The sequence below is a fragment of the Sciurus vulgaris genome (assembly GCF_902686455.1).
Source record: "Sciurus vulgaris genome assembly, chromosome: X".
NCBI classification, from domain to species: Eukaryota; Metazoa; Chordata; class Mammalia; order Rodentia; family Sciuridae; genus Sciurus; species Sciurus vulgaris.
The window spans coordinates 58917429-58989517 of NC_136471.1; the positions used below are offsets into that span (position 1 = coordinate 58917429).

Below are 72089 nucleotides of genomic sequence, written 5' to 3' on the forward strand. Positions count from 1 at the left end.
ACACAATTTTTGATACATGCACACAATAGAAAATGCTGAAATCCTTTGTTTCCTGGTGGATAAAGCTTTCATATAAATTTATGATCTTCCTTTTTATGTTTTTAGGTGCATTACTGAATAAGTCATTAATATATCAAATCTTGATCAATATTGGATGACATGTTGGTATGTACATAAACCATTTCTTTTTAACTGAACTTTTTAATAGTAAAAGCACATTGTCATAGTAAAAAAAGTATCAGTATAGAAAACTGAAAAGTGGATTTCTGGGTTCATCTCAGTGGAAGAGCTCTTGCTTACAAATGTGAGACCCTGGCTTCAATCCCCAGTACTAAAATAAAACAAAAGAGAAATGGTATAGAGTGAAAAATTTTATATCCCCTGATACCCACTGATTGCTATAATTCCATTGCACATGGATACTATTAACAGACTTTGAATGTGCATCCTTTAAGAAGTTGTTTACAACTTTACAAGTCTACAGAAACAGATAATAAATTGGTAGATATGAGAGAGAGAGAAGATTTTTTAAAAGCTACTTATAAGTGCACACACATACTGAAACAAATAGTGTATTAATCTTTTGGCCTATACAAACTCAAAGATAAATTCCTAGATGTGGCATATTTCAAATAAGAATTGCATTTTACTTTCCAATAGGTCCTGTTAAATTTCCTCTCTTCCCTCCAAATAAGCACTTCGACAAATATTAGTTTTCCATGCTATAGTCAACAGTGGACGACATTGTTAAACTTTTAAATCATTAGTGCCTTGACAGATAAAATATTATTGCCAGTAAATAGTTTCACATTTTCATGTTCTCATAGCACTTGTAGGACTAAAAAAATGCAGATTAAATAAACATGTGAATATGGGAAAGGTTATTTTTATTGCCTTAAAAGTCTTGGTTCTTCTTACAAATAGCACATATTCTAGAAATCATAAGGAGAAAGTTTATTCAAGTGAACCTCCTTCACAACTAAAGCTATATACATATATAAATGCATGTATGCATATGTGTGTATATATATATGTGAGTCAAGAAAAATACAAAACATTTTTATTTATCATGTTTTATGTTAAAATGTAGAATATGAGAAAATATCACAACTTTCTATTCTTTCTGTAGCAGAAAAAATTGAATAGCTTACATATGCAATTTAATATTAATTTGGGGGACCTTTAATATGTAATTTTTTGTTTATTGATTCTCATAGAATTTTGATATTAATTTAGGGAACAGTAATATCTTTACAATACTGATCCATTTCTGACCCCAAGCAAATAAATTTATATATTAATTCAGCTCTTAAGACTCTCAGGAGAGTTTTAAAGGTCATATAACTAGCTTGTTAAATTTGTTCCTCAGTAATTCATATTTGTTACTGATATAAATTATAGATTTTCCTTTTCTATTTTCTAATTAATTACTCAATCTATATTTAAGATCTATTGAATTTTGTACATAAATTTTATAATAAGCTATTCTAATTAATTACACTATTGATTGCAAATGCTGTCTAAAGGTCATTTTCAAAAATAGTCATGTAATCTAAAAACTATTATTCATATTTTTGTAATTATTTATTCTTCTTTCTTTTATTTGTCTAGAGGTATTATCAGGTGTTTACAGAATAGCACACTGGTGATGGTGGTAAAGAATATTCTAGCTTAATTCCTTCCAAGAGTTTTGCTAATAAGAATGAAGCTGAGTTTTGTTTTCATGTATATATAGGTAGCTATCCATAGTTAAATTTAGAGCTTGAGGCAGCGGCCCAGCCCTGTAATCCCAGCAGATCAGGAGGGTGAGCCAGGAAAATGACAAGTTCAAAGCCAGCCTCAGCAACATGAAGGTACTAAGCAACTCAGTAAGACCTGTCTCTAAATAAATACAAAATAGGGCTGGGATCTAGTGCCCCTGAATTTGATCCCTGGTACCCATTTAAAACAAACAAACAAACAAACAAACAAACAAAACAAAAAACTGGGAGCTTGTAAAGTGATATCAAACTATTACTATGTTATCAAGAATTATTTTTTTAAATCAGGAGTTTATGTAGTGATTTTGACTTGCATTAAATATCTTCAGGCATGTTTTTAAAATTATAATATGGTTTACTTTTACAATGGATGATGTATTTAAAGGTCTAAAATATAGTAGTTTTAATACACACTTATATAAATTATGTAATAATTTTCACAATCACATTAACACATACTTCATAACCTAGGCTATACACTAGATTTCCAAAACTTTTTGTTTATAATTGAATGTTTCTACCATTTGACCAACATTTCCTCAATTCCCCCAATTGTCATATCTTGTTAAACACAATTACACTTTTTTAGAGGTTTAAGTTTTCATATTTCACATATGAACAATATCATATCATATTTGTATACCTCTCTTTGTCTTATTTCAGTTAGAATAAGGTTCTCCATCTCATCCATGTTGTCAAAATGAAAGGATTTCTTTGTTTCAAGGTTAAACACGATGTATGCACATGATGTACATGGTATACACATATTTGCTTTATCCATTCATACATTGTTGGACACTTAGATTAATTGCACATCTTGGCTTCCATGAGTAGAATCAAAGAATATGGAGGTGCAAGTATCTCTTTGACATAATAATTTCATTTTTTTGAACACTTATACAGAAATGGGTTTGCTGGGTCTTATGGTAATTTGAGTTTTAATGTTTTTGAGGAACTCTGAACTATCTTCTAATTTGGATGTACAAATTTTTATTTTTAAAAAATGGTACACGTTCTTTTTTTTCTCAGCACCCTCTCTAAAGCATATGATTTCTTGTTATTTTGATAATAGCTTTCCTACAGGTATGATTTATATATAATTGTAACTTTGATTTTATCCCTTTATGATTAGCAATGTGGAACACGTTTTCAAATATGTACGAGCAAATTGTATGTATTTTGAAAAATGTGTATTCAGGTCTTCTGCTCATTTATTGAATTGTTTTGTGCTATTGAGTTTTGTGATTTACTTTCATATTTTGGATATTAACTCATTGTCATTTGACCTGCCTTTTTTTTCATTGCACAGTTTCTCTTTTCATTTCATTGATAGTTTCTTTTACTGTATAAAACTTTTCTTTTCTTTTTTTTTTTTTTTTTTTTCTTTTGGGTACCTTTGCTTTGCTTTGATATTCAGAAAATCACTGCCAAGAACAATGTCAAGGAGCTTTTCCCCTATGATTTCTTCTTAGAGTGCTACGTTTTGAATATGCTTCAACAAGTTCTTGTTTTCAAAATTGAATTTAAAAATTTATATTTAGATGGTATTTACAGACAAGACTTTTGGGAGGGAAATAGGGCTAGCTGATATCATAAGGGTGGAACCCCATGCTGGGAATAGTAATTTTATAAGAAGAGAACACAGACATGAGCTTGCATATTACAGTTTACTTGCCATGTGATGATTTTTACCATGTTATAAGCAAGAAAATAAGGTTAACTAAGTGACATCTATAAAATATATCAGCCAACTATGACCAGATTCACTTTTTTCTTTACAGCACATGGTACTTTTTCTATAACAGTCCATATTTTATGTCACAAAGCAAAGTACTAGACAACATTGGAATTCTGTTTAATTTTTTGAGTATTGTCTACATTTTACATTTCCAGTGGCAATGCATAAGGGTTTTAATTTCTCGGAATATTCACCAACATTGTTTTTGTTTAATTTACTTTTGGAGATAGTAGCTATTCTGATTGGAGCAAAGTCTAGTTGTGCCACTACATGGTTTTGATGTGCATTCTTCTTTTGAATAGTTATGTTAAATATCTTATCATATGTTTACTGGTAATTTTTTTTATCTTATTTTAAGGAAATCCTATTCAAGCATTGTGCCCATTTTTAAATTGAAGTAGTATTATATTGTTGAATTGCTGGAGTTCTTTACATATTTTGAATCTAAAATTTTTATTAGACGTATGATTTACCAACTTTTCCACTATACTCTGTGTTGATTTTCATGACAATAATATCCTGTGATACAAAGAAAGTTTTAATTTTAACTTAATTTAATATAGTGTAATGTGACTGTTTTTAACTTTTGTTGATTAATTTTTTGATGTAAATAAAACAAAATCATTGTCAAATTCAGTGTCATGAATCTTGTTCCTATGTTTTCTAAGAGTTTTATAGTTTTAATGCTTACATTTTGGTTTTTGATATATTTTTGATTGATTTTATACATTATGAAAGGTAAAGATCTAACTCCATTCATCTGAACGCGAAAGACTAACTTTTAGGGTAAGAATTGTGGAAAACAATGTCTTTTCCTCATTTAATTTGTTTGAAATACTTGCCAAAATATTATATTGACTATAATTCATAATTTTAGGCTCTCTTTTATAATGCATTTTCTCTATGTCTTTATGCCAATACCGCACTCTTGACAAGTCTAAATTTATAGTAAATTTGATATAAGAAAATACAAAACTTCAAAATTTATTCTTTTTAATATTGTATTTGATGTTTGGTAACATTGAAATTCCATATTAAAATTGATTTTTCTATTTCTACCAAAACTTATTTGGAATTTCAATAGATTGCTTTTAATTTATAGATAGCTTTGGGTAGTATAACATCTTAATAATATTAAAATTTCCAATCAACGTATTTTAACATTTATTGATGTCTTCAATTTAGTTCAGCAGCATTAAAAAAATATTTTTAGCTGTAGATGGACATGGTGCCTTTATTTTTATTTTTTATTATTTATTTTTATGTGGTGCTGAGGATTGAATCCAGTACCTTACACATGCTAGGCAAGCACTCTGCCACTGAGTTATAGCCTCAGCCCAGGAGCAACATTTTTTAATGTCCAAAATCTTACCACCTTTTTATAATTTATACCTATGTATTTTGATTCTGTTGTAAATAGAAGTGGTGTATTGATTTCCATATACCACTTTGAGTTGATAATATACAGAATAGCAACTGATGTTTCTAGTTGATTTCCATTTTGGGTTTTGCATTGGTAATGTACAGAATAGCAACTGATTTTTGTAGTTGATTTTTTCTCTTGAAACTTCTGAGTTTAGTTTTAGAGATTTTTGTGAATTTTTAAAGTTATTTACATATAATTTCATGTAATCTTCATTCAGAAATAATTTTACTTTTTCTTTTCTAACTCAAGCTCTTTTTTCTTTTTCTTTCTTTTTATCATTTTGTGTAATTGCACTGGTTAGAACTTTCATTATTTTTTTAATAAAAAAAGAAAAAAATGGTCATATTATTAATGCACATTTTGTCTTAGTATTTTATTCAAGGGGACTTCACAATTACTTTAGCAATCAGGTAATCAGACATGAAACATTGTATACGTATGATAAAAACAATCACATTACTTTTTAAAGAATATTAAATTTTCTCCTAACAGACAACATATAGAATTTGGACATGGAAAACACATCATTGATATCATTTTGTAAAACTATAGATTACATTCTCTTCAGATTAAATCTGCCAACAATTTCAGCATAGTTTATAATAAATGTGATGGACTGACAGATCTGGTTCCATGAGAATGTTACAGGCCAGACTCTTAGGGAAATGACTAAACAGACTCCATTTTGCTCTGAAACTCCATGTTATGTAGGAAATAAGTTTCTCCCATGGGAACACCCCACCTCCCTCTGTGCCCATCATCAGTTACTTGGTGTGACATGTTTAATAATACACAATGGCAAATCCTATGTAGTAAAGAATTGCTCTCTTTTGATTCCTATTGCTCCTAAACAATGTGAACAGTGACTGTGTGGATGTTAGTAACCATTCTTTAGTTTGTACCTAGATAAGGGTCATTCTGACTCACTGGGAATGACTGTCGATCATCTCATGATGTTAATGTGTAATTTCGGATCATAGCAACAGACACTTATGATTGATGTGATTTTTGGTATAAGAACCCTTACAACCCTGTGGTCAGGGTTGTTCTCCCAATAGCCATTTTTTGGGGCATTGTGTGAGACAGTCAGCTGGCCAGCTTAATAAAGACTCTCAAATTTGGACTTCTTAGTGGTGATCGGTCTGTTCTTAAGTTGTGCCCCATAACATAAAAATTCTTACTCTATAAAAATATGAATAGTTGTAGTAAACCATATATATTTTATATATATATATATATATAATTTTGCTTGCATATTTAGTTTTTGGAAATTTCAACATATGTAATATATAATGTAAATTTTAAAGTGCATAAGATTTTTTTTTTGTAATCCTTGCATGCATTTTAAGAGATAAACTTTAGGATAATACAAAACTACTTTCTTGGGGAAAAAAGGATTACTTTTCAAATAAATGTGAATACCTCTTAAGTAGTGGATATTTTTTAGGCATAAGTATAATGTATCAAAAATATGTCTGTATCCTCTGTTAAACATTATCATACGTGTAGTATATGATTATTCTGTCTCAGAATAATAAAAAGTAACACGAGTATTATGAAAATGAAAATGAATATCTGTGAATCACAGAAATAATGGTACATTTATGCTTTTGTTACATTTGTATTATTTAACACTTAAAATATAAATATAGTCACCTGGTATATATATGTTTATGTATATCTCTATGTTGATGTCTATTATATATAAATTTCCTGATGATATACTTGTTTTTAATTGGTATTATAATTATATCTGACATTATTTACTTATGTGTGCATATGCACATACGCTAATATATCAGGTATTTAAGGTACTTAAGGAAAATTATAAGCACTTATTTTAGAATCAAAATAAATTATATTATAGATCTATCCACTTTACTAGAATTTTTCCCATCCAATTTTACCAAGAGTTAAAGAATTATAAATAAAAAACTTATGGGGTCAAGAAAAAGCAAAATACTTTATCAAATGAGAATTTAGGATTTATTCAAAATTTCATTTCCACTGTCATATAAAATATGCTTAATTTCAAAATTCTTACCTCTTCAACTCCTGAAATGATGGGCAAAAAGAGCCTCGGTTGAAGATGTGAGATATAAAGCACTGTCACTTCATTGTGGTCATAAAAATTGCCTAGAGTTAACTGGCATTGGCAGAATTCTATGAGTGGTGTTAAGTTTATAGAGATGCAGTTTAACAGTTTTTTTTCCCCCAATAAGAAATCTCTTGGGTAATTAGTGCTCCAGGCACCTCTACATTACCATAATTTTTAATATGGTAATCCTTTCCTAAAAGTTTATCTATAATAAAAGGAAGAGCAATTAGAGGAACTATCAAAAGTTGAGTATGTTTTTTTAAGCTGATTTTTCTCACTTAGCCTAAAACTAAATTTCTTTACAACATTTTTGCTTGTGTATATGTAAAATCAAATATATATATGTATATGTGTATATATATATCTTTGTGTATGCGTAAAATCAAATATGTATCTTATGTATCAAATATATATAATACATAATCAAATATATAAGTAATTATACACATATAATTATATATTTTTTTCCAGTACTCAACTGGAAATTATTGCTTGGTAAATTATTTTCACCTGTGTCTCCCACCTAGATCTCTATTGATCTGAATTTGGGTGGACATTTTTAGACCCTAGCACTTTCTCCCTGAATTCCCAAATTAGTGTCTTTATCACATACAAATAGACTTACTCCACCCTAATAGTCCTAAAATTCTTAAGTTTCACTAGTATCAAGTCCAAAGTCTCATATGAGAGAGACTCAAAGTACGATTCATCCTGACATAAATTTATCTCCAATTATGAAGTTGTGAAATCAAACAAGTTATGTATAGTTATCCTCTGTTATCCATGAGAATTAGTTCAGGGTACTCTAGTGAAAATAAATCCTGGACATTCCCAAGTCCCTTATGTAAAATGGCATAATATTTGCCCATAACTTATGTATGTCATTTGATAAACATTAAATCACCTTTTGGTTACTTAACATACCAAATACAGTGTAAGTGTTATGTTAATTGTTGTTATAATGTATTCTTTAAAAATAATTAAAAGTGGAGATCCAAGATGGGGAACTAGAGGGAGGCTGCGTTCCTTATCACTCTGTAACTCCAGTTTCAAGCAGAGGATATCTGTTTCTCGGTGAGGCAGGTTTTGGTGCTTATCAATCCCCTCGTGTTTACCCCATTTGACTGCTGTGATGACCTGCAGTCTGCCAGCATATTGACGCCTTTTTTGAGTGCAGATTGCTCACTGTCAGGTGTCTACCATCCGCCATTTGCCTGCCTCTCACCTGTCCATCGCTGCCTTACACCTATCGATCACCCAATGCACACGAGGTTCACCTCCCAATCATCCAACAACAGTCAGCAAACTGATCGCTGACCACCAGTGGAGCACCAGCTACCTGCTGTCGCCTTGAAGTTCACTGTTACAGTACCTGCAGGTATGATTGCACGTGGCTGCCGCCATTTTGAGACAACAGTCAGGCCCCATAGGACCCCTGGCGGCACTGACTGAGCCCTGTCTTCAGGATACCTCAAGCCAACCTAACACTCCCTGCCTCTGGGGCCCTCACATCAACTGACTGCTCCCTGCCGCCCGGACCCCCAGACCAACTGACTCCGCCCTATCACCAGGACCCCAGACCGACTGATTGCACCCGGCCTCCAAGATCTCCCAATTACACCAACACACCGGACCTCCAAGACCCCTGCCGGACCAACCACATCCCATCTCCAGAACCTCCAGCTGACCATGTCCACCCCTGAGCTGCAACTCCCCATTTGCCAACACATTTCGAAGCCAGAATGGCCATCTTGGATAATCCTGGAAACCATAGCTCCGATCTTTGGGTGGGGCAAATCCCATCCTGCGACGCCTGCTGGAGGCTTGAAGTTCATTGTCAGGTACCTCTCATGCATCAGGCTACTAAACACTGGGAGGTTTCAGTATATGACTGTTATACAGTAGATTTTCTTTTTTCTCCTTTTTTAAAAAATTTAAGTTTTTATTTCTTTACTTTTTTTGCTCTCTTTTCCTTTTGTTTACCTGTTCCCTCAGAGTCTCTATCTCCCTTTTTTGCATGCTAACATACGATTTCTTTTGATTACACTCTAGCCCTTTCTATTTTCTAGAACTTCTGTATATTCTTTTCTTATCCCATTAACAGCCACATTCTACATCCCTCTGCATCCTCTTTGCCCTCCATTAGAAACTGCAGACCTTATTACAAACCTGTTTGTATTACCGAAGATAATGTTTGAACTCATTTTGTTTACTAAGACAATTTTCTTATTGTCCCCAGAGGGGCTATTTAGTCTAGGATTGCATAGTGCCTGATTTGGGTACTGCTAATATTGATCTCCCCTTAAAGAAAGGGTTTTGGAAACCCATAGGGCCACTATAAGCCTATAGGGGGAAATCTTCAATACCTCAGATCTGCACTGCTAGAGGGGAAGATACATGAACAACATGAAAAAACAAGGGAAGAAAATGATCCAAACAAATCTAGATTCTATATTAATAGAATCCAATGACAGTATGTTACCAGAAATGTCAGAAAAGGACTTCAGATTATACATGATTAAGATGATTTCCAAAACAAAGGATGAGATAAGAGAGCAAATGCAGGCAATGAATGATAATACCAATAAGCTGAAAGAGCACCTGCAGGAAGCAAAAGATCATTTTAACAAAGAGATAGAGATTCTCAAAAAAAAAAAAAAAAAAAAAAAAAAACAAACAGAAATCCTTGAAATGAAGGAGACAATAAACCAAATAAAAAACTCAATGGAAAGCATCACCAAAAGACTAGACCACTTGGAAGACAGAACCGCAGACAATGAAGACAAAATATTTAATCTTGAAAATAAAATTGCCCAAACAGAGAAGATGGTAAGAAATCATGAACATCTCCAAGAACTGTGGGACATCATGAAAAGACCAAATTTAAGAATTATTGGGATTGAGGAAGGCACAGAGAAGCAAACCAAAGAAATGAACAACCTATTCAATGAAATAATATCAGAAAATTTCCGAAACCTGAAGAATGAAATGGAAAATCAAATACAAGAGGCTTACAGAACACCAAATGCACAGAATCACAACAGATCCACACCAAGGCACATTATAATGAAAATGCCTGACATTCAAAATAAAGATAGGATTTTGAAGGCCGTGAGAGAAAAGCATCAGATAACACATAGGGGGAGACCAATATGGATAGCAGCCGACTTCTCAACCCAGACTCTAAAAGTTAGAAGGGCCTGGACCAACATATTTCAAGCTCTGAAAGAACATGGTTGCCAAACAAGAATCCTATAACCAGCAAAACTAACCTTTAGATTTGAAGATGAAATAAAATCCTTCCATGATAAACAAAAGTTAAAAGAATTTACAAACAGAAAGCCTGTGCTACAGAATGTTCTCAACAACATATTCTATAAGGAGGAAATGAAAAACAACAATGGAGGTCAGCAAAGGGAGGAACTACCTTAGAGAAAAACCACTCAAAGGAGAAACCAAGTCCACTTAAAAACCAAAAATAAGCCAAATGACTAGGAATACAAATCATATCTCAATAATAACCCTAAACATTAATGGCCTAAACTTATCAATCAAAAGACATAGACTGGCAGAATGGATTAAAAAGAAAGATCCAACAATATGCTGCCTGCATGAGACTCATCTCATAGAAAAAGACATCCACAGACTAAAGGTGAAAGGATGGGAAAAAACCTACCACCACGCACATGGACTCAGTAAAAAAGTGGGGTTTCCATCCTTATATCAGATAAAGTGGACTTCAAGCCAAAGTTAGTCAGAAGGGATAAAGGAGGACATTTCATACTGCTGAAGGGAATCATAAATCAGGAAGACATAACGATAGTAAATATTTATGCCCCAAATAATGGTGCATCCCTGTACATCAAACAAATCCTTCTCAATTTCAGGAATCACATAGACCATAACACAATAATTCTGGGTGACTTTAATGCACCGCTGTCACCACTAGATAGATCTTCCAAACAAAATCCAACCAAAGAAAACATAGAACTCAATAACACAATCAATAACCTAGACTTAATAGACATAAATAGAATATTCCATCCATCAACGAGTGGATTCACTTTCTTCTCAGCAGCACATGGAACCTTCTCAAAAATAGACCATGTTATGCCACAAAGCAGCCCATAGGAAATGCAAAAAAATAGAGATACTGCTTTGTGTTCCATCAGATCATAATGGACTGAGAATAGAAATCAATGACAAAATAAAAGAGAGAAATTACTACAACACCTGAAGACTAAATAATATACTATTGAATGAAACATGGATAACAAAAAACATCAGGGAGGAGATTAAAAAAATCTTAGAGGTCAATGAGAATGACGATACAACATATCAAAATCTCGGGGCACTATGAAAGCGGTACTAAGAGGAAAATTCTTTTCATGGAGCACATTCCAGAAAAGAATGAAATGTCAGCAATTAAATGACCTAACATTACAGCTCAAAGCCCTAGAAAAAGAAGAACAGAGTAACAGCAAACGTAGTAGAAGACAGGAAATAATTAAAATCAGAGCTGAAATCAATGAAATTGAAACAAAAGAAACAATTCAAAAAATTGACAAAACAAAAAGTTGGTTCTTTGAGAAAGTAAACAAAATAGACAAACCCTTAGCCACACTAACAAAGAGAAGGAGAGAGAAGACTCAAATTACTAAAATACATGATGCAAAAGGAAATATAATGACAGACACCACTGAGATACAGAACATAATGAGAAGCTACTTTGAAAATCTGTATTCCAACAATATACAAACTACCGAAGACATTGACAAATTTCTAGAGACATATGCTCCTCCCAAACTGAACCAGGAGGACATACACAATTTAAACAGATCAATATCAAGCAATGAAATAGAAGAAGCTATTAAAAGTCTACCATCCAAGAAAAGCCCAGGACCAGTTGGATTCCCAGCCGAGTTCTACAAGACCTTCAAAGAAGAACTCATTCCAATACTTCTCAAAGTATTCCAGGAAATAGAAAAGGAGGGTACCCTATCAAACTCATTCTATGAAGCTGATATCACCCTCATACCCAAACCAGGAAAAGACACATCAAGGAAAGAAAATTTTAGACCAATATCCATGATGAATATAGATGCAAAGATCCTTAACAAAATATTGGCAAACTGTATCCAAAAACATATTAAGAAAATTGTGCACCACGATCAAGTGGGGTTCATCCCTGGAATGCAAGGATGGTTTAACATTCATAAATCAATAAACGTAATCGATCATGTCAATAGACTTAAGGATAAGAATCATATGGTTATTTTAATTGATGCAGAAAAAGCGTTTGACAAAATACAACACTCCTTCATGCTCAAAACACTAGAAAAAATCGGGATAGTAGGAACATACCTGAACATTGTAAAGGCTATTTATGCTAAGCCCATGGCCAACATCATTCTTAATGGAGAAAAACTGAAACTGTTCCCTTTAAAAATGGGAACAAGACAGGGATGTCCTCTTTCACCACTTCTATTCAACATTGTCCTCGAAACTTTAGCCAGAGCAATTAGGCAGGCTAAAGAAATTAAAGGGATACGAATAGGAAAAGAGGAATTTAAGCTGTCACTATTTGCAGATGATATGATTCTATATTTAGAGGATCCAAAATCAGCCTCCAGTAAACTTCTAGACATCATCAATGAATTCAGCAAAATAGCAGGCTATAAAATCAACACACATAAATCTAAAGCATTTTTATACACAAGTGACAAAACAGCTGGAAGGGAAATGAGGAAAACAACCCCATTTGCAATAGCCTCAAAAAAAATAAAATACTTGGGAATCAATCTATCCAAAGAGGTAAAAGATCTCTGCAATGAGAACTACAGAACATTGAAGAAAGAAATTTAGGAAGACCTTAGAAGATGGAAAGATCTCCCATGTTCTTGGATAGGCAGAATTAATATTGTCAAAATGGCCATATTACCAAAAGTACTATACAGATTCAATACAATTCCAATTAAAATCCCAATGACGTACCTTACAGAAATAGAGCAAGCAGTCATGAAATTCATCTGGAAGAATAAGAAACCCAGAATAGCTAAAGCAATCCTTAGCAGGAAGAGTGAAACAGGGGGTATCGCAATACCAGATCTTCAACTCTACTACAAAGCAATAGTAACAAAAATGGCATGGTATTTGCACCAAAATAGACAGGTAGATGAATGGTACAGAATAGAGGACACGGACACAAACCCAAATAAATACAATTTTCTCATACTAGACAAAGGGGCCAAAAATAGGCAATGGAGAAATGATAGCCTCTCCAACAAATGGTGCTGGGATAACTGGAAATCCATATGCAACAGAATGAAATTAAACCCCTATCTCTCACCCTGCACAAAAAATCAACTCAATGGATCAAGGACCTTGAAATCAGAGCAGAGACCCTGCATCTTATAGAAGAAAAGTAGGTCCAAATCTTCACCTTGTTGGCTTAGGATCAGACTACCTTAACAGGACTCCCATAGCACACAAAATAAAAGCAAGAATCAATAACTGGGATAGAGTCAAACTAAAAAGCTCTCTCTCAGCAAAGGAAACTATCAGCAATGCGAAGAGAGAGCCTACAGAGTGGGAGAATATCTTTGCCACTCATACTTCAGATAGAGCACTAATTTCCAGAATATATAAAGAACTCAAAAAGCTCTACACCAAGAATACAAATAATCCAGTCAAAAAATGGGCTAAGGAAATGAATAGATACTTCACCAAAGATCTAAAAGCAATCAACAGATATATGAAAAAATGTTCAACATCTGTAGTAATAATAGAAATGCAAATCAAAACTACCCTGAGATTCCATCTCACACCAATTAGAATGGTGATTATCAAGAATACAAGCAACAATAAGTGTTGGCAAGGATGTGGGGAAAAAGGTACACTCATACTTTGTTGGTGGGGTTGCAAATTAGTGCAGCCACTCTGGAAAGCAGTATGGAGATTCCTCAGAAAGCTTGGAATGGAACCACCATTTGACCCAGCTATCCCACTCCTTGGACTATACCCAAAGGACTTAAAATCAGCATACTACAGAGATACAGCCACGTCAATGTTCATAGCTGCTCAATTCACAATAGCCCGACTGTGGAACCAACCTAGATGTCATTCGATTGATGAATGGATAAAGAAACTGTGTTATATATATACAGTGAAATATTACTCAGCTATAAAAAATGATAAAATTATGGCATTTTCAGGCAAATGGATGAAATTGGAGAATATCATGTTGCGTGAGATAAGCCAATCTCAAAAATCCAAAAGGTGAATGATCTCACTGATAAGCGGATGATGACACATAATGGGGGGTGGGAGGGGTTCAAGAATGGAGGAAGGACGTACTGTATAGAGGAAAAAGAGAGGTGGGAGGGGTGGGGGGAAGGAAAAAAATAAGGAATGAATCAAACATCATTACTCTATGTAAATGTATGAATATGCAAATGGTATGCTGTTACTCCATGTACAAACAGAAACAACATGTATCCCATTTGTTTACAATAAAAATAAATTTTAAAAAATAATTAAAAGTGTCTGAAAGTGTTCAGTAATGGTGCATTTTTAAAAAATTGTCCACATTTGATCAAATCAGTGAATGCAGTATCTGTGGATATGGAGGGCTATTCGTATTTCCAGAAATAAATATTGGGACAGGGGTATGATATATGTATTTATTCTGAAAGTGAAATATAAAAAAGAAAAAAAAAAGGATTAAAAGAATTAACTTATCTCAAGTAAATCCAAAACTCAACAAGGCATTAAATCTTGAGGTCTGAGAATAAAAATAAAGTTTTACCCTATTTCTTCACTTCCAGATACACTGGAATTAAGATTAGGTTTCCAAGACTCTGGGCAGATCCACACACACATTGCTGTGTGCATCCCAGTCCATATTTCTAACAGGTTAGAGTCTCATACTTACAGCTCTCTCAGGCAGGAGTTGCATGCTTGTGACTCTATTCTGAGATGTTGGAAGCAGTCCCACTGGCATGACTGTCCTGGGAATTGCCTTACTGGGCATGTAATAATTATGTGCCTAGGTCCTGATGCTCTTCTCAGCATCTTTTGAAATTTGGGTAGATGTATTCTTATCTCCCTAGCTTATTTACTCTGACCTGAAGTGTTCATACCACATGGATATCACCATGGTTGTAGCTCATGCTCTTCAGAGTAGCAGACTAAGTCATAGGCCCATGTTATGGTTTATATATGAGATGTCCCCTAAAAGCTCATGATTGAGCCAACACAGGAATGTTCAGGGGTAGAACAAATACATTAAGATAGATATAATCTTATCAGTGGATTGATCTGTTTGATGGATCAATAATTTGAAATGTCTACTGTGCTGGGTGGTAACAGTAGGCAGATAAGTTGTGGATGGAGGAAGTAGATTACTGGAGGCATGACATTGTAGTTCATATTTTGTCCCTGGCTCTGCTCCTTTCCTCTCCTCTACATCTCTTTTTCTCTCTGCTTCCAAGCTGACATCAGCTGAGCAGCTCTCCTCAGACATGCTCTTCAACCATGATGTGTGGCCATACCTAAGACCCACAACAATGAAATCAGCTGACCATGGACTAAAACTCTGAAACTATGAGCCTAAAATAATTATTTCCACCTGTACATATATCTTGTCAGGTATTTTTGTCACAACAAAAAGCTCAACACAGTCAGTTGAGTCTCAGCCACAATGCCTACTTATACTGTATTGCAATGCAGAGGGAAGAGACTTTAGACAGCACTGGGCAGTAAGCCCCAATCCTCACATTGGTGCTTTGAGTCCTTCACTTGAAATTTTTGCCATCAAATCCTCGGCATTCTGAGGTTGAGATAAGATAGGAAATCTTAATGATCTCAAATGCATGTTTGGGGTAATTCTTCCATTGTCTTGATGAATCAATAGCACATCTGGCTTCCTTCAGTTTCTATTAATCTTATCAAATGATCTCTTGGGCACACTCTTTTCCAAACACACCTTTTTATTCTTCTTATTTATAACATAAAAGAGAAATGTTTAAATTTATTACATGTCTGAATATAGATATAAAATTAAGTAGTAAAGTTAAATACAATGCATTCATATGTATTTTAAATGAAGAATGAACAAGGAATATCAATTCTAGGAATGGAAGCCTGGACATTTATTTTTATTTATTTTTTATTTTTAGTTTAAATGGACACAATACTTTTATTTTATTTATTTATTTTTATGTGTTGCTGAGGATCAAACCTATTGCCTCACATGTACTTAGCAAGTGCTCCACCCCTAAGCTACAACCCCAGCCCAAGCCAGGACATTTATTAACAATTTATCACCGAAAGTATATTGTTAAATATAAACCCTATCCATAATCACAATAGAAATATGCACTTAAGAGAATTTAATAGGCAGTTATGTGCACATTTTTTTATTCTTTATATAATGTAAATTTCAAATGTACCCCCAAAGTTCATGGGGGTACTACTTAATCCCAAATGCAACAGTGTTGAGAGACAGAAGTTTCAAGAGGTGATCATATTATGTGGGCAAATTAATGCTGTAATTGTGGGAGCTGGAAAGTTATTGAGGGAGTGAGTCCTTGGTGAAAGGATGTTTGGTCACTTTTCTTTCTGTTTCTCACACATGCCCTCATGCTATTTTGCCTTCTTCTATGTGATTATAGAAGAAGGCCCTCTTAAAATTGGTCTTCCAAGCCTCCAGAAGTGTAACATTCTACTATCATGAAAAACTAAAAAGAACAAATAAAAAAATTCAAAAACATCGGCAGGTGTGGTGGCACATACCTGTAATCCCAGCAGCTCTCATTCTGAGGCAGGAGAATTGCAAGTTCAAAGCCAGGTTAAGCAACGCAGTGAGACCCTGTCTCTAAATAAAATATTAAAAAGGGCTGCGGATGTGACCCAATGGTTAAGTTTTCCTGAGGTCAATCCCCCATACCAAAATAAATAAATAAATAAAATATTCAGAAATATTCAGAAATAAAATCTCTTATTATTTTACAAAATATCCAGTCACAGATATTTTATGAAAGTAGCAGAAAAATAATATTAGGCCCCCCAAAAAATCTAAAGGACTTAGACACATGACCAGGCTGATAATTTTCCAAATTTTTAGATTCTTCTTCCCCCTTTTTCTTATAAGTAGCATCTTACATTCATTTCTTTTTGCATTTTACTCAAGGCTGTCAAGAGAAGTTATGCCACACTCTCAATACTTTTTTAGATTATTTCTTCTGCCAAATATTTTAGCTCGTGTTTGAAAAAGGTCTGCCTTCCACAAATGCTTTGACACAGGCACAATTTACTCAAACTCTTTGCCACTTTTAATAAGGATGGGTGTTCCTTCAATTTCCCTAATACCATGACCCTCATTCCATCTGAGACTTCATTAGAATTCATATTATCATCCAAATTTCTACCAACATTCTGATCACAATCATGTAAATAATTTTTAATAAGTTTTTTACTTTCCTTAGAAGCCTCCTTTTCTTCTTAGCACTCACCAGAATCACACTTAATGCTATTTTTACAGCAATGTAGAATTTGCAATATTCACTTCCAAAATTATCCTCCCCCAATTCCCAAATACAAAGTCACTTCCACATTTTTAAATATTTTTCATAGCAACACCCCACTACTTGGTATCATTTCTGTCTTACTTGTTCATCCTTTTATAACAACAACAACAGCAATAACAACAAAAATCAGGGTAAAAATTGACAACTGATAGAAATTTGTTCCTCCCATTTCTTGATTCTGGGAAGTCAAAAATCAAAGTTCTAGCAGCTTCATTATCTGATGAGGACACTTTTATCATAAAATGATACCATAAAGTTGTCTTTTAAAAATGTATTCATTTTATTTTGTTTGTTCCTTTTAGTTATACATGACAGTAGAGTATATTTGACATATTATATATGCATGGAGTATAACTTCCCATACTTGTGGTTGTACTTGAAGTGGAGTTACACTGTTCGTGTACTCATACATGAAGATAAGAAAGTTATATTCCATTCATTCTACTGTCTTTAGTATTCCCATCATCTCCCTTTGTCTAATGCAGTAAACTTTAATTCTTTCCTACTCCTCCTTTTTGTGTGTTAGCATCTGCATATCATAGAGAACATTTGACCTTTGGTTTTTGGGATTGGCTTATTTCACTTAACATGACAGGTTCTAGTTCTTTCCATTTACCAACAAATGCCATAATTGCATTCTTTATAACTGAGTAATATTTATGCATACATATGCCACAGTTTTTATCATTCATCTCTTGAAGGACACTTAGGTTTGTTCCATAGTTTGGCTATTGTGAATTGGGCTGCTATAAACATTGATGTGACTATGTCTCTGTAGTATGCTGATTTTAAGTTCTTTGGCTATAAACTGAGGTGTGGGAAAGCTGATGGAACTTACAGATATGAATCTAGGTAAAATAGACCAGTCATGAAAATTCAAATACTTTGTGGTTCTACTTATAGGTCATATCTAGAGTTGTCAAATTCACAGAAGCTATTGGTTCATCAGTCAGCTTGCAACTATCCTTCTCCGTTATTGCTCCCATTAACCCATGAAATTCGACTGCTTAAGGATAGTTTCCCACCATTTTCTCCATTCTTCTCCTCACTTTCATGCTTCTCTCTCCCCTCCTCACTTTCATGCTGTCTCCTCCATTTCACTCTCCTGCAGCGCCCTTTCTCTTTCCTCTCATTTTCTCTCTTACCTTGCAGGGAGTCACTCTGTCTGTGTGCTTAATAAAATCCCTTATATGAAAAAAAATTCATAGAAGCAAAATAGAATGGTGTTTGACAGTGACTCAGGAAATGGGAAATAGTAATTTACAAGATGGAAAAGTTTAGAAAAGTTCTTTTACAACAATGTGAATGTACTCAATAATATCAAACTACACACTTATAAATTAAGATGATTGTATTTTTCATTAAGTGTACTTTCCAATATTTTTTTAAAAATCAGAAGGAATTTTTCATTAAGATGGAAATATAATTAAAATAAAAATAGAAGTGACATAAATACATGGAAAATGTACTAAGCATGTACACTGAAAATATGTGAACATGTTCATAATGTTCCGGAGATATATATTGCATATGTATTATACTACATATATTCATTACATATATCATTACTTAGATGTGAAAAAATAATCTTTTGCTTATAAATTAACAATTATTTTTGAAATCATAATACAAAGTGCTTTTGAGGATATAGTAAAATAGACATTGTTGGTACAGTTATATTTTTTATGATTCTGGGGATTGAACCCAGGGATGCTTTACCACTGAGCTACATCCCCAGCTCTTTCTATTTTTAATTTTAAGAAAAAGGCCTTACATTGCAGAGAAAGATGGTGGATTAGCAGGAAGTGGCAGTTCTCATAGCTCTGTGACTTGGGATTCCAGCAGTTGGAAACTACTTTTCCAGGAGGTGAGTGAAAAGAAAAAAAAAAAAAAAAAACATTCCACTGATATTCAATATTGAACAGAAAGCCTTGAACACTGGAAAAATTGGGGTACATTAGAAAAAGCTAAGGAATGGAATTGGAGCTTTGCCCCAGATGGGAGCTGGGATGGGGAAAAAATACAAGTTTCGAAAATATCTGTAAGTCCTGGAATATCTTGGCATGGGAAACCCCAGGATCAGAGGGGAGCCCATTCTGGGTGGAACCAGAGGCTATTCTGCCCAATAAACAGGCACAGAAAAGTCATGGTCTGCCAGCGGCACACAGGGAGCATAGATATAACTCCATGAAAAAGTGGCACAAACTCAGACTGGGAGCTTAGATCCGTAAACTCCAGGCTAAAACCAACAGATGAATCTCACAGTCACCTACTGCAAGATTTAAGGCGAGTCTAGCAAAGCAGAAGAATCTTTGGCATGGAGGTTTTCTGGTATGGTAACCATTTTGCCTGGGAGCAATACTGATCAGAGAGGCCAAAGTAACCCCAGCTCAACTCCCCCATTCCGCTGAATCAGCACCCAGTAGGACCAGCAGCAGGGAGAAACTCAGTGGGGCAGAGTGACTGAGTTCAGTGCTTAAAACCCTTCCCCCCTCACCGCTGAAAAGCAAAAAAAAAAAAAAAAAAAAAAAAAAAAAACCAAAACCAGTATGTCTGAAAAAACAGAACCAGTAAAGGACCAACTCCCTCTTCCCCTGGTGCCCTGGGGAAAGTGGTGCTATACATACAGTCCTAGAAGCATTCATTAATGCCCTGAAACTCTCTTCATTAAAAAAATAAGAAACAACAACACAAACACCTGGGGAAATGACAGACCAAATCCCTGCCCCAGGGGGCTTCAAGTATAGCAACTCATTGCAAAGATGCCAAAGACAATACTAAGGAACTCAAACTGCCAGCATCTTCCACAGCTCCTCACACCATCCCACTAAGAAGGGACCCTGAGAAATGAAAAGGTAGTTTGTTAAGAATAGCAGGCAATGTTGTTTAATTCGTTCTGTTATTTTTTCCCTTCCATGATAAACAAAAGTTAAAAGAATTCATAATCAAAAACCTGCACTACAAAACATTCTCAACTAAATATTTCATGAAGAAGAAATAAAAAATAAAAATAATACAAGGGAGGAACTACACTAGAACAGTCAATCAAAAAAGAAACTCTTTCAAATTAAAAACCAGAAATATTTCAAAATGACAGGGAATAAGAATCATTTCTTAATAATAACATTGAAAGTAAATGCCCTAAATTCATCAATTAAAGACACAGACTTGCAGACTGGATTAAAAGACAAAACTCAACAATACACTGTCTCCAAGGAACTCTTCTTATAGGGAAAGACATCCACAAATTGAAGGTAAAAGGATGGGGAAAAAATTCACCATTCACATGGATATCCCAAACAAGGCAGGGGTTTCTATCCACATATCTGATAAAATGGACTTCATTCAAAGTTATTCAGAAGGGACAAAGAGCCATTTCATACTGCTTAATGGAATTATACATCAATGAGAAATAACAATCTTAAGTATTTATGCCCCAATGGAGCATCTACATACATAATCAAACCCTTTACAATTTGAAGAATCAAATAGATCACAGCACAATAATATTGGATGACTTCAACATACCTCTCTCACCAATCAAGGGATCTTCAAATCAGAAACTAAATAAAGAAGCCACAGAACTAAAAAAATGTAATTAATAATTTAGAATTAAGACATGTATAGAATATTTTATCCATCAATGAATGAATGAATACACTTTCTTTTCAGCAGTACATGGAATATTTCCTAAAATAGACCATATGTTAATTCACAAAGAAACTCTTAGCAAGTACAATAAATTAGAGATAATACTTGAATTCTATCAAATCATAATGGAATGAAATTTGAAATCAGTGATAAAGTAAGAAATAGAAGCTACTCTAACACCTGGAGACTAAATAATACATAATTAAATGACCAATGGATAGCTGAAGAAATCAGGGATGAAATTAAAAACTACTCAGAGGTCAATGAAAATATTAAAACAGCATATGAAAATCTCTGGGACACTATGAAGGCAGTTCTAAGAGGAAAGTTCCTTGCATTGAGCTTGTTCATTAAAAGAACAGAAAAGCACCAAATAAATAATCCAAATTTACAGATCAATGCTCTAGAAAAAGAGCAAACTGGCATCAAGAGCAGTAGAAGATAGGAAATAATAAAAATCAGAGGCAAAATTAATGAAATTGAAACAAAACAACAAAGAAAAAAAATTCAAAAAATTGACAAAACGGAAAGTTGGTTCTTTGAAAAAATAAACAGAATTGATAAACCTTTAGCCAATCTAAGAAGGATAAAGAGAGACAAAATCCAAATTACAAAAATTCATGATGAAAAAGGAAATATCACCATGGACACCACTGAAATACAGACAATAATCAAAACCTATTTTGTAACTTGATACTCCAATAAAATAGAAAGTCTAGAAGACATGGACACATTTCTGTAGACATATGACCTACACAAATTGAATCAAGGGGATATAAACAATCTAAACAGATCGATTTCAAGCAATAAAATTGAAGACACCATCAGAAGACTACCAACAAAGAAAAGCCTAGGACCAGATGGATTCTCAGCTGAGTTCTACAAGACCTAAGAAAAGAATTAACACCAATACTCTTCAAAGTATTCTATGGAGAAAAGAAAGGAAACCTTCCAAACCCAATATATGTGGCTGATATCACCGTAATACCAAAACCAGACAAAGACAAATCAAAGAAATAAAACTTCTGACCAATATCCCTGATGAACATAGATGCAAAAATTCTCAACAAAATTCTGGAAAATTGCATACAAAAACATACTTAAAAGATAGTGTACCATGAGCAAGTAGGATTCATCCCAGGGATACAAGTTTGGTTCAGCAAACAAAAATCAATAAATGTAATTCATCACATCAATAGACTTAAAGACAAGAATCACATCATTATTTCAATAGATGTAGAAAAAGCATTTGACAAAATTCAGTACCCACTCATGCTCAAAACACTAGAAAAACTAGGGATAATAGGAACATACCTCAACATTGTAAAAGCTACATATGCAAACTCCAAGGCTAACATCATTCCAAATGGAGAAAAATTGAAAGCATTCCCTCTAAAAACTGGAACAAGATAGGAATACCCACGTTCACCACTGCCATTTAACATAGTCCCTGAAACAATAGCCGAGCAATTAAATGAAAGAAAGACATTAAAGGGATATGAATAGGAAAAGAGCTCAAACTATCCCTATTTGCCAATGGCATGATTATTCTATATTTAGAAGACTCTTTAGCCACGTCTTTTGTTGCTGTAACTAAATGACCCAACCAAGACAACTGTAGAGGACATAGAGTTTGTTTGAGGGCTCATGTTTCAGAGGTCTTTGTCCATAGAAGGTTGGCTCCATTCCTCAGGGCTCAAAGTCAGGCAGAACAACATGGCAGAAGAGTGTGGCAGAGGAAAGCAGACTGCATCATCAGGAAGCAGAAAGACAGAGAGTCTCCACTCTCCAGATACAAAATATATACCCCATAGCCACTCCCCCAGTGAACCATTCCCTCCAGGCAAACCCCACCTGCCTTCAGTTATCATTCAGTTAATCCCATCAGTGATTAATTAACTGATTAGTTTAAGGCTCTCAAAACCCAATCATTTTCCTCTGAAGCTGTTTGCATTGTCTCACATGTGAGCTTTTGGGGAAAATCTCACATCCAAACCATAACAAAGGACCCCCAAAAAATCTACTAGAAAGTTTCTAGAATTCATAAATGAATTCAGCAAAGCAGCAGGGAATAAAATCAGCATCAATAAGTCAATTGCATTTCTATACACCAATGATTTATCAGTCAAAAGAGAAATCAGGAAAATTATCCTCTTTAAAATAGACTCAAAAAATAGAATATTTTGGAATCAACGTAAAAAAAGAGGTGAAAGACCTTTATAATGAAAACTACAGAACACTAAAGAATGAAATTAAAGAAAACCTTAGAAGATGGAAAGGTCTCCATGTTCCTGAATAGGCAGAATTAATATTATCAAAATGGCCATACTACCAAAAGCACAATAAATAAGATTTATTGCAATTTCTACTGAGACCCAATGACATTATTCATAGAAATAGAAAAAGCAATGTTGAAATTCATTTGGAAATAAAAAGCCTAGAATAGCCAAAGCAATCCTTAGTGAGAACAATAAAGCAGGAGGCATCACAATACCAGAGGTTAAATACTATAGAGCTGTAGTACCAAAAACAGCATGGTACTGGCTCCAAAATAGACATGTAGACCAATGGTACAGAAGAGAAGACACAGAGAAATCTGCATAAATATGGTTATCTCATACTAGACAAAGGCACCAAAAACATACATTGGAGAAAAGATAGGATCTTTGACAAATGTGCTGAGAGAAATGAAAATCCATATGTACAGAATGAAATTAAACCCCTATCTCTCACCCTATGCAAAACTCAATTCTCTGTGAATCATGGACCTAGGCATTAGAAGAGAGAACCTATACTTACTAGATGAAAAAGTAGGCCCAAAGCTCTATCATGTCAGTTTAAAAAACAGCTTCCTCAAAAAGACTCCTAAAGCACAAGAAGTAAAATCAAGAACAAATAAATGAGATAGATTCAAACTAAAAAGCTTCTTCTCTGCAAAGGAACAATCAAGAACATGAAGAGAGAGCCTACACGATGGGAGAAATATTTACCATATGCACCTCAGATAGAGCATTAGTCTCCAGGATATACAAAGAATTCAAAAAACTCAGCACTAAAATCAAATAACCCAACAAATAAATGGGCAAAGGACACTTCAAGGAAGAAGAAATACACTTGATCAACAAATAAATGAAAAAAATTTCAACATCCCTAGGAATTAGAGAAATGCAAATCAAAACTACTCTAAGATTTTATCTCACTCCTGTCAGAATGCAATTATCAAGAATACAAGCAACCATAAATGTTGGTGAGGATATGAGGTAAAAATACACTCATACACTGTTGGTGGGACTGCAAATTGGTACTACCACTATGGAAAGCAGTATGGAGGTTCCTCAGAAAACGTGGAATGGATCCACCATTTGACCCAGCTATCCCACTCCTTATTTTATAGCCAAGGGATGTAAAAGCAGCATATTATAGAGATACAGACACATCAATGTTTATAGCAGCCCAATTCACAATAGCCAAACTATGGAATGAACCTAGAGGTCTCTCAACAGATGAATGGATAAAGAAAATGTGATATATATATATATATATATATATATATATATATATATATATACACACATTAGAATATCACTCATCCTTAAAGTAGAATTTTTTGTCGTAAAATGAATGGAGCTGGAGATTATCATGCTAAGTGAAATATGCCAAACACAAAAAAACAAAGGCTGACCATTTTTTATGATATGCAGATGCTAATTCACAATGGGGGGTGGGGTGGCTAGAGAAAAATAGAAGTACCTAGGATTAGGCAGAGGTGAGTGAAAGGTGGGGAGAGGGAGGGTATGGGGGTAGGAAAGATAGAAGAATGAATTGGAATTGTTACCCTATGTACATGTATGATTACATGACCAGTGTAATTCTACATCATGTACAACCAGAAGAGTAAGAAGCTATACTTTATTTACTTATGATGTGTCAATATGCATTCTACTATCATATGTAGATATCATATCAATTTGAACAAATAAAGAAAACTTAATTCCTGAAAAACAAATAACCCAATCAATAAATGGGCAAAGGAACTGAACAAACACTTCACAGAAGAAGAAATATAAATTGTCAAAATATATACAAAAAAAAGTTCAGCATCTCTGGCAATTAGAGAAATTCAAATTAAAACTACACTGAGATTCCATCTCACTGGTCAGAATGGCAATCATCAAGAATACAAGTAGCAATGCATGTTGGCGAGGATGTGGGGAGAAATGTCATCTTGTTTTAGATGGGACTGCAAATTGGTTCAAACCATTATGGAAAGCAGTATGGAGATTCCTCAGAAAACTTGAAATGGAGCCACCATTTGATCCAGTTACTCCACTCCTTGGTTTATACCAAAGGACTTAAAAACAGTGTACTTTAGTGACACAGCCACATCAGTGTTTATAACCGCTCAATTCACAATAGCCATGTTATGGAAATAACCTAGATGTCCTTCAACGGATGAATGGATAAAATAAATGTGGTATATATACACAATAGAACATTACTCAGTCACAAAAAAGAATGAAATAATGGCATTAGATGGTAAATGGATGGAATTGGGAAATTTCATGCTAACTGAAGTAAGTCAATCCCAAAAAAACAAAGATGGTATGTTCTCACTGAATTGTGGATGCTAACCCCAGAGAGGGGAGGTTGAGGAGGGGAATAATAGAAATCCATTGGATTAGACAACGTGAAATGAAGGTAAGTGGGGGAGGGGAATAGTAAAGACAGTAGAAATAATTGGACATAACTTTCCTATCCTCATATTTCAGTACTTCGTATCATATACAACAATTGTGAGATCCAAATAGAGTAAGTTATACTCTACATATGTATATTTTGCCAAAATGCATTTTACTGTAATGCATAAGTAAAAAGAACAAATAAAAATAAATGAAGGAAAAGACCTTACTTAGTTCCTTATGACCTCATTAAGTTGCTTTGCTGTTAGCAAAATTTCAATCCTACTCTCTTAGCTTCCAAAGTCACTAGGATCATAGGCATGCACCATGGCACTTGACTGTACAAAGTTTAAATTAAAATAAAAAAGAAAGAAAAACAATCTCATTTTCTATTTTTACTTTAAAAATGTTCAATCTCATCCCTTTTTTGATTTTAGAACTTTATACAAGTGAAATAATCAAAGGGGTGTACATTGCTTTATTTATAAGAATGTATATCATAGCTTTACCCATACTGTTGCACAGTTTGATCTTTCTCAAATGTCTCTATTAATTATAACAGAAACATGTATAGGCACATTCTGTATACAAAAGTCTGAAAAAACATATATCAGAATTATAAGATTATGACTGATTTGGATATGATTTTCATCTAAAAATGAGCTCAATGTCTAGCTCAGTTCATGCCCCTGGACCTCAGGGAAGTTAATCCTGACCCAAATCCCCAAGTCTCTAGTCACTTGTTTTGTCTTTCTTTCATGACCAGCCCCAATTCAGTCAGTCATTTAATTATTGAGTAACCTCATTGCATAAACTCAAGTGTGGTTCCAGGCCCACACTCCAAGACAAAGACAACCCAAAGACATTGGAGTACTTCAGAGATTTAGAGGATACTTCCCAAGAAAAATGGACAAAGTAATACCTGATAATATGTTAATTATGCAAGATTTAAATTAAAAAATACAGAGTATGGTACAATTATGTCAAACATATTTGAATGGAAATATAATGGAATAAAATGTGCCCAACTATTGCAAAAGTCTATCTTCCCATTATTATTCTTTAAATGTTTATTTTCTATTTTTCTAAAATAAGATCACATTAAGTGTATAATAGAAAAAAGAAATATGTATTTTTATAAGAAATTGGTTAGAATGCATTTGAAGAAAAGCATTAACAAATGTGTCAATTTCTTTGAACCATTTTATATATTTCTCAAGACACTGAAAATAGAATGGAAATAGACTTTAGGCAAAACTTTGAAAACTATTTAATAGTAGACACTGATAATACTGTACTGAAATATGGAATCCTTAGATTTATAGATGTGAGATACGGTAATTTTTAAATATGGAGCTTCTTCTCTTGGAGATCTAGCAGCAAGCTTTGTCATCAAAAAAGTGTCTGCAAACTGCATGACAGAGATTAAAGTCAAAGCATCTGAACTGTAGCAGTGGTTTTAAACATAGTTATTAACTTGTACCATGTTAAAATTTGAACTTAGAAATTATTCTTAAAAACTAGTATATGTAATGAATGTCTTATTAGACAACATCTTATTCTCTAGACTCTCAGCATGTACAACTCTGAAAATATATGCAAATTATTCCCTTTCAACTTTTAAATCAGAATGTGAAGAACATCTTGAATTATCATAGGAGACTAAAAAATTACAGTGGTGTTCACTTAAATGAATACCTGTTAAAGAGCTAAGGCACTTTTGTAGAACACTTATTCTATGAATCAAACCAAAACATATACAGAAAATACATGTATAGACATTTTCAAATGAATATTGAAAATGTTGTTAGTATGAAAATACAGATACTACACACACAAACACACACACACAAATCTAAGAGATAAGGAAAAAAAACATAACTTGACAAAATGATAACAAAGTAACTGTGTATTGGATAAATTGAATTCAGCCTCACTTTAACCATGAACTTGCCAAATATTCTTCATAGAAACCTTTGAAAATGGGTTAGTAATTTGCTACATGTTAACATGTGAAATAAAAAAGAGGACATAAGCAACCCACACAAGGTCAAAAAGAAAATCAAAGATATATTTAGTTTCCTACTTATTTACTTGTTGACTATAATCCATGACAGTACATTATATTTGTTCTGCAGTTTTTTAGGCCATGCACCACCACAGAAAGCTTATTTGTGAAGCTTCTAATAAATGATGGAGAGCTTTGTTTCTTCGTTATTCTCATTTTTTAAAGACAAGAATCAGATGTCACAATATATTTGCTTGTTTCTGTGTTGAGCAAGAATGATATATTCATTCATTTAAAAAGTGCCTGCATGTCTATGTGTCACCAATTTTAATATAACAATAGATTCAAGGTCCTCTCTAGAAATAAAAAAAAAAAAATTGAAAACTAAAATGCTATTATATAACATAGTCTTTCAATTTGAACAACCTTTGACATTTCATTTCCAGCAAGAAATATCCAATTTATTTAACAAAAATATGCAAAAGGTCATGAGAAGTAGCTATTTACTGATTAATCTGTATTTCCCTGTATCTGCATGATAGCTAATAAAAACAAATTATAATATCGTGCGTGACATTGAGACATTTTTCATGTAGCCTGTAAAAATACTTGTTTTAACCAGATATTCTTATTCTATTAACAATTCCCTGGGTTCCCTCTTTTTTCTGGTCTTAAATTTATGTGTTTTGCACAAAGAATTTGCAATTATGCAATTTACCTTTTCTTTGTCTATGATACTTTTCACAGCCTCCTATAATGGTACCTGTTTCATGATTTAATACAAAACATTTTTACCAGCATTTCATTTTTTGTTTTGCTAGTTTGAATCTATTTTTCTGTTTATATTTTAAAAACTCTAAAGGCAGATTTAGAGAAAACATTACCTGAATAAATATATACTTGCTTGTTCAATGTATGTAATGTAAATTACTCAAATATGCTGATAATTGAAAACACACAAAATAAGAAAAATCTACACATACTAAATAATAAGGGAAGCAATAGGAAAAATAGATTTAAATTTAATATAATAACTCTAAAAATTGTGATTTTTTTTTCCTCAGTTTAAATTATCTGGTAAACCTCAAGTAAATTTTAGCAATGTTGAAAATAATGTCTTATAAATGGTCATTATCACCTAGTCTAAAGCACATTCCTACAATAAGTAACTCAAATCTGTTTTTGTTAATTCTACTGTATTTCACATTATTCATTTTGTATTTCTATTTCAGATTAAACTGAGAAGTCATGTCAAGAAATATTTATTTCATGTCTCCCTTCTTATTCAGGTGGAGTTCACAGTACACTCACATTATTAAATTAATAAAAAATTAGGCTGCAATTATGCAGCAAAATATAATGTGAACAAGTTATTTGTAGAGATTTCAGTTTCAGTTGATAATTACTTTGAGAAATCGTTAAAAAAGATAACAAGTTTTAACTGTCTTTTTGGTTCAAAAACAAATTAAAACATCTATTTCAAATAACTGACTTATTCTTCTAAGGGAGAAATAAACATTTTATGAAATTCAATTTGTTCCATCAGTTTGATAATTAATAGAATACAAAATTTACCCATTCCTTTCTTATGTGTTTAAGAACTGTTTCAAGGAGACTGCTTTTTTTTTCATTTAATGTTACTACATTCCAAATGATGATATTTATAAAATATATAGTTGCTATTGATAGAATTATAAGATCACATAAATATGTCTGAAAACAATGACCACACCACAGAAGAATTAAGATTATAATTAAGGAATTATATTGAAAGAAAGAAAAAAAAAAAGTCCAGGAGAAAATAACTTGCTTGAAGTAAAAAAAAAAAAAAAAAAGAACAGAATGAAATGGTAACTAAAAATTAATCTTGAATATAAGATTAGAAATTATAAAAAATGTATGTTGAGAAGTTATAATTCAAAATTAAGTTATCAACAAAATGAAGGAAATATATTATTTTGAAATTAATATAAGAAATTCCTAGGTTCATGTATTTGTTTTTAATGAGAAAATATTTTTTGAAAGGTGTGGGGAAATGTGATGTTTAAGATGTGTTTTCAGTTCTCAAGCACATTACTCACAGTTGACCACAATACATTACTCACAATTAATCAAAGATAGTGACATGTACAGAAAAAACAAAATGACCCAAGGCATAAGGTTTTGGTTCTCTACCATTATAGCATGGAATTTCATTGAGTATATTCATGCTTTAATAATCAAATAAAAGTAATAATATTATATGTTTTCTTGAACATTTAAAATATTTATCTCTATTTTACTAACTGAATTTTCTGAGTGGATTTAGGCCATTCACATTTTTATTTGTTTATGAATCATTGAGAAATAAAGAAATTTTCTAAAGTAAAAATGATGTGTATCCAAATCCATTATTGATTGGAAGACTTAAAAAGTGTAAAATTAAATATTGCTGACACTTGTGGGCTGACTGTGGTATGTTAATTATTTCTACAATTTATTTATAATTTAATAACAAGTAACAAAGCTATGAGTGAGTTATAATAGGCTATCAATAAGTGGAAATGAATATTATTTACAGATTCTGCTCATTTGCAGTATTGTCTATGTAAAATTTTACAGTACCTATGGATGACTTTATTGTGTCTTTTTCTAAATTGATAAAGATAACACCATTATCCTAAGTGAAATCACCTAATAACAGAATTACTTACTTTTGTCAAATGCAATTTAGTGAGAAAAGTGATTTCTAACAATTGGGATTTTGAATTTAATAAATGTATCTCAATAAAGACATTATGCTAAATTATTTTAATATGGTAGAAACTGATGAAATATTGCCTCTCAAAGATGATGTAATGGGCAACAGAGGGATTCAACATTTCCAGTGAGGTGTATCTTAGCTAAGACAACCAATTATTTTGCATTTATCTTCATTTACTGGTAAAATTTTCCTCAGAAATTTGAATCTTGAATCAAAACATGAATTCACTGAAAAGGTAATATATAATATATAAAAGTGTATATTATATGCAGGTGTTATTATATGTATATATGTACATGTATTTTTTTTATTTTCTATATTTTTCCTAAAATAAATGATTGATTTTTAAAAACATCATGGAACTAGGATGATACCCTAGAAAAAAATGCAAAACAAAATCTGTAAGATCATACTCAAGCACATAATTAAGAATTCACCTGGTTATTCTTGCTTAAGATTTTCTTAAGTTATGTAATGTGAAAGGAATGATACAAACCCAAAACCATCACATTATTTCTTTAATATTGATAACTAAATTATGAACATCAACCCCTCCATAATGGTGGTGAATTAGAACAATTTGGATTTGAGTACTCCACTTTTCAGAAACACTTCATGAGCATCATAATATAATGTTGTGTTTGTGTGTGCGTGTGTGTGTATAATTTTTCATTACACAACAACCTCCATTCTATTTGAAAGCATTTCAAGGTGATCTGATGACTGGTATATAGAGTAACATATTTCCTAATAAGAAGCTACCAAGAATAAATAATATAGTTCATGTGGGGTGTGTTTTAGTAAGCTATTTCACTATTAACGACTAAAAGACCTAACAAGAAAAGTTTTACATTAGTAATATTTTTGTGCCAGCTCATGGTTTCAGAGGTTTTGATCCGTGGAAGACTGACTCCATTCCTTGTGGTTCAAGGTGAGGCCTAACATCACGGTGGAAGAGTGTGACAGAGGGAAGCAGCTCACATGATGATCAGAAAGCAGAGAGAGAAGAGAGAGAGGCTCCACTTGCCAGGTACAAAATATATACCCCAAAGGCACACCCCTATGATGTAATGGGATAGTTTTAATATTAATTATTAAACCAAAGCATTTTTTACATTTTATAAATAAACTATAGTATTGTTTAGATGTTGCCTATGGATAAAACTTCACGAGGTGATAAATACTGTATTTCTTATAGCTTCCAAGTTCACACATTTTTATGAGTCTCTAAATACTGATATTAATGTTCTCTCCCAGCCACATCCTATCTTCCCTCAGTTACCACTCAGTTAATCATACCAGGAATTAATTCACTGATTGGGTTAAGGCTCTCATAACCCAATCATTTCTCCTCTAAACCTTGCATTGTCTCACACATGAACTTTTGGGGAACACCTCACATCTAAACCATAACAAGGGGCATTCGAAAAATTATCTGGAACAAATTCAGTTTCTAAAGGGCAATAATTCTTACTTTTGTTTATCCCAAGCAATTGATAAAAGTGTTTCCAATGTATTATGAAAACAAAAACATTTCTTTCAGAATAGCTTCACTACATTATATTAAAATTCAGCCTACCTTTTTTTCAATTGCTAAAGAGCATAAAAGTTCAATAACTAGTGAGCATCTATGACATTATAAATAGCAAATATTTATGCCAAATGGCAAAGCTGATACTCTGTGTGTTTTGTATTCACATGGGGAACATTATTGTATAAACTCGTATTTTTGTTTTAGAATATCTTGTCTTTATCCATCAAACCACCCACCATCCTAAGGGGGGAAATATATATATATATATATATATGTGTGTGTGTGTGTGTGTGTGTGTGTGTGTGTACGTGCATACAGAAGGTTCCTAGAGATCTGGGAAAGAACATTAATATCAGTATTTAGAGACTCATAAAAATGTGTGAACTTGGAAGCTATAAGAAATACAGTATTTATCACCTCGTGAAGTTTTATCCATAGGCAACATCTAAACAATACTATAGTTTATTTATAAAATGTAAAAAAATGCTTTGGTTTAATAATTAATATTAAAACTATCCTTAAGATAAGATTTTTTTCTGTTTTACTTCCTGAGTGGCAACAGACACTCATAAAGGAACATGAAATATACAAATAGATAAAAATATAAGATTCAATCTTACTAATTAGTACTTTCTAGCAAAAAAAAATTTAATAACCCCTATATTTTGTTAAAGACAAAAGTCGGCAATTAAGAGAATCAGATGCATGTTGGTGAAACTATCAAATTTTTAGGCCTCAATCAAGCATTCCATTTATAGTTTAAAAAAAACTACCTATTTACTATTTTAAGCACTTGATGCATCTAAGAGAAAACATGCTGCTCTTTAAAAATTAGAAAAGGAAGAATTTTGAATTTTTAAATAAGTGTGATCAGTCCTGGCAAGTCCTATTTTTGTTTGCAAATTACTTTTCCTCCTGTTTTTAGCTGGTGTTATGTTCTAGTTATGAGGTGGCCCCCTAAAGTTCCTGCAGTAATTTAAAAATGTTCAGAGGTAAAGTGATTAGATTCTGAGTACTGCAATCTAATCAGTCCATTCTAGCTTGAATGACAGGGGGTCAATAACTATAGGCACATGGGGCATGGCTCAAGGAGTTGGGTCACTGAGAGTATGCCCTGCAAGGGTGCATCTTTTCTGTGGTCCCTTATTCCCCACTCTGTGTTTCTATATGCCATGGGGGGTGTCTTTCCTCCACAATGACCTTCTGCCCTGATGTCCTGCCTTATTTGGGGCCCAGAATAATGGAATTGGCCATCTATAGACTGACACCTCTATTACTGTGAGCCAAAATAAACTCTCCCTACTCTAAGACGTTCTTGTGTGTATTTTAGTCACAGTGACACAAAAGATGACTAAAACATATCATTACCAAATCATTTTTTTAATTAATTAAAAATGAATCTGAGAATTTCTTCAGGTAGTTGCAATGAGTCTTAATAAGGAAGATCATTTGACATTGAACTGCTGAACACTGGCTGCACTGACTATATAAAAGGAAAAATGAAAATAGTATTTTCTGATTTACACAATTTAAACAAGAAACATACTGAAAATTTCACACCTTATTATCCTTTTTTATATAATAAAATGTATAGCCAGAAAGTTTAGTTAATGCCCATATATAGTGTGGCTTAAAATGTGGTAATTTCAGAGACATTCCATTTCTAATTTGTCACATAAAGAGCTTAGAGATTACCACTCTATCCTAACAAATAAATATCTGAACAAACTGAAAAATCAGCAAATGTTCCTTGATTCACCAGAGATGTGAAGTCACAGGGCAAACCACTACTTCCATATTTGGAGAGACAGAGAATCACAATTGTGATGCAGAGAATCATAATTTACCAGGATAGAAACTAACACTGAGTGCAGTAAAGGATAGGAAAGCCTAAATGGTAACTGATGAATTGCTGGAGGCTCATAGTACCTAAGTCTGAGATTTAAAAATCTGAGGGTTGGGCTGGGGTTGTGGCTCAGTGGTAGAGTGCTCGCTTAGTATGCATGAGGCCCTGGGTTTGATCCTCAGCACCACATAAAAATAAAATAAGGGTATTGTGTCCACCTACAACTAAAACAAAAACATTTAAAAAAAAACTCGTGGGTTGGGGTACTGATTTCAGTGAGATTTACATCCTGGAGTTCTACCAGACTAGCATATGAATATGGGAGAAAGATCACCTCAGGATTCTGCCAGGGAGAGAGGGAAAGTAACCATTTTGAAATACAATCTTTGTGTAATTTTTTTTCTTTAAATGAAGGCCTACTCTGAAAATGAAATTACTTAGGCAGTTGCAAAACTAGTACAATCTTATCAAGGGAAGGGTACAACTCCAGCTGCTGGCTCAAGCAATGTGTCTCATCCTAGGTAGGGGAAAATTGGTAAATAGTCATTATGAAGTTCACAACCCAGAGGCACAACTCACTAAAAGAATTGAGATTTAATCCTAGACTTATTGAATACTTTAACTACTTGACACCATTGAGCACCTTCCACATTATTAAAGGAGTATTTATCAGAATTCCTTTTATCCAAGACATGATGTATGTTTTTTTTACATATAAATTTGAGGCATATTAAAAGGCACAAAACACAGTTTGATGACACAGTTCAGGAATCAGTCCCAAAATCAGATATGGCAGGGCAATTGGAATCATCAGATGGTGAATTTTGTCTGTGATTAATGTGTTAAGAGATCTAATGAAAGAAGAAGACAACATGGAAGAATAGATGAATAATATAATCAGAGAGATGAAAATCTAACAGAATAATTGATCTAAGAGAAATTTTTAAAAATAATAATAGCAAAAATGTATTTGATGATATAGTCTAACGTGTATATAAATGGAAATTATAATATAAGGAATGTGATAGAACAATTAGAGATACTTTGTGTTTATAAGGTGATACTCATAGTACTCATGAAATGGTATGTGACTGTTTGAAAGTAAGCTATGATTAGCAAGAAATGTATTACCGTATACTTTAAATTAGCCACTAGTACAGCTTCACAAAAAAAACCTGTGATATATATTAATGGATTTCAATAACCCCTTTAAATATTAGTATAAATACATTAACTGAAGGACCCAAGTGTGTGTTTTCTATAAGGAACCAACTTTAAATATGAAGTTGTATATAGACTAAAAGTTAAACAGATGGGGAAAGATATATCATGCATACACTAAACAAAATATATAGGGAGCCAGGTGGTAGCACACACCTATAATCCCAGTAGCTTGGGAGGATGGAGAGTTCAAAGCCAGCCTCAGCAACAGCGAGGAGCTAAGCAACTCAGTGAGACCCTGCCTCAAAGTAAAATAGAAAATAGGGCTGGAGATGTGGCTCAGTGGTTGAGTGTACCTGAGTTCAATCGCAGGTAACAAAAAAAAACCCAAAACAAACCATATAAATACTGGGTACCCTTACAAGTTTTAGAGATAGACAAATTTAGAGTAAAAAAAAAATTATAAGGAATGAAAAATAGAATACTTAATTACAAATGAGTTAATTCTCTGTGTTTGTATCATCATAAATTGTATGTACCTAAGCCCCCTCATGAAAACATTAAAATACGTGAGGTACATACAGTAGTATAAGAAAAAGTGGATTAATCCTCTATTTTGGAAAATTTAGCAATCCTCCTTTAGAAATGGACATATTCAACAAATGGAAAATCAATAAAAAACAAGTTGTACTTGAAAGAATCATCAATCAACTGGACATAAGTGAAAACTTTACAATATTTCATCCAACAATAGCAAAATATATATTCTCAAGCTCAAGTAAATATTCATCAAGATAGTACAGTCTAGGCCATAATATATACCTCAACAAATTTAGAAAACAGAAATCATACAGTGTTCCCTCAGACAAAAATGGAATTGAGATAGAAACAAAAGAAACTGAAGTATATCTGAAAAGTTTTCCAATACTTGTAAATTAGAAAGCACATCTAATTAATATATATGTCAAAGATGAATTCTCAAAAGAAATTAATAGTTTTTGCATTAAGTGAAGAGTAGAACATCAAAATTTGTTGCATATTGGGTGAAAGTGTGGTTAGAGGGAAATTTATTGTATTAAATGCATTTACTAGAGAAGAGTAAAGATCTGAAGTCAATAATCTAAGATTTCAACTTGGAAAACTAGAAAAAGAGCAAACTAACCCAAACTAAACTAAAAAAATGAAAGTAATAAAAATTAGAGCAGAAATCAATTAAATTTAAGACAAGAAATTAATAGTCAATGAAACCGAAAACTAGTTCTTTGAAAAAATTAATAATATAATTAGATACTGGAAAAACTAAGAGAAAACAAATCAAATATAAATTATTTATATCAGAAATGAAACAAGGGGAAATTCCGCCCATGCTCGGGCCGCAACCATGTATCACTCAGTCTCCTCGCGCGTTCTAGTCGCTTCCTGCGGGATCCAGCTGCTGCCCTAGCTCCCGGCTTTGGTGGCTTGGCAGTCCTCCCACTCTGGCCCCTGAACGTCGCTCGAAGGGCAAGCCAAAATTCCTTCTGAATTGAATATGATACCTTCGGTGAACTGAAGGTCCCAAATGATAAGTATTATGGCGCCCAGACTGTGAGATCTACAATGGATTTTAAGATTGGAGGTGTAACAGAACGTATGCCAATCCCAATTATTAAAGCATTTGGCATCTTGAAGCAAGCGCCTGCTGAAGTAAATCAGGATTATGGTCTTGATCCAAAGATTACAAATGCAGTAATGAAGGCAGCAGATGAGGTAGCTGAAGGTAAATTAAATGATCATTTTCCTCTTGTTCAATGGCAGACTGAATCAGGAACCCAAATATAAATGTAAATGAAGTCATTAGCAATAGAGCAACTGAAATGTTAGGAGGTGAACTTGGCAGCAAGAACCTTGTGCATCCCAATGACCACGTTAATAAAATCCAGAGCTCCAATGATCCTTTTCCCACAGCAATGCATATTGCGGCTGCATTTGAAGTTCATGAATACTGTTACCAGGAATGCAGAAAGTACATGATGCTCTCAATGCAAAATTCAAAGAGTTTGCACAGATCATCAAAATTGAGCATACTCACACTCAGGTTGCTGTTCCACTTACTCTTGGGCAGGAATTCAGTGGTTATGGTCAACACGTACAATATGCCCTAGCCAGAATAAAAGCTGCCATGCCAAGAATCTACGAGCTTGCACCTGGAGGAACTACTGTTGGAACTGGTTTAAATACTAGAATTGGCTTTGTGGAAAAAGTTGCTGCAAAAGTAGCTGCAATCAAAGGTTTACCTTTTGTTACTGCTCTAAATAAATTTGAAGCTGTGGCTGCTCATGATGCTTTGGTGGAGCTCAGTAGAGCCATGAACACTACTGCATGCAGTTTGAAGAAGATAGCAAATGATATTTGTTTTCTGGGTTCTGGTCCTTGGTCTGGTCTGGAAGAACTGATCTTGCCTGAAAATGAACCAGGAAGCAGTAGCATGCCAGGCAAGGTGAATCCTACTCAGTGTGAAGCAATGACCATGGTTGCAGCCCAAGTCATGGGGAATCATGTCACTGTTACTGTTGGAGGCAGCAATGGACATTTTGAGTCGAATGTTTTCAAGCCAATGATGATTAAAAATGTATTACACTCAGCCAGGTTTCTGGGGGATGCTTCAGTTTCCTTCACAGAAGGATCCAGGCCAGCACAGGATCAACAAGCTAATGAATGAGTCTCTAATGCTGGTGACTGCTCTTAATCTTCATATAGGGTACGACAAGGCAGCAAAGATTGCTGAGACTGCCCACAAAAAAGGATCAACCTTAAAGGAAACTGCTATTTAGCTTGAGTATCTCCCAGCAGAGCAGTTTGACCAATGGGTAAAACCTAAGGATGTGCTGGGTCCAAAGTGATTGAAATAAATTTATAATAAAAATAAACATGTAAAATTTGAAAAAAAAAATGAAACAAGGGACATCATTACAGATCCTATGGATATTAAAAAGAAGTTAAGAAAATTCTATGAACAATTACATGCTCACACATTTGATCACCTAGATAAAATTTACCAATTCCTTGAAAGACACAATCTGCTGAAACTAATAACAAATAATACAATCTGACTGGACCCAGATTTCATAAAGAAATTGAATCAATAATGAATAAGCTTTCCAAGTAGAAAGCTTAAGTCTTAATAGGTTTCTTCATAAATTTTACCAAACATTTAAGAAAGGAAATAACAAGCTTTTAAAATGTTTTATTAAAACTCAGAAGAGGAAAAACTTCTTAACTTGCTTTATGAGATAGTATTATGTAAATTCTAAAATCAAAGACATTATGAGAAAAGCTACAAACTAATGCCTATCATGAAGAGAGATTTAAAAGTCCTCACCAACTATTAGCAGCTAAAACACAAAAATGTATGCAAGTAATCATATACCTGACAAATTGGAATTCATTCTAATTCTGAAATGCTGGTTTAACACTGAAAAATCAATATCACATTATCAGTCTTAGAAGCAAAATTACGTTATCATAACAATAGATACAAAAAATCCATTTGACAAAATCCCAAAATCATTAATGATGAGCACTTTCAGAAAACTAGGAATAGAAGGCAACTTTGATCAGATACATAACATCAAGAAAAAAACCTGGAGGGGGTTTTCAAGATGGTGGACTAGAGGGTGCATTTCAAGTTGCTCCAGGACTCAAGATTCAAAAGAGGAGATATTGAGAGACTTGGGACCAACTCAAAGACGTCAGGTGAGTCTCTCCCGCTGGGGAGGCGTCCCAGATGGGGTGGTAGTCTCGGAGCGCAGGGAACTTTGTGAAGTAGAGTTGCCCAACGAGACAGCCCTCCCTCCACTGGAGCAGTGAACTCGGACAACTGGGAGCATCGTAGAGCAGGCCGCTCAGCACAGCGCTTGGACTCGGAGCAACCACTGGGGCTCCAGGCGGCTGCCCAGAGGAGGAGATGTGCGGCAAGCTGTTTGGACTCAGAGTGACTGCTCCTGAATGCCGGGGCCTGCCTGGAGGAGGAGGAGGAGGAGGAGCGTGGTGGGGTGCTTGGACTCGGAGTGACTGTACTAGTGCTACAAGCGGTTGCCAGAGGAGGAGCTGCGCAGTGAACTGTTTGGACTCAGAAAGACCACTTCTGAATGCTGGGGGGCTGCCTGGAGGAGGAGGAGGAGCATGGTGGGTCACTTGGACTTGGAGCAACTGCCCAGGGCTATGGGCAGTTGGCAGGAGGAGGAGGCACATAGTGAGTTACTTGGACTCCTAGTGACCGCACTGGAACACTGGGCGGCTGTCTGGAGGAAGAGGCGTACGGTGGGTCGCTGGGACTCGGAGCCACTGTGCGGGGCTCCAGGTGGCTGCTCAGAGGAGGGGCTGCATAGCCAGGTGATTGGATGCAGAGTAGGGTCCCAGGACCTAGGAGGCTTCTTGGTAGAAGAGCCGCACAGAGACACGCTTAGGAGCGGAGCAAAGGTTCCAGGACTGCGAGCAGATTCTCTGAGGAGAGGCAGACTAAGGAGACGCGTCTGTGAAGAGTGAGGCTCCCAGGCCCAGGAGGTAGGTCCAGGCCCCTGGGAACATTGCAGAGGAAGGCAGCCCAGCCCAGGCAGTGGTTGTAGATTTATGGGGGCCTTTGAGAGGGGAGCTGACCAGCGAGGCCTCCCCACCGGGTGAGTCTTCCCTGCCCAGTGAGGTTTTCCCACAGGGACGGTAAAACCAGAGACACAGGCCCAAACAGGCCTTGCTTCAGCCCGCAGCCTAGTTCCCCTTTGGATGATCATTGGTCAACAAGTGGAGGCACCTCTGCCCACTAGCAGGGAATATACCCCACCTGAAGACAACCACCCCTAGAGAGGCAGCTTCCTTGTGGAGCACCGCATTATCAAATTCCTCCAAGACTTCCGGCTACTGAAGGCTAAGAGGGAATATACTAGGAATCTTCAGGGACATTATAAGTAAATAGAGGAAATCTGCAATATCATAGCGGTCCACTGATACCTGAACAATATGAGAAAACAAGGGAACAAAAGGCCCCAAACAAATCTAGATGATACATCAATAAAATCCAATGACAGCATGGCAGAAGAAATGACAGAAAGGGAGTTCAGAATGTACATAATAAAAATGATCAGGGAAGCAAATGATGAGATGAAAGAGCAAATGCAGAAATTGAATGATCACACCAACTGACAGTTAAAAGAGCAAATACAGGAAGCAAAAGAGCATTTCAATAAAGAGTTAGATATATTGAAAAAAATCAAACAGAAATCCTTGAAATGAAGGAAACAATAAACCAAATTAAGAACTCCATAGAAAGCATAACCGATAGGATAGAACACCTGGAAGACAGAACCTCAGATATTGAAGAAAAATATTTAACCTTGAAAGCAAAGTTGACCAGAGAAGATGATAAGAAATCATGAACAGAAACTACAAGAACTATGGGATATCATGAAAAGGCCAAATTTAAGAATTATTGGGATTGAGGAAGGCTTAGAGAAACAAACCAAAGGAATGAACAATCTATTCAATGAAATAATATCAGAAAATTTCACAAATCAGAACAATGAAATGGAAAATGAAGTTCAAGAAGCTTATAGAACTCCAAATACACAAAATTACAACAGAACCACACCAGGCACATTATAATGAAAATACCTAACATACAAAATAAAGACAGAATTTTAAAGGCTGTGAGAGAAAAGAACCAAATTACAATCAGGGGGAAACCAATACGGATATCAGCAGACTTTTCAATCCAGACCCTAAAAGCTAGAAGGACCTGGAACAACATTTTTCAAGCCCTGAAAGAAAATGAATGCCAACCAAGAATCTTATACCCAGCAAAACTTACCTTCAAATTTGACGATGAAATAAAATCCTTCCATGATAAACAAAAGCTAAAAGAATTTACAAAAAGAAATCCAGCATTACAGAACATTCTCAGCAAAATATTCCATGAGGAAGAGTTGAAAAACAAAGTAGCAAATCAACAAAGGAAGGTTTTATCCTAAAGGAATTGTGAAATAAAGGAGGAACCAAGTTGTGTCAAAAAAATAAATGAATAAATAAAATTTAAAAAAATGAACCAAATGACTGGGAAACCAAATCATATCTCAATAATAACCCTGTATGTTAATGGCCTGAATTCATCAATCAAAAGACATAGACTGGCAGACTGGATTAAAAAGAAAGATCCAACAATATGTTGCCTGCAATAGACTCACCTCATAGAAAAAGATACCCATAAACTAAAGGTGATAGGATGGGGAAAAACATACCATGCACATGGACTCAGCAAAAAAGCTAGAGTATCCATCCTCATTTCAGATAATGTGGACTTCAAGCCAAAGTTAGTCAGAAGGGATAAAGAAGGACATTTCATACTGATTAAGGGAAGCATAAATCAGCAAGACATAACAATCATAAACATCTATGCCCCAAACAGTGGCTCATCCATGTATGTCAAACAAATCCTTCTCAATTTCAGAAACCAGATAGACCATAACACAATAATACTAGGTGATTTTAACATGCCTCTCTCACCACTGGACAGATCTTCCAAACAAAAATTGAACAAAGAAACCACAGATCTCAATACCACAATCAATAATTTAGACTTAACAGACATTAATAGAATATACCATCCAACCAAGAGCGAATACACTTTCTTCTCAGCAGCACATGGATCCTTCTCTAAAATAGACCATATATTATGCCACAAAGCTACTGTTAGAAAATACAAGATGATAGAGACACTACCTTGTATTCTATCAGATCATAATGGATTGAAGTTAGAAATAAATGAAAGAGTAAAAAACAGAAACTACTCCAACACCTGGAGATTAAACAATATGCTATTATATGATGAATGGATAACAGAAGATATTAGGAAGGAAATTAAAAATTCTTAGAGGTAAATGAGAACAAAGAAACATCATATCAAAATCTTTGGGACACTATGAAAGCAGTACTTAGAGGAAAATTTATTTCATGGAGCGCATTTAATAAAAGAAGTAAAACTCAACAAATACATGACCGAACACTACAGCTCAAAGCCCTAGAAAAAGAAGATCAGACCAGCACCAAGAGCAGTAGAAGACAGGAAATAGTTAAACTCAGAGCTGAAATCAACGAAATTGAAACAAAAGAAACAATACAAAAAACTCACAAAATAAATAGTTGGTTCTTTGAAAAAATAAACAAAATTGATAAACCTTTAGCCACACTAACAAATAGATGACTACAGAAAACCCAAATCACTAAAATTCAGAATGAACAAGGAAATATCACAACAGACACAATTGAAATACAAAACATAATTAGAAGCTATTTTGAAAATCTATACTCCAAAAAAATAGAAAATTTTGAAGAAATCGACAGGTTTCTAGAGACATATGAATTGCTTAAACTGAACGAGGAGGACATATGCAATTTAAATAGACCAATTTCAAGTAATGAAATAGAAGAAGTCATCAAAAGCCTACCAACAAAGAAAAGTCCGGGATCAGATGGGTTCTCAGCCGAGTTCTACAAAACCTTTAAAGAAGAGTTCATTCCAATACTTCTCAAAGTATTCCATAAAATAGAAGAGGAGGGAACCCTCCCAAACTCATTCTATGAAGCCAATATCACACTGATACCTAAACCAGACAGAGAAAAGAAAACTTCAGACCAATATCCTTAATGAACATCGATGCAAAAATTCTCAACAAAATTTTAGCAAATCGCATACAAAAGCATATTAAAAAGATAGTGCACCATGATCAAGTGGGTTTCATCCCAAGGATGCAAGGTTGGTTCAACATCAGGAAATCAATAAATGTAATTCACCATATCAATAGACTTAAAGTCAAGAATCACATGATTATTTCAATAGATGTGGAAAAAGCATTTGATAAAATACGGCACCCCTTCATGCTCAAAACACTAGAAAAAATAGGGATAGTGGGAACATTCCTTAACATTGTAAAGGCCATCTACGCTAAGCCCATGGCTAATATCATTGTAAACGGTGAAAAACTGAAAGCATTCCCCCTAAAAACTGGAACAAGGCAGGGATGCCCTCTTTCACCACTTCTATTCAATATCGTCCTTGAAACTCTAGCCAGAGCAATTAGACAGACCAAAGAATTTAAAGGGATATGAATAGGAAAAGAAGAACTCAAACTATCCCTATTTGCTGATGACATGATTATATACTTAGAGGAATCAGGAAATTCCACCAGAAAACTTTTAGAACTCATAAGTAAATTCAGTAATGAAGCGGGATATAAGATCAATGCAATTAAATCTAATGCATTTTCATACAAAAGTGATGAATCTTTGGAAAGAATAATTAGGAAAACCACCCCATTCACAATAGCCTCGAAAAAACATAAAATACTTGGGAATCAATCTCACAAATGAGGTGAAAGACCTCTACAATGAGAAGTACAGAAAACTAAAGAAAGAAGTAAAGAAAACCTTAGAAGATGGAAATATCTCCCATGTTCTTGGATAGGCAGAATTAATATTGTCAAAATGGCCATACTACCAAAAGTGTTATACAGATTCAATGCAATTCCAATTAAAATCCCAATGACGTGTGTTACAGAAATAGAACAAGCAATTATGAAATTCATCTGGAAGAATAAGAAACCCAGAATAGCTAAAGCAATCCTTAGCAGAAAGAGTGAAGCTGGGGGTATCGCAATACCAGATCTTCAACTCTACTACAAAGCACTAGTAACAAAAACAGCATGGTATTGGTATCAAAATACAAAGGTAGATCAATGGTACAGATTAGAGGACATGGACACAAACCCAAATAAATACAATTTTCTCATACTAGACAAAGGGACCAAAAATATGCAATGGAGAAAACATAGCCTCTTCAACAAATGTTGCTGGGAGAATTGGAAGTCCATATGCAACAGAATGAAACTAAACCCATATCTCTCACCATGCACGAAACTAAACTCAAAATGGATTAAGGACCTCAGAATCAGACCAGAGACCCTGCAGATTATAGAAGAAAAAGTAGGTCCAGATCTTCAACATGTCATCATAGGATCAGACTTCCTCAACAGGACTCCCATAGCACAAGAAATAAAAGCAAGAATCAATAACTGGGATAGATTCAAACTAAAAAGCTTTCTCTCAGCAAAGGAAACTATCAGCAATGCGAAGAAAGAGCCTACAGAGTGGGAGAAAATCTTTGCCAATCGTACTTCAGATAGAGCACTAATCTGGAGAGAATATATAAAGAACTCAAAAAACTCTACACCAAAAATGCAAATAATCCAATCGACAAATGGTCTAAGGAAATGAATAGATACTTCACAGAAGAAGATCTACTAGCAATCAACAAACATATGGAATAATGTTCAACATCTCTAGTAATAAGAGAAAGGCAAATCAAAACCACCCTAAGATTCCATCTCGCCCCAATTAGAATGGCAATTATCAAGAACACAAGCAGCAATAGTTGTTGCTGTGGATGTGGGGGAAAAGGTACACTCATACATTGCTGGTGGGGTTGCAAATTAGTGCAGCCACTCTGGAAAGCAGTGTGGAGATTCCTTAGAAAACTTGGAATGGAACTACCATTTGACCCAGCTATCCCTCTCCTCGGCGTATACCCAAAGGACTTAAAATCAGAATACTACAGTGATGCAGCCACATCAATGTTCATAGCTGCTCAATTCACAATAGCCAGATTGTGGAACCAACCTTGATGTCCTTCAATTGATGAATGGATAAAGAAACTGTGGTGTATATATATATATATATATACACAATGGTATATTATTCTGCCATAAACAATGATAAAATTATGGCATTTGCAAGCAAATGGATGAAATTGGAGAATATCATGATAAGTGAGATAAGCCAATCTCAAAAAACCAAAGGACGAATGATATGGCTAATAAGCGAATGATGACACATAATGGGGCGTTAGAGGGGTTACTATTAGGGTTAGAGCTAGGGTTAGGGAAGGGGGCAAGAATGGAGGAAGGAAGGACTGTACAGAGGGAAAAGAGCGGTGGGAGGGGTGGGGGGAAGGGAAAAATAACAGAATGAATCAAACAACATTACTCTATGTAAATTTATGATTACACAAATGGTATGCTGTTACTCCATGTACAAACAGAGAAACAACATGTATCCCATTTGTTTACAATAAAAAAAAATCTACAGCTAAAACCATACTTAATGGTGAGAAACTACAAACTTTTTCATTAAGATCAGGAACAAGGCAATAATATTCTTTCTCACCATTCTTTTTTTTTTAACATTGTACTGAATGTCATAGCTAATATAATATGACAAAAATATCATAAAACATATACATACTGAGAAAGTAGAATTGTCATTTTTGAAGGCAACATGAATGTGTGTGTTAACAATCCAAGAGAATCATCAAATAAATCATTGGATAAAAATACAGTTGCATATTTCAGGAGGGTAGATTTAGATCAATATACCAAGTCAATTGCTTTCCTATGTACCATCCATGAGCAACTGAAATTTGAAGTTAGTGTAATACACATTGTATTATAACCTTCAAGAATGTAATTATTAGGAATACGACTAATAAGTATGTAAAATGCCTATATCATAGTACTACAAAATTATAAAGAAAGAAATGAAAGGAAATTTGAAATATGTGGAGAGTTTTCCTGTTCATGCATAGGAAACTCAAGGCTTCAATTCTTTCCTATTCAATCTAGAGATTTAATGAAATCCTAAATTATTAGCAGGTTATTTTGTGGGTATTAGCAAATTGCTTAAAAAGTTTATAGGAAGAGGAAGAAATCTTCAGTATAACCAACATACTATTAAAGGTGAATAACACAGTTGGAAGATTGGCATTATCAGTCTAAAAACCTTATTATAAAGTTACAGCAATCAAGACAGTGTGGTATTATAAACACAAAAGAAAATAGATCAATAGAACAACAAATAGTGTTGGAACAACTCAACCTTCATTTTCTAAAGTTTCTAAGACAAACTTTATATCCCTCACATAATATTTGAAAGTGGATCATAATTTTAAGTTTAAACAACACAATAATTGCAGATGGAAACAATACCTTTATTTATTTATTTTTATGTCATGCCGAAGATCAAACTCATTGCCTCATAAATGCTAGGCAAGTGCTCTACCACTAAGATACAATCCTAGGCACATAAATTTAAATTTAATATAGAAAACTATAAAAATACTGAAGGGTAAAAGGAAAAACATGATACTGGGCATCTTCATGACTTCTTAGATAGGATACTCAATGCATAAAGCTCAAAATAAATTATTAGTAAAATCGACTTTGATAAAATTAAAAACTTCTGCTCTTCCAAGACACCATGAAGAAATGAGAAGATAAAACACAAGAGTGTAAAGAAATATTTGCAAAGGCATCTATAATAAAAAGCCATTGTTCAAAATATATAAATAGCTAATAAAATTTAAAAGTACAAAATGTCAAACTAAAAATGAGCAAAAAATTTGAACAAACATCTAATTAGAGAATAGATACAGTTGGCAAATAAGAACATAAAAAGATGTGCCACATTTATATATAATTAGGGAAATTAAAATCAAAACAACAATGAGATAGCACTATATATCTATTAGGATGGTAAAAATCCAGAGCATTGAAAATATCAAATGCAGGTGAGGATGTGAAACAAAAATGAATTCTAATTCATTGCTAACATGAATGGAAAATCATAAACTCACTTTGGAAGATGTTTTCAATTACCTGTAAAGTTAAAAACACTCTTACCTAACAATTCAGCAATCATTGTCTGACATTTGCCCAAATGAATTAAAAATGTTCACAAAATTCCTACAAATGCATCCTTATAGTAGTTTTACTCATAATTGCCAAACCTTGGATCAATGAAAATGTTCTTCCTTATATGAATGAATGACCAAATAAACAGTGATATATCCAAATAAGAGAATATCATATAGAACAAAAAATTATGAGTTTACAAATCAAGCAAAGCTATGGGAGAGTATTAAATCCATCTTACCTCATGAAAGAAGCCACTCTGAAAAAGTTACAAATTTACATACTGCATAATTCCAATTGATTTTCATTCTGCAAAGGAAAATGAAGAAAATAAAAAAGATCAGTGATTGCTAGGATGTAAGGAAGAGAAGATGAGTAGAAGTGCAGAGGATTTTCAGGGTAGTAAAATTTCCCTAGATGATACTACAATGGTAGGTGCATACATCTGTCAAAAATTTAGAATAACCACCAACAAGAGTGAACACTAATACAAAGCATGGATTTTTGGTGATAAAAGATGTGTCAATGTATGTCTTTTGATGGCAAAAGTTGTTCTGCATTAATATAGAGTGTTGAAAATGGAGAGGCTATGCATGTATAGGAGCAGAATGCATATGAAAATGTTGCTCTTGTACTCATTTTGCTATGAAATTAAAACATTTATAACAAGGTCTAATTAGATTTTTTTTCTAAACCATTTATGTGATATACAGTTATTTACATACCATTTGACTAGCATATTGTCCAGAATTCATCCCTTTTTTTCAAGGACTAGGGGAAATATCTGTATTTGCAAATAAGTTCAGAATTTGATGAGAAATACAGTGATAGGGTTACTCTTAAGGAAATGTTTGTCGTAATAATGTATGGAGTTATCTTCATCTTTTAAATATGAAAAGTCTCTGACGAGTCAAGGTATATTTCTAAAACACTTTAATAAATGTAAGATTACTTTATCATTTGAATTTAGTTTGGCCTTTCCTTTTTCATTAAATTTTATTAACATTAAAACAACCCAAACTCTTGTTTATCTAGGAAGAAGAACACTTTCTAATTAAAGATGAGTTTTATGATATATCAAATATAAATGAAAGGCAAACATTCTTCTTTATGGCTGAATAATATTTCATTGTGTATATATACCACAGTTTCTTTATCCATTCATCTGTTGAAGGGTATCTAGGTTGGTTCCACAATCTAGCTATTGTGAATTGAGCTGCTATGAACATTGATGTGGCTGCATCACTGTAGTATGCTGATTTTAAGTCCTTTGGATATAAACCAAGGAGTGGGATAGCTGGGTCAAAAATGGGTCCATTCCAAATTTTCTGAGGAATCTCCATACTGCTTTCCAGAGTGGCTACACCAATTTGCAACTTTACCAGCAATGTAAAAGTATACCTTTCTCCCCACATTCATACCAACATCTATTATTATTTGTGTTCTTGATAATACCCATTCTAATTAGAGTGAGATGAAATCTTAGAGTTGTTTTAGTTTACATTTCTCTAATTACTAGAGATGTTGAACACTTTTTCATATATTTATGAATTTCCTGTATATCTTCTTCTGTAAATATGGGTTAGATTATGTGGAGGGAAATGAGAGGTAGGATGGGGCAGGGTATGAAAGATGGTGGAATGAGACAGATATCATTACCCTATGTACATGTATGATTACATGAATGGTATGAGTCTACATAGTATGCAACCATAAAAACAAAAAGTTGTGCCCCATTTGTGTACTATGTATCAAAATGCAGCCTGTAAAAATAAAAAAAATAAATAAATAAAATAAATAAATTTTATTCTAAAAAAAGACTAACATTAATTAATTTATGAAAAAAAAAAACAATTGAACCCCAAACTCTCCTTTTTCAATAAAGTTATGTGTCTTTTATAAAGTGAAAAACTCTCCTTTTGGTTATGACATTTAGGATATTTTATATTTATCCCATATTTTAAGAAATAATTTTTGTCATGGTGATTGTGTTTATTCTATGTTTTCCTTGTTTTAATCAAAAGTCATGCCTAAATAAAAGATATTTTTCATAAAATAATGAAATTATATAATATCTGTGCTTGTCATGGTGACTTATTATAAATACAACTTTTTTGGAAAACTGTTAAAATATTACTTAAACCAAATAAATTCTATTTGGCATAAACATGAGCCATATCCCTTAAGTTTTATTTCATAAAGCTTAATTTTATGAAATATGTGTTCCAATCTTTGACTCTGTTTTAGTCTATTTGGACCAAAATACCTGACCAAAAGAAAAATTAGAATAGGAAAATTTTACTTGAGGGCTCATGGTTTCAGAGGTCTAGAGCTTCACTATTTGCTTTTCTCCTTCCAGGACTCATCTGCAATGTGAAAGGGTAAAAGTTCAGGCCCAAACATTTCAGCTTTTGTCTCCTGCCTTCAAAATCCATTGGGGTTGAGAAGGGGTAAAAGTTTGCTTTTGGTGGAGAAGCTGAGGATGAACCCAGAAAGGGATGAAAGTTTGCTTTTTCCCTCAGGACCTATTGTTACTGGGAAATGATGTACTGGGAGAGGTTTAATGTTTGGCTAATTTCCCCTCCCTCCTCCTGGGTCATACTGTCCCTTCATTTTTCCTGGGGAGCTGTCTTGTAGGAATATTATTTTCCATAACCCTTCAAACTCTGTCCCAGGAAAACGGTGAACTAAGACTACAAATCTCAGTTCTTGTATTCCAAAGAAAGAAAATTTAAAGTCAAACCAAAAAGCCATGCAAGAGAACTTTATTATAAATGAAAGTGAGGTGAAAGTAAAGTAAAAAGCTAAGTGAGACTTAAGCAGAGTGCACTCTCAAGAAAGAGAGTGGGTCATCTCCAAGTGAGAATGACAAAGGAGACAGCACTGCCTCTAAATTTCTTACTGTTTGATGTTTACCAGAAGAATGGGGACTACCTTCTGCATTCTTTGCCAATCCGTTGTTCAATTCCTCCTTCACATTGGGCAGTGGAGTTTTCGACCTTAGTTTGTTCTCTCCAGAACTGCCAGAGTTCTACAAGGCAAGCCCATGTTAATGTGGGCAATCGGGTCAGTAGCTGAGAAGAAGTTACCTTAGTGCACTTGTGCTACTAAGGGAATCTTCCTTTCCAGACAAATGGAGTCACCTATAGCCATAATTCCTACCTTCACATCAACATCAATGGATGTTGACAATAGTTAGTCCCATTAATCCTTTTCTTTTGACAAATTTTCCAATTAGCTCCTTTGCTTCTGTTCATTTTCTACAAATTAACTACCACCCTTTGCTTTCTCATCTACTTTGAAAATAGTTTAAAGAAGACCCTAAGGTAATTTAAAGAACAGTTGTGACCTTGCCTTGCCTTTCACTGTTCATTGCTAGGTACTACCTAATAACTCTTCATTTAGGATAAACTTTACCTAAGATCTTTTACCATTTTATTTTGGTAAATATGTTTTGTGATCTTAGACCTTTTAAATTTCTTCGGCTAGGTACTCACTAAGAAGATATCACTTATTCATTACATTTTTTTAGTAAACAGAATTGTGTATTTGAGTGTGTGTGTTAGTATGGGCTGCTGTAACAGAATATCAGAGACTGGGCGGCTTAAAAAATAATAGTTTCTTAAGGTTCTGAAGCTTGGGATGTGAGAAATTAAGAATCCCAGTACACCCAGTTTCAGGGTCTTCCCTTTGTGTAGAATGACACCTTCTCACTGTATCCCCATGAGAGAGAACAGAAAAAAAAAATACAATCAGTGTCCTGACTCTTTAATAGAAGACAGATCAGTAGAATGGAGGGAGGGTAAGAGTAGGTAGAGGAGTGCTCAGGATTTTTTTTGTGTGTGTGTGTGTGTGATAATGGCAGGGTGGTTCCTGGTATTGTATATAACTAAAAAGAATAAATAAAATTATTTTTAAAAAGGAAACTAATGCCATTATGAGGGCCCCAGTTTAATGACTTCACTAACTTCTAAAGACCCCATCCCCATACACTAAAACTTTGAAGATTAAGTTTTCAGCATCAAAATTTAAAGGAGAAAATAATCATTCATTCCTCAGTTGTGTGTGTGTGTGTGTGTGTGTGTGTGTGTGAATGTGTGCATATGTGTTTGGATGCACATGTGCAGATTTGTATGGCTTTATATGCACACAAATAAGCATAAATACAAATGACATAAATACAATAACAAATAAGTAAAATGTGTTTACTTTGTTAGGTTGCTTAATGCAAAGATATGAACTCTAATGTGTTTTCTATTTTTCATGAGTAAATAAGACATGTTCAATGTGCCAGAGTCATTACTAATTATAACCCTTGGGAATACCACTCTCTTTTGTTAGTTTAGTGTGTGAAAATGCAAAATAAGGGAGGGGGATGAAGAGAGCATACCTCTAAAATGAAGAAAGTACAACATATGCCAGAGTTAAATATAGTGTTTTAAAAGTTAGTACTTGCATATTGGCAACTTGAAATCATTCCTCTCTGGGAAACATAGAGGACACTACTGCAATTTTTTTTTTCTGTTTTCCAGATATTAAAAAGAGAAGATTGGCTGAGCTTGGGAAATATCATTTATGACTTCTTCCATCAAGATGTGTCAATTATGTTTTATGGGATAAAAAATATTTTCTAGTGTATAAAAATGATGTTTATTGAAGATTTAAAGAGAGTCTAATTTTTCTAAAGGATATTTCCCATTAATTTGACACAAAATATTGGAATTATATAAATGCACTCTGGATATATATATAAGTAAAAAATTTTAGATTGATTTTACATCTCAGTTGTCTAGAAAAAGAAATAAATCTTATGAAGGTAAATTCAAATATGTGGCTTTGGAGAAAATCCATATTTGATTTATTACATAGTTATATAGATATAGCCTGAAATTTTCCCCTTAAACACACATCTATTTGTTTAATGAAAGGTCAGGAACAAATAGCCAGACTATTTTAATTAGGCTGCTTCCAGTAATTCAAAGGTAGTGATAGAAAAAAGAAGGAAGGTGTTCTATAAAGTGAGGTAGAGGATCAAATGATATGCCAAAAGGTAGAATGTTAAGAAAGTTATCAATGAGCAATTCCAGTGATACAAATAAGGGAAGCAGATATTAAATTTGTGGTTGTATGTAATGCTGCAATGTAAACTTTTCCTGTTAGGGAGTACAGAATCTGAATGGGATAATGTAAAAATATAGTCCATGTATATGAAATGATGAAATGATCCCTAAATTAAACTAATTAAGAAAAAAAATAGAAATCAGTAGGATCAGTAGCAATGTAATTTCTGTCCCCCATTCCAACTCTGGAAAGATTTGGAGGGTTTCTGGGCTTTTCATTGCCTGTGGAATGTTAGTATAATTTGTTTTCATTTAAATTTGCAAATTCAAGGTAGAGGCCTGAATATTTGGTTAACTTATTTATAAGAATATCATTTATAAATTTAACAAGAATCTTGAATGTTTTGGATGGACCTAAGAGAGTACTGATGACTTAAACACCAAGATATACAGTAGCAAAACTGCTTACAGATATCATGACAAAATCTTGGTTGATTAAATGTTAATTCAGCAACATCAGTTATGATTTTGGATATTTCTGTAGAGATTTTTTTCTCTAGAGTATGGCAATACTGGAATTCCCCCACTGAAATTTATGATAACCCATAATTTTCTATTATGGGAGGTCAGAGAAATAGATTTTTCAGTAAGTATTAATTTCTTTCCCTCTCTCACATATACACTTGAGTACACACTCACACCCATGCACACATAAATGACCAAAAAATAAATGTTGTTTTACATTCTACTAGTGTAGTCAAATATGATGGAGCATTTGTGTAATCCCAGTGATTTGGGAGGCTGTGGAAAACACAACACAAGTTCAAAGTCAGCCTCAGCAATTTAGGGAGGCCTTAAGCAACTTACTGAGGGCCTGTCTCAAAGTGAAAGGTAAATTAATATACAAAAAGGCTGGGAATGTAGTTCAGTGATTAAGCAACCCTGGGATCAATTCCCTATACCAAATATATATACACACACACTGCCAGTGTAAAATATTTAGATAATAACAAAGAAACTATATTTGAAAATCATGAAGTATCATTTACATTGTTGAACTTCAAGAAGCTAGGAAGAGAAAACTTATAATACTTTTTTCTTTATTAAATGAAGACCAAAAAAGGTAATTTTTCACACCAAGAAATTAGGATATGGAGATTGGGTGGGTGTGAAGAAGCAAATCTAGTATGCCATCAGAAAAATCATAGATAAATTGAAAGGATATAGATCATCATAATAAGAAGGCAAGAAGTATAAATATTCCACTTAGTGACATTCAGTTCCTCTAAAAACTATATTTAAATGGATTCCTATAGAGAATATTATGAATAGCAGAATTCTCATATATCATATAAAATTTGCTGCATTAGGAGTGAAATCCACATAATTTTATGAAATAAATATGCTAGTAATGTGCAGATTTCAAATAAAAATGAGGCCCATTTGTCATTTCTCAATTGGGTTTTCATTGGTCAAAAATATAGATAACATAAAATATCATATTTTAAATATTTTATGTGTACATATAAGAAACATGAAGTGCAGTAACATTGTGCAATTTATGTTACTGAATGTTAATTCACTCATGTAACTGAAATGTGCATGTTTCCAATACCTCACCTTAAAGTGGGAGATCAATATTAGCAGTACACAATACAAGCAATATGCAGCCTTAACCCAAATAGTTCCTATTGTTAACAGTATTGTCTTAGTAAACAGAGATGATGAGTTCAATTATTATCTACAACATAAACAATAGGTTTGCAATAAGGTCTACAATTTCTAAAGATGGACAAAGAGGATGGGGAGTGGTGTAGGATATAACATTAATGAGAGAAGAAGTGAGTATATAGAGGTACTAGATTATAGAAAGAGTGAAAGCAGAATCAAAAGAAATTGGTTGTTAGCATGAGAAAAGAGAGAAAACTTCTCCAAGGAAACAGATAGATAACAGGAAAATAGAGAGAGAGAGAAATAATAAAAAAAAAATAGGAATAAAAGTAATACTACTAATAAAAAATTTCTGTAATAAAACTATAATATACTATTCAAATCTCGATTCTTCAGTAGCTTGATGCATGAGAGGTACTTGATAATGCGGTGTCCCAGGAAAGGAGTTGCCAGAACTAAGGATGGTAGCATCCAGGTCAAGACTAATTCATGACAGCAGTCAGAGGCCATCCCACGTGTTGGTAGATGGGGAGCTGCAAGTGCAGGGCTACAGCCACTAGCTGGGTCTGGTCAGCGCTGGAGCAGTGTGTGGGCGGTGGCTGTGCTTAGGCCTGGTCTGCTCTGAACATTAGTTTTTTTATACTGCTGAATTTTGCTGAATTTTCTTGAAATGTTTGTAGAAACTTTCAGGTTGTTTACATATATGATCATATTATATTTTACTGCCAATTTTCCAATTTGGACAAATTTCACTTATTATTCTTGCCTAATTGCTCTGATGAAGACTTCTGCTACTATATTGTATAGAATTACAAATAAGTGTTCATTCTTATTACTGATCTTCAAGGAAAAACTTTTAGTCTTTCTCTATTAAGTATGACATTGGCTGTGAGATATTTTTAAATGACTTTAAATTTTGATGTAGTTTTCTTCTACTGCTAGTTAGTTGAATGTTTTATAATGGAAGGATGTTGAAGTGTTTCAGGTTCTTTAGATGAATCAATTGAAATGTTCGTGTGGGGTTTTTCTTTGTTCTGTTAATTCATTGCATTACATTAATTTGTTATTGTGAATTTCAAACATCTTACATTCCTGGAATAAATGTCACTTGTTCATAGTGCACAATCATTTTAATATTCTATTGATATATTTTTGCTATTATTTTGTTGAAGATTTTTACTTTCTTATTCATATGTGATATTAGTCTATAGTTTTCTTGTAATATCTTTGATTTGGGTGTCAGCGTAATGACAATCTCAAAGAATGATTTTGGAGGTGGTACCTCTTCTTCAAATATTTGGTATAGTTTGAGAATGATTCATTCTCTTTACTATTTAAATTTTTTTTAAAATTAACCTGCAAACCAATTTTATCCAGGAATTTTCTTTCTCTGAAGTTTTATATTACTAGTGCTATTCAATTTTTTTTAATTCTTTAAGTTTTGGTTATGAAAAGTTATGTTGTTCCAGAAATTTGCCCCTTTCATTTATGCTACCCCATTTGTTGGCATGTCATTTTTATAGTTCTACTTATCCTATGTTTTATTTATTAAATCAGTTTGTTTTTTAATTTTTTTATGAAATTAATAACCTAAGCTATTTCTTTTTCAGTAATTCATTTTTATTAATTTCGCTCATCATTTTAGGAAACAACTTTTATTTTCACTGAGTTTTTGTATTGATTTTCTATTCTCTAGTTTATCTTCTCCATGCAATCATTATTACTTTATTTTTTTTACTAAGTTTGGAATAAGTTTCTGTCCTTTCATAGGCCCTTAAGTTGTAATTTTATGTTCCTGATTTCAGAGCTTTCTTCTTTCTTGACACAATAATTTGTAACCTTATATTGTCCACTCATCACTGGTTTTGATGTACTTATAATATCTTTTTTATTAGTACTTAAAATTTTTCATAGTAGGGTGATTCATTATGCTATATTTGTACTTGCACATAACATGTTTTGACAAATTTCATTCTTCAGTACCTTTGCTTTTCTACCCTTCCTTCCTTCCTCCTCATGATGCATTTGATGTACTTTACTGACCTCTCTCAATTGTTATTTTATATATATATATATAATATATACCACACCATATACATATATATATATATATATATATATACCACACCATATATATATATGGTGTGGTATTCATGTGGTATTCATTCATGGACAGATTTATTTGGTAGATTTAATTTCCCAGTACTTGCATATACCTTACCTTCATCCTTCACTCTGGATCCCCATCCTCTACTCTATTGACCTACCTTCTACTACTTACATGATATTTTTTCTATTCCATTTTTTCCTCCCTCTACTTTCCACAATTGCGAGAAAACATTTGAGCGTTGACTTTCAGAGCCTGCCTCATTTCACTTCAAATAATGTTTTTCCATTCCATCCATTTAACAGCAAATGAAATAATTTCATTCTTCTCCATGTCTGAATAATACTCCATTGTGTATATATACTACATTGGCTTTATTTATTCATTTGTTGACTGGCACCAAGACTAGTCACATAACTTGGCTATTCTGAATTTCTAAACTATAAACATTGGTATGCATGTATCACTGTATATACTGATTTTAATTCTTTTGGATAAATTCAAAGGAGTACTATAGCTGGGACATATGGTGGTCTCATTCCTAGTCTTTTGAAAAATCACCATACTGTTTTCCAAAATGGCCATACAAAATTGCAGTCCCATCAATAATGCATAAGTGTACCTTTTTCCAGAAAGCATAAAGCTATTGTTATTACTATGATTATTATTACCTTTTTCTCATTATGGCATTCTAAATGGAGTGAGAGGAAATTTCAGTTTAATTTTGATTTGCATGTTGCTATTTGCTATGAATGTTGAGCATTTCTTTCATAAATTTTTCACATTTGTATTTCTTTTTTGAGAAACATCTACTACATTACTTTTCCATTTACTAATTGGATTATTTGTTTTTTATTGGTAAAATTTGGGGGTGTATTTATGTACTTTATTTATTAATCATCTTTTGGAAGAGTAGCAGGCAAAGATAATTTTTCACATTCTGTAGGCTGTCTCTTCAAAATCTTGTTTTTTGCTGTGCAGATTTTTGATTTAATGCCATCCCACTTATTGATTCTTTATTTTTTTTCCTTTTTGTAAGTTTTAGAAATCTTATTGAGGAAGTAGATGCCTGTGTCAATACTTTGGAATGTTGACCCTAACTTTTCTTCCAGCAGTTGCAGAGTTTTCTGTCTAATTCCTAGGTCTTTAATTCTGAGTTGACTTTTTGCAGGGTGAGAAATAGGGATTAGCTATCACCCTTCTACAAATGACTATCCAATTTTCTCAGAACTATTTGTTTAAAAGGCTATTATTTCTCCAATGTATTATTTTTTTTGTGTGTTTATGTTTACTTTTGTCAAGAATCAGACTTCCACATGTATGTTGGTTTGTCTCTGTGTCTTCTGTGATATTCAATGGACTTCAATAAAGTTTGTTTTTATGTCATTACCATAATATTTTTGATACTAAAGCTCTGTAATATAATTAGAGATTGAAAACTGTGATATTGGTCTTATTGCCCAGAAATTTCTTAACTATTCTGGGTCTTTTCTTAGAACAGTTTTTTCTTCCAATTCTGTGAAGCATTTAATGGATGTTTTTGTGGGGTTTGCATTGAGTCTGTAGATTGTGTTTGTTAGTATGTCCATTTTGACTATATTCATTCTGCATATTCATAAACAAAGGAGCCCTTTGTACCATATAATATCACCTTCTATTTATTTCTTCAGTGTTCTGTAGTTTTCATTGTATATGTATTTTACCACCTTGTTTAAATTTATTTTCAGGTATGTAATTTTTTTGAGGCTATATGCAAAATTAATATAATCAAAATGGCCATACTAACAAAATTGATCTACAGACTCAATGCGAACCACACATTAAATGCTTCATAGATTTGGAAATAAAAATAGTGAACAAAATTATTTCCTTGATATTTTTCCCATCGGGGTCAATGGTGTTTGTTGATTTTGATCCTGCTATATGACTGATTTGTTTATCATCTCTAGGTGTCTTCTGGTGGAACTTTTTGGGTCTTCTACAAATAGGATTATTTCATCTGAAAATAGAAATAATTTGACTTCTTCTTTTCTTATTTGTAGCCTCTGTAGCCTTTTAATTTCCTTCTCTTTAATAATTTCTCTGGCTAAAATTTCAAAAAATACATATTGAATAGGAGTGGTGAAAGTGGTCATCCTTGTATTGTTCCTCATTTTAGATAAAGTACTTTCAGGTTTTTCCCATTTAGTGTAATTTTAGCATTGGGTTTGTCACATAAAACCTTTATGATTTTGAGATAAGTTTCTCTTGTCTCTAGTTTCTTTGTTTTAAACATGAATAGGTGCTGAACTTCACTGCAGGCATTTTCTGCATCTTTTTTATTACTACATTAGTTCATTGCTTAATATTGGTTTGTTTACATTTTCTATATCTTCTTGTTTCAATTTGAGTAGGTCTTATGTTTTTAGAAATTTTCTAATATCTTCAAAATTCTCAGATTTTTTATTAGACATTTAAAAGTATTTCTTTTTGGACATCTGAATTTTGGGAATATCTGTGGTGAAATATTTTTTATATCTATTTCTTTAGATTTTTTAAATGTAGGTTTTCTCTCTCTTCTATTGATTTACACAACTTGTTTACCTTTCAAAGAACCAAACTTTTGTTGTATTGATTTTTTTCTACTGTTTTTGTGGTTGTTCTAAATTTCATTAATTTCACATCTGATTTTAAATATTTGCTTTGTTCTATTTGTTTTGGAATTAGTTTGTTCTTGGTTTTCTAGGGCCTTGATATGTAACGTTAAATTATTTATTTGCTATCTTCTGTTTTTTCAATGTAAGCATTCATTGCCATAAACTTTCCTTTTAGAACTTTTTCCATAGTGTCCTAGAGGTTCTGACATGCTATATTTCTTTTTTCATTTGTTTCTGAGAATTTTTCAATTGCTCCCCTGATTTCTTCTATTACCTATTCCTCATTTTCCTCATTCAAAATCATATTATTTAATCTCTTGGTGTTAAAATTGTTTATCTTATGGATTTCTAATTTCATTCCACTATAATCTGATAATATGAAAGGAATTCTCTTTTATATAGTTGCTAAAACTTGCTTTGTGCTCTAAGTTATTGTCTATTTTATAGACTGTTCCAATTTGAGAAGAAATTGGCTTTTGATAAAAGCAGAATTTCATATATGTCTGTTAAACACATTTAATTAACACTATATTTTATGTGTGAAGAGTCTTATTTATGTCTGGATGACCTATCTTTTGGTGAGTAAGGTGTGTTGAAGTCACCCAATAATATTGTATTGGAGCCTAAGTTTTTATGTCATCTATTGTTTGTTTTACATAAATAGGTGCAACAATATTTGAGCAATAAATTTTGGCAATCATTGTATTTTCTTGTTGGACAGTACCCTTTACTAGTATGATGTGACTTTGTCTATTCTGATATACTTTGGCTTGAAGCATGATTGGACAGATGTGACAGATATAAGAGGTTTGGATTTTCATTTCATTCCTAAGGCTTGGAATTTTTCTGATAGTATTATTTCACCAAAAAGGTTGTGTATTGTTTAGTCTGTATTTTAGAGTCTTTTATGCCATTGAATCTTTTTCTTTCGTGTCTTAATGTTGTCCCAAATATCTTGAATATTCTGATCATGGTGTATTATTTTCTTCTCTTTATTGCTCACTGTGATTTCAAGATTATATACATTGTCTTCAAGACCTGAAAATCTTTCTTCTATGTAGCCTAATCTTTTGGTGAAGTTTTTAACTAAACTTATAATTTAATGTGTTGCATCTTTTATTTGCAGGATTTTTGTTGGATTATTTTTACAATTTCTGTGTCTTTATTGAAATGTTCTTTGGATTCCTGTATTTTCTTTCATAATGCATGTCTTAGTTCTTCCTTTATTTCACTGACCATTTTAACCATTGACTTTCAAAATTCTGTAACTGGCATTTCCTCCATGGTGGTATGGTGGAGTCAGTTGCTCATGAGTTATGTGCTATTGGAAATGTCTCTTCCTTTTTTTTAATATTTCTCGAATTTTTATCAATTTGCTTGGGTGATTATCAATTCTGCAAGTATATGAGTGTCTTTTAAGAAGCTGCTTTCTCTTTACTATGTGCTCTAGCATGGGAAAATACCTAAGTGTAAGTACTCTCGTCAGTTTTCATTTGCTCCTATGCCCGGTATCCAGCACCATTTTAAGAGAGATTAATATGATCTTATACTTAGTAACTGTAGTAACTCCAGTAACTGTAATAATTTCAGAAGTAAATCATGTGCTAATAGATCTTTTTTTAAACTTTTATTTTTTTTAGACCTTTATTTTATTTACTTATTTTTATATGGTGCTGACTATCAAATCCAATGCCTCACACATGCCAGGCAAGTGCTCTAACACTGAACCACAATCCCAGCACATGTGCTAATAAATCTTTAAGAAATATCTGGAAAATGTTCTCCATTGGTCCTCTAATCCAAGTTGAAAAATGAAAATAAGGTTTCAAATAGTAGGAGAAATTAATATTAAAGATAGTAAACTACTATTAGAGCAAGAGGAGGCTTTAAAAATGAAAGAAGAAAAAATGGATAAACAAAGAAAGTAAAAAAGAAATAAAAATAGAACAATAAAAAGAAAAAGAAAAATGGAGATTGAGATAGGATTAGGTTAATACAAGAGGGAAAAGAAACAAAAGAAGTGAATAAAAACATGAATTAGGAGATAAAAGGATTCCAATTAATGCTTTAAAACTTTAGAAGAAATACATCTAATTTGGGTGGGGATTATAATATCAAGTAATATGGGAACATTAATCAATTAAAAATGAAAAGTAATACCTGTAAGATCAAAACTGATATTTGAGAGATTTATGAATGCCCATGCTAAGCTCCTCAGTGGGGGATTTATTATTGTCTTCCTAATTTGAATTCCATCTGAAATTTGATGCTTTAGAAAATGTCCAAAACTCTTCTCCTTTACCTATAAATTTCTTTGGGTATAAAGATAGTGATCTCACTATCAGATCTCTGATACAATTATAAGATGCCTCCTCAGTTCTTTGGTGCGTCCAGGCAATTACTAGGTTTCTCTTGAATCAGAGGAGACAGCCCATTACTGTCTGCAATTTCCCAGGTTTCTCCCTGTTTGGGTTCAGTCTTGTGTGTTCTCCTAAAGAATAGTTTTATGTGCACAGATCTGTGAAATCCATTGTGCGTTCACCTGTGCATATTTTGTAATGTGTGGCTTGTAGAAGTCTAATTCAGGGGTACATTGGTTTGGCTGAAGTGGTTCCGGGTAGTTCATGGGAGGTGGAATGCATAACCTTATGATGTTCTGTCAGAGTACACTGGACACTTCCTTGTGTCTACAGATGGCTCTTCTATGGAAATCCTCAGTGTGTTGCATTGGAATTTTTATGCACAAGATTCACTGCTATCTGTTAGGGGTTTATTGTGGTTTGGATATGAGGTATTTCCCAGATTGTTCATGTTAGACAATGAAGGAGAAGATGAAGAGTAAAATTATAAGATTATGAGAACTCTATACTCACTGATGGATTAATAATTTTAATAGAATTACTGGATGGAAACTAGGCAAATGGAGCATGCCAGATGAAGGAGGTCACTGGGGACCTGCACCTTGGAAATACATTTTGTTCCTGGCATGCTTGCTATAACCCTCTACTTCCTGAGCTGAGACATTCTCTTCTACCATATCCTTCTGCTATGATATTTTGCCTCACCTTGCTCCCAGAGCAATGGAGTAAGCCAATTATGGATTGAAACTGAAACTGTGAACCCAAAATAAACTTTTATTCCTCTACATTGTTCTTGTCAGATATTTTTGATCACACTGAAGAAAAGCTAACACAGAAATTGGTACAGAGAAGTGAGATAATTGTGACCAACTTGATCATGTAGTTCAGAGGCTTTTGGAAATGGTTTGTGAGAGGTGTTTGGAAATATTGGGTGATACAGGCTGGAGAAGCTTTAGGCTGTTGCCAGCAGAGCTTAGTGAGTGATTCTGAGAGAAACAGAGAAGGCCAGAATGAGAAGAAGAGTGTAGAGAGTAACAACTGTACTCATGTGCTTCAGATAAAAATAAGGAATCTATTGCAAGTTGGAGTATAGGCCACTCGCCTTACATTTGGAGAAAAAAAAGCTACAAAGTGTGTATATTTTTTCTATGTCCTAAAATTATCTGTGAGATTGAATATAAAGGTGGTAAATTAATTAATCTGACAGGAAATTTAAAGGCAGCACAGGATTCAAGCAGGGGCATAGGTATTACTGACAAATTTCTGTTATGTTTACTGTGAGAAGCATGAGCAGAAATCCGAGAAGATTTTAAAAACTTGAAGTTTGTGTTGGGACTAATGACACATTAGCTAACTCAGGCTGACTCCTTACTCCCTGGTGAGGGAGCAAGATCAAGGCCTCAAAGGTGGTTTCAAAAGTTAATGACAATAAATCAGACCACCATCAGGGATTGGTTAGCAACAGTTCCGTGAAAGTGATCAGCTCGTGCTTGCCATATAGTCCTATGGGACGCTCGCCTGCGTGAACCCCCATGCCTTGCTGACCTTTAAGCTGATTGGTTCCTGCCTAGTCTTCACCCTACATAAAAGCTGTGTGACTTCCTCAATAAACGAGTTCCTGCTGTGACTGGTCTCCTGATGCATGTGATTGTCCTCTGCCCAGAGGGCTGGGGGTCGGTCAGTCAGCCCTACCTTTCCTGGTCTGGCCTTGTTGGGGTGTGCTCCCTTCCCTTGTCTCTGGCCAAGAAGAGCAAGGGGGCTTAAGACCATGACATCTGGTGCCCAACGTGGGGCCCCTCAAGGCTGATCCGCAGCCAAAGTGAAGAGGCAGCTTTGAAATCCAAAGTACCGGCAGATCGAGCCAAGCAAGCTCTGAGGTAAGGGCATCCCTGAAAAGATGGGGCAAACACACACCACACATGGTGACCCTGCGCTCTCAGCTCTTAGGCTCATGCTGAAGAGTAGGGGCTTGAGTGGTCTGATACACAGGCAGAAAAAAGCCTGGGACACCTTTACTCAGGTGGCCCCTTGGCATCCTGCAGCTAATCTTTTTGACTGGTGCACATGGGATCGTGTAGAACAACTTGTTAGGAAGAGGGAAATCCGTTTAGAGGAGGGTCCCCCATTGGGAGTCTGCCCTATATTATCTGCCCTTAAGGCCTGCTTCTCTCCAGGACCTCCCAAAGGGGGCTCCAAGTTTCTCCCCAAACAGCCACCACCTAAAGATGATACTGGGAGAGAACTCACTGACTCTAACCTCCCCTCTCCCTGTATGTCCTTCCTGGTAAATGCTAAAATGTTAGTTAGGGAAGGAATGACTACCAATCACAAATTGGCCTGTGCAGGGATGAAAGATCGCTCCATGGGAAGGTGGATTGTGACTACCACAGATATTGGCACACAGCTTCCGCAAGCGAGCGGGCAGATGGAAAGAGATTCCTTATCATCAAGTCTCTTCTTTCTTGTGCTTCTCTGCTCTTCCTACAAACTCGAACGCCTTCTTCTTCTCCCCCTCTTAATCCCTCCTCCTCCTCCAACTTCGACTCAGCCATTTCTGCTTCCATTCCCCAGCCCAGCCCACCTAGTCCTCCTGCCAGGAGGTCTCACATACGCTGGTGTGAAGGGAGTAACCAGCCCAACCACCAGTGGCATTTCCTAGTAAGGAGTATGATATAGTAGCCCCATTCCCCACAAGCAGTGGGAGATAATTGTTTCACAATTTTCTGCATCCAAACCTGAATTGAATAATAACCAGGAAAAAGGGTTAAAACGCCCTAGGCATCAAGTTTCTGATAGAACATTTTAGCCCCTTTCAGATCCAGATCTCAGTCAAGGCTTACATGGAAATGTAAATAGAGAAAGCCTGAAGGCTCAGTAGGAGACCGGTCTCAAACTCAAGGAAGAAAAAAATGGTAAAAAGAGTCTTACCTGAACTCCAGCAAAAGTAAATTTTATGGTGCTTTACTAAAGTAATTAACGGCTGTATCATTTTTCCAGGACTCTTGTTTTTTTTTAATTTTACATTTTTTGTGGAGCTCATGACTTTTTGATAAGTTCTATTTTTTTATTCAACTAGAGTGTTTGGACATCTGTTACATTGCACTGGAAATTCGCCTATAAAGTTACAAGGCCTTTGATATTGTGTTATTTGTATGTCGTGCTGTCTGATATCATATTTTGTCTGTATCAAAACTGAGAGCTCCTAAAATTAAAATTTAAAAATGGATCCAGATACTTTAATTCACGTGATTTAAAAAGGTTCAATTTAAATTGAGTAAACTAATAAAGTAAAATGTCTTTGAAAATAACTCACAAGTCTCTAGGTGGTCAAACTAATAAAATGTTCATGTTAATAAAATGTATAACATCAATTTTTCTAGGATTTTCCAAACAACAAGAAAAAGATGGCAAATACTGTTCAGGACACTTGTCTAATATCTTGACTAAAAACAAGGTTACTAAGAGTTATGTCCTAACAAGTGCAATTCTATAAACAAAGGGTTCCAAAAGTTTCAACTGTGTTTCAATTAGAGTACTATAAATAACAAAATATTTAATCTTATTAAAATGGAGTAATTTATATAAAGTCAGAAATTTCATAAGAGTTGTTTCAGAATGTGAACAAAAAGGGGTCAACAGATAGGAAATAGAAAATAAAAGGTTCTGGGTATGGAAATATATTTAGTAAAAGGGAAAAGGAAATGTTTCTGGGTAAGAAAGTGCTTATGTGATAAAATACATGAGGGTCTAAATAAGTGCTAAGAAAGTCTGTAAAGGGCAAGTTTCAACAAGTTTGCATGTAACTAAGTTGGTTGTATGTATGAGAGACAGTTAAAGCTATTTAAGGTTTTTCCTAAGGTGAAATACTAATGTTCTGATATAAACCAAAGTTTACTCTATAAGGTAAAATGACAAGGATTTCTTAGAAACACTAATTTACTCTTAACTTTGTGTCTATTAAGTTTTATTCTTTAGAACAATTAGTCTTAAAAATTGGGGTTTATACAATTATGGTTAAACAACTGTTAGAGTATTGTACTATGTTACAGAGTCTAAATTTTTCTTTAAAAACTAAATTTGGTAATATAAAAGTGTCAAGGTAATTGTGAAATGGTCACTCTTTGTATGTTGAATGTGTTCTTATTTTCCAGGTATACAAGTTTTTAAAAGAGTAAATTTATCAAGCTGCTATTCTCCAAACTAAACTTGTCTCTAATGGTAATTTTAAACTTATAAAGAGTAAATTTTATTGGAGATTCATTTCTATCATTTAATGTTCTATTATTGGACCTGTTATCAATATGGTATATGTAAAATTTGTTACTTTTTACACTGAGATAAAGAATTTTAAATGTAAATGTATTTCTAAACATTAGAGCCTGATTTGTTCAAAGGTTAATATTGAGAAACATAAAAGAATTTTGCCACTTTGCCTCACAAAAGGAACGTTAAAAGCTCTCTCAGGCTTTCTTTAAGTCATGTTTTAGATATAATGTTAAATTGTGTTAACTAATGTTCATATGGACTCAGGAGTCAATATATGTAAACTGCTTAAAATGACATTTAAGAAAGAGTGTAATGCGCAGTAGCAAAAATGGGACAACAGTGATTGAGATTGGGGTCTCTGACCTCATGACTTTGGACAGTGGACGTCCTTGAGAGCTACACAGAGCTCCTAACATTGCACTTTGCAACTCTACCATCTTAGATCTACATGCTCAACTTGATTCCTTGGCCGCTGTCGTCCTGCAAAATCGTCGTGGTTTGGATCTGCTAATGGCGAAGGAAGGAGGGTTTGCCTGTTCCTTGGTGAAGAGTGCTGTTTCTACACCAATCGCTCTGGCATTGTACAAGATAAAATCCAAAACCTACAAGAAAATCTGGAACGTCATAGGAGCAAGCTCCACTCTAATTTCCTCTGGATTGGGTTACACAGGTGGCTCCCCTACCTCCTCCCGCTTATGGGACCGCTAATCACCATTATCCTTGTGTTCACCTTTGGGCCTTGCATAATCAATAAGCTTATCCATTTCCTGAAAAGTCAGGTTAAGTCTGTGCAGCTCATGGTGGTCTGACAGCATTATACCACCCTTCATAATGATGATTGGGAGCCCTATAGGATCATGGATCACTCGTATCAAGACACTGGGGTCTAAGTGTCTCTCCCTTAAGCCCTGCTCCTCCTGAGGGGCCTGCCTGAAGTGCTAAGGTGGTAGTCAATGACGGGTAAGATCCTCAGAGGAAGACAACCTAAGACAGGCACACCTTCAAATAAGGCAGACCCCCAAACTGCTAGGGTGAGGTTCCATGACAGGTAAGACCCTCCCAGGGGCAACCTAAGACAGACACACCCTTAATATGAAACAAAAGAGGGGGATGTGTTGGGACTAATGACACGTTAACTAACTCAGGCTGACTCCTTACTTCCTGGCGAGGGAGCAAGATCAAGGCCTCAAAGGTGGTTTCAAAGGTTAATGACGATAAATCAAACCACCATCAGGGATTGGTTAACAATAGTTCCGCGAAAGTGATCAGCTCATGCTTGCCATATAGTCCTATGGGACTCTCGGCTGCGTGAACCCCTCGTGCCTTGCTGACCTTTAAGCTGATTGGTTCTTGCCTAGCCTTCACCCTACATAAAAGCTGTGTGACTTCCTCAATAAATGAGTTCCTGCTGTGACTGGTCTTCCCTGACGCATCTTATTGTCCTCTGCCCAGAGGGCTGGGGGTCGGTCAGTCAGCCCTACCTTTCCTGGTCTGACCTTGTTGGGGAGTGCTCCCTTCCCTTGTCGCTGGTCGAGAAGAGCAAGGGGGCTTACGACCCCAGCAGTTTGTCCAGAAAATCACATATCAAACTGGACTACAAAAGGTGTGATTGCTGAAGAGTTTACCGGCATGAAAGAGAAGGTAAGCACTTTGCAAAGAGATAATTTGAAAGATATCTAAAGGCATCACAGAAATCATCATGATCATAACCATTATAGGCTCAAAACCCCTTTTGAGAGGAAACAGTGTGGGAACTTCCTCCTCATACAGTGATGCCATAGAAATTATTTCAACTTAGCTCAGTGTCCAGACACTCAGGTGCTGCTATTGTGGTCCAAGGAGATATGGTTACTGCTTGAGCTAAAGGCTGCCTTACTATAATCCATGGAGTGCTACTTCTTCAGGTATACAGGACATTATATTTGAGGGGTTGTGGGGATATCCACCAGGATTTTAAAAGAATGCCTGGGAGGCCAGAGAAAGTGTACCAGGATCAGAATCTCTGTGGGTGCTGTTTGAGCAGTTGATGTTTGAAGCTGTGAGAATGATATCAAAGCTGGAATATAGATCCTGATATTAAGACATATCAGAAACATGCCATGTCTTTTGAGGAAAACTATTGACTGCAGAGATTGTGTCCAAGAGAGAGGTCATGTGGGCTACAAGAAGGAAGGTCAAAGGGGCAAGGTTTCCCAAGCCCTTTATAGAACACATCTCATCAAAATGTACTCATGATATAAGAATTGGAGCAACAATACCTAATATCTGCCCAGGTGGGTTTAGGTCTTTCTTCTGTCCCATCTCTTCTTTTCTTTATGTCCCATCCCTCTCTTTAAGAATAGAAATGTTTAATTTGTGCAATTGTATACTGAATATACATTACCTAATTCCTATTTCTACGTGGTTCAAACCCTCAGAGAATATTTTGGATTTAGATTTTTGAGCAATTTTGGGACTATTAAGTGTATGGGAACTCTGGAGATGAACTGAGCACAGTTTTTCATTGTGAGGTGGATATGAGATTTTTGAGGTCTAGGGCAGAATGTTATGATTTGCATATTAAGTGTCCCTGAAAATTTCATGTGTCGATGCAGGAATATTCAGAGGTGAAACAATAGATTTTAAGAGTTATAAACTTGTCTGTGGAAGAATTAATTTGAATTAGGGACTGGATGATAACTGTAGGCAGGTGTGGCTTATTTGGAGGAAGCGGACCACAGGAGGTATGCCCTTGGTGATTAAATTTTGTTCTTGGATCACTTCCTCTTTCTTTTGTGCTTCCTGGCTGGTATTAACTGAGGAGGTTCCTCTACCATGTTCTTTTGCCATAATGTTCTTTCTCACTTTGGGCCCAAAGCAAGAGTCAGCCAGTCATGAACTGAACCTCTGAAACCAAAAGCCCAAAATAAACTTTTCCTTCTCTAACTTTTTCTTGTCAGGCATTCTTTTTTTGTCACAGCAACAACAAAAACAAAAATGACCAAAAGAGAGTTGCACCAATTTCTGGATGCCACTATGGCATGCCTTATGGGGGCCTGCGTACCTGACCATGCTCTGTGGAAACTGGGAGATATGGGACCTGCAATTATGGATCTACAGACCTTCAAGGAGGTGGTATGTACTCTTGGGTCATGGGAAATTTTGTCCTGGGAGACTCTGTTTTGGTTTCTATGGTTCTTATGCCAGCCTCTGATACTTGCTGTCAGTTGTCCCACAGGACCACATCTGTGCATTCTCTTTGGCCTCTGGGTCTACTGGTTATTTCTGTTGGATGCAGGGGCACTGGGCATAGGGCCATCACTAGTTACTGTGTATTGTTTAGTGCCTTCACTCTGCCAAGGCTTGTTGAAAGGGGCTCAGATCTGAATGCTTTGTGGTTGTCTGTGATTTTGAGGCCTCTTTGGTCAGGCTCTCTATTTTATATATGAGAACTGTTTAGGCATGAATCTCCATCTAGCTGTTGCAGATCACAGGGGTTTTACCCACTGATTAGGGCATAAGTTGGTCTGTCTCTGCCTGTTCTACCCCTGTGGGATGAACTGCTCCCCTGTGCTGGGGATGTTTTCCTGGTATTGCATTCTGAGAGTGACTTTCTCTCAGATAAGTTCTATCCCATTCTCCTATTCAACAGTAGGTAGAGAGGGTTTCAGCAATCGGCTAATAGGGGTCTCTCTACAAAAGCCATCTACATAAAGTACTGGGATATCCTATTTCAAAAATTTTTCCTGTGGTATTGTTTGTTATTGTCTGTAGGTGGGGAGAAGTTGCATATTGCTAATTTCTTCTGGGAGGGTCAGTTAGGTATGATCTCTATGAGATGGGTATCAGACAGTTTTATTTCTGTACTTCAAGTTAAATTGTACACTTCTCTTTTATTGTCTTTGCTGCACCTCTCCCATTTTAATTTTGTATACCTTTATTTCCTATTGTTGTTAAGGAAGTAAGTGTGGTCATGCCTCTCCTTCTTTCTTCCTTTGTTTCCCCTTCTCCCTGACCCTTGTCTCCTGTCTTGTGAGAGTTCAGGATTAAAAAATATATTTCATATTTTCCAAAGTATAACACAGTGTCATAGTAATATAAGCTAAAATCGTTTGGCAGAACAAGTGAAATATATACCATTGGAATAGAATAGTTACTCAGAAATAAATCCACACATTTAATGTCACTTTATAATTGTCTGCTGAAAGCTAATCCAGGAGCCATCTTGGGACTGCAGTGGGGTGGAGCCTACAAAAACCGGTAACATGGATCTGTGGGTTTGTAGCTAGGTCGGCGTGGACCTGTCCGACCTAGCAAGTCTGTGGAAAGTCAGAAACTGGGAGCATTTTGCCCAGGGGGAACGCAGATAAGATAGGTTGGAGAGGGCTGGGCTCTCCACAGCTCTGTGAGTCCTGAGTCTGGCAGGGACTGAACAAATTGGCTACAGTTGACAGGAAGATTGGAAGTAGGTATGAGGGATTTTGCTCTCAGCTCACCCAGTCACCCAGTCCAGGACCCACCATGTTCCTGAGGTCCACCCAGGCTGGCACAAGCCAAGTCTGGCACCATCCTTGTCCCTGATTCATCCCCAATCTGGTATCCACCGATCCTATCCAGGACCTGCCAGGTCTGGCATCAGTCAGGTACCCAATAGGGGCCTCCAGGTCCCCAGTCCCTAGGCTCCCAACAACTTCCTGTCCCCCACGATGGTCCATTTCTCACAGCTTTGCAGCTGCCCTTCAGTTCCTGGTGACTGACTTTGACTCACCCAGCACAGAACAGGTAGCCCCCAACATGTCTGGGCACCAACTTGTCCCACATGCTGCTTAGTCTTCAGACCAGCCCAGTTCAGCACATAGCTTCAAAGCTGACCTGCAGGTCCCAGAGCCCAGATTTGATCCAACCATCTGCTTGGCTAATAGACCTGCCCAGTCCAACACACATTTTCACAGAAGACTCAAAGATTGTGGCAACCAGATCCTAATACCCAGCCCCTATTTGGTGATAACATGATTCTACATTTAGAAAATCCAAAAAAGTCCACTGAAAAATTTCTTGAAATCATAAACAAATTCAGCAAATTAGCAAGATATAAAATTAACACCTACAAATCAATTGAGTTCCTATACACCAATGACAAATTAGCTGAAAGAGAAATCAAGAAAACTATGTTACTCACAATACCCTCAAAAAAAAAAAATAAAACATTGGGAATCAATTTAATAAAACAGGTGAAAAGCCTCTATAATGAAAACTACAGAACACTAAAGAAAGAAACTGAAGAAGACCTTAGAAAGTGGAAATAGTCCCATGGTCTTGGATAGGCAGAATCAATATTGTCAAAATGGCCAGTCTACCAAAAGTGCTATATAACTTTAATGCAATTCCCATTAGAATTCCAATGATGTTCTTCTTATAAATAGAAAAAGCAGTCTCGAAATAATTTGGAAAAATAAGAGACTCAGAATAGCCAAAGCAATCCTCAGAGAAGTGAAGCAGGAGGCATCACAATACCAGACCTTATATTATACTACAGAGCTATAGCAACAAAACAGCATGACATTGGCACAAAAATAGAATTTAAGACAAATGGAACAGAATAGGAGACACAGACACAAATCCACATAAAAACAGTTATCTCATATTAGACAAAGGCCCTATAAACATGCCTTGGAGAAAAGATAGCCTTTTCAACAAATGGTGCTGGGAAAACTGAAAATCCATATATAGTAGATGGAAATTAAACCCCTATCTCTCACCCTGCACAAAACTCAGTTCAAAATGGATCAAGGACCTTGGCATTAGACCAGAGACCCTGCACATACTAGAGGAAAACCTAGGCCCAATGCTCTGTCATGTTGGCTTATGAACCCACTTTCTCAGTAAGACTCCTAAGCACAAGAAGTAAAATCAAGAATCAATCAATGGCATGGCATCAAATTCAAAAGCCTCTTTGCAGCAAAGGAAACAATAAAGAACCTGAACAGAGAGCCTACAGAATGGGAGAAAATCTTTACCACCTGCACCTCAGATAGAGCATTAATGTTCAGGATATACAAAGAACTCAAAAAACTTAACAGCAAAAAAAAAAAAAAAAAAAAAAAAAAAGAAAAGAAAAAACAACAAACAAACAAATAAACCAATTGATAAATGGGCTAGGGAGCTGAACAGACATTTTGCAGAAGAAGAAATACAATTGATCAATAAATATATAAAAACAGTTCAACATCTCTAGCAATTAGAGAAAAGCAAATCCAAACTACTAAAAGATCTCATCTCACTCCCATCAGAATAACATTATCAAGAGTATAAGCAATGATAAATGTTGGCAAGGATGTGAGGAGAAAAGTACACTCATACATGGCTGATAAAACTGTAAATTGGTGCAACCATTATCCAAAGTAGTTTGGAGATTCCTAAGAAAACTTGGAATGGTACCACCATTTGATCCAGGTATCTCGCTCCTTGGCTTATACCCAAAAGACTTAAAATCAGCATACTACAGTGACACAACCACAACAATGTTTACAGCAGCTCAACTCACAATAGTTAAGCCTTGGAACCAACCTAGGTGTTCTTCAACAGATTAATGGGTAAAGAAAATGTGATATATATACACACAATGGAATATTACTCAGCCATAAATAAGAATGATATCATGGAATTTGTTGGGAAATGGACAGAACTGGAGAATATCATGCTAAGAAAAATAAGCCAGTCCCAAAAAAACAAAGATCAAATGTTCTCTCTGATATGTAGATGCTAATCCATAACAAGGGAGGGTAAGGAGGGGAAGTACAGAAGTTCATTGGATTAGACAAGGAGAATGAAGGGAAGAGAGAATAGATGGGAGTAGGAAAAAAAGTAGAATAAATTAGACATAACTTTCCTATGCTCATTTATGAATGCACAACCAGTGTAACTCTACATCATGCCCAACCACAAGAATGGGCCCAAAATTTTAATGGCCCATGTATGCATAATATGTTAAAATACACTCTATTGT

The 72089-nt window shown here is 34.6% G+C and overlaps 1 pseudogene across 1 annotated transcript; it reads left to right on the plus strand.

Moving 5' to 3' along the window:
- Positions 1 to 25954: 25954 nt before the first annotated feature.
- On the plus strand, positions 25955 to 38115 carry LOC306651098 (fumarate hydratase, mitochondrial-like; annotated as a pseudogene). The gene is made up of 2 exons: positions 25955 to 25960; positions 36584 to 38115. The product of its transcript is annotated as a fumarate hydratase, mitochondrial-like (transcript).
- Positions 38116 to 72089: the final 33974 nt, after the last annotated feature.